General features: G+C 39.0%; 6 protein-coding genes and 1 pseudogene across 10 annotated transcripts in view; 6 read left to right on the top strand and 1 right to left on the bottom strand.

Moving 5' to 3' along the window:
- nacad (NAC alpha domain containing) overlaps positions 1-8,299 on the top strand; it is a 13,113-nt gene extending 4,814 nt beyond the window's left edge. Inside the window, exons 3-10 of the mRNA XM_039806761.1 lie at positions 1-4,490; positions 4,758-5,006; positions 5,385-5,476; positions 6,099-6,167; positions 6,285-6,431; positions 6,545-6,679; positions 6,868-6,990; positions 7,606-8,299. The exon at positions 1-4,490 is cut by the window's left edge and continues 935 nt beyond it. Of these exons, the coding sequence (XP_039662695.1) occupies positions 1-4,490; positions 4,758-5,006; positions 5,385-5,476; positions 6,099-6,167; positions 6,285-6,431; positions 6,545-6,679; positions 6,868-6,990; positions 7,606-7,620 (5,320 nt within the window). The 3' untranslated portion in view covers positions 7,621-8,299. The remainder of the gene's footprint in view (positions 4,491-4,757; positions 5,007-5,384; positions 5,477-6,098; positions 6,168-6,284; positions 6,432-6,544; positions 6,680-6,867; positions 6,991-7,605) is intronic.
- A 306-nt stretch (positions 8,300-8,605) lies between these two features.
- Positions 8,606-13,448, bottom strand: glipr2l (GLI pathogenesis-related 2, like). Its single transcript, XM_039806762.1, has 5 exons — positions 13,061-13,448; positions 12,366-12,474; positions 11,036-11,139; positions 10,513-10,590; positions 8,606-9,389 (listed from the first exon to the last, which is right to left on the bottom strand). Exons 1-5 carry the CDS (start codon positions 13,071-13,073, stop codon positions 9,223-9,225), a joined length of 471 nt encoding a protein of 156 aa, XP_039662696.1. The 5' UTR covers positions 13,074-13,448; the 3' UTR covers positions 8,606-9,222.
- A 17,985-nt stretch (positions 13,449-31,433) lies between these two features.
- On the top strand, positions 31,434-38,642 carry LOC120562839 (metalloreductase STEAP4-like). The gene is made up of 10 exons (XM_039806756.1): positions 31,434-31,658; positions 32,031-32,138; positions 32,232-32,302; positions 32,426-32,513; positions 33,395-33,673; positions 33,799-33,893; positions 33,997-34,107; positions 35,400-35,442; positions 35,616-35,780; positions 37,333-38,642. The coding sequence occupies exons 1-10, from the start codon at positions 31,434-31,436 to the stop codon at positions 37,582-37,584; spliced, it is 1,437 nt and encodes a 478-aa protein (XP_039662690.1). The 3' UTR covers positions 37,585-38,642.
- A 1,996-nt stretch (positions 38,643-40,638) lies between these two features.
- Positions 40,639-44,918, top strand: LOC120562841 (C-reactive protein-like). Of its 3 annotated transcripts, none has more exons than XM_039806759.1 (6): positions 40,639-41,942; positions 42,359-42,572; positions 42,965-43,019; positions 43,915-44,020; positions 44,113-44,407; positions 44,533-44,918. In XM_039806759.1, exons 3-6 carry the CDS (start codon positions 42,965-42,967, stop codon positions 44,749-44,751), a joined length of 675 nt encoding a protein of 224 aa, XP_039662693.1. In that variant the 5' UTR covers positions 40,639-41,942; positions 42,359-42,572; the 3' UTR covers positions 44,752-44,918. The 3 variants fall into 3 exon arrangements, with proteins under 3 accessions (XP_039662693.1, XP_039662692.1, XP_039662691.1); XM_039806758.1 differs by having other exon boundaries at positions 40,639-42,008; XM_039806757.1 differs by lacking the exons at positions 40,639-41,942; positions 42,359-42,572 and adding an exon at positions 42,596-42,738.
- A 4,909-nt stretch (positions 44,919-49,827) lies between these two features.
- On the top strand, positions 49,828-52,135 carry LOC120562842 (annotated as a pseudogene).
- A 4,015-nt stretch (positions 52,136-56,150) lies between these two features.
- On the top strand, positions 56,151-60,166 carry LOC120562838 (C-reactive protein-like). 2 transcript variants are annotated; one of them, XM_039806755.1, is made up of 5 exons: positions 56,151-56,344; positions 57,396-57,450; positions 58,390-58,495; positions 58,588-58,882; positions 59,006-60,166. In XM_039806755.1, the coding sequence occupies exons 2-5, from the start codon at positions 57,396-57,398 to the stop codon at positions 59,222-59,224; spliced, it is 675 nt and encodes a 224-aa protein (XP_039662689.1). In that variant the 5' UTR covers positions 56,151-56,344; the 3' UTR covers positions 59,225-60,166. The 2 variants fall into 2 exon arrangements, with proteins under 2 accessions (XP_039662689.1, XP_039662688.1); XM_039806754.1 differs by lacking the exon at positions 56,151-56,344 and adding an exon at positions 57,047-57,156.
- A 1,952-nt stretch (positions 60,167-62,118) lies between these two features.
- On the top strand, positions 62,119-65,217 carry LOC120561623 (C-reactive protein-like). Of its 2 annotated transcripts, none has more exons than XM_039804779.1 (5): positions 62,119-62,154; positions 62,296-62,350; positions 63,125-63,227; positions 63,325-63,622; positions 64,325-65,217. In XM_039804779.1, exons 2-5 carry the CDS (start codon positions 62,296-62,298, stop codon positions 64,547-64,549), a joined length of 681 nt encoding a protein of 226 aa, XP_039660713.1. In that variant the 5' UTR covers positions 62,119-62,154; the 3' UTR covers positions 64,550-65,217. The 2 variants fall into 2 exon arrangements, with proteins under 2 accessions (XP_039660713.1, XP_039660714.1); XM_039804780.1 differs by having other exon boundaries at positions 62,119-62,165.
- The last annotated feature ends 5,391 nt before the right edge of the window (positions 65,218-70,608 follow it).

Raw genomic sequence — 70,608 nt, 5'->3', positions numbered from 1 at the left:
GACAGTGATCCTCGAGGAGGAAGAGGCTCCAAAAGAGGAAGAGATTAAGATTTCCAGAGAAAGTTGTCGTCCTTGCTGGGTGACTGACAATACATCTCCTTTAAGGAGCAGTAGCAGCCGTAGCACTGACTCCCAGGAAGATGGGGGAGAGTCTGAAAGCTCACTCTGCCCACTGGAAGAGACTAGTGCAGGGAGAGCAGAGTACTCTAGGGCCTTGCAGACAGGCCTGAAACTTCATCTGGAGGCATGTGTATCAGAGGAACATTATGGACAGATGGATGATCACCCAGACCGACCCTCCACTGCCTTGACTCCTGACACAGAGAGCATGACCATGGCCTCATCTAGCCTTAGCCCTGACTCACCTGTCAGCCCCCTGGATGCCTTCTGTCCTGGAGCCTTTGGTAGGTTCGGACCCAGTTCTTTCATGCTCTCCCAGGCAGCCTGTGCTGATGATATACCAGTGGAGGAAATGATGATCCCTGCCTCCCTCATCTCCTTTCCCCTCCACACCAGCCTTATCTTTAAGGCTGATTCAATGGAAATCACTCTCTTCCCCACAGAGGATGAGAATGATATCGGAGAAGGTAATGACATCAATGAAGGGAAGGATGTTAATGCTTATGCAGCAGGAGAAGAGGAGGCAGATGTCGAAGATGACGATGATGATGAAGAAGAGGATGATGATGATGATGATGATTATGATTATGACGACGATGGTGATGGCAATGCTAATGGCTCTGCTGACGGTGGTGACAATGATAAAAATAATGAAGATGATGATGGTGAAGAGCATGATGAGGCAGGTGAGGAAGCTAAGGTAGAGGTTAAAGTGGTAGAAGAGGAGGAAGAAGAGGAAGAAGAAGAGCAAGAAGAGGCTGATGAGAAGTGTGATCACAAAGCAGTGCAGGATCCTACAGAGGAGGACAGCTCAGCATCCTTCCTTCATTCACTTTCAGAGACATCTATCAATGAGGGGTTGGATGAAGCCTTCTGTTTCCAAGACGATACAGATGACTCATTAGATTCTGCCTCCTATAATGGGGAGGAAGATGAACGTCTATACAGCACTGAGAGGCATGCACAATCAATAGAACCCACACAAATGGATGCACTTGATCTAACTGAAGTCCAAACAGAACCTGAACAGGGGCCTACCACTGGAACAGGTCAAACTGAACCTTTGCACACACAACTGACAACAGACAAAGTTGTGGATTCCCCCAAAACGACCTGTCTTTCTGAATCCATTGCTCTGGATAAACCTACACCCCTGGATGAACCTGAACTGGAATCAACCAGTGGAATAGATCAGACAAAACCTTTGCACATGCACATGAGCACAGACAAACCAGTGGATCACCAGACACCATTCGGTCCTTCAGAAGCTATTTCTTGTCAACCAGAGTCCTCCAGCAACGTGGACGAAAGTGGGAGTGAAAGTGAGATGATGGATATCTCTGGTTCTTCCAACCCTCTTGAGCACCCTAAAGACAGCTCTCATGTGAACCCTTCCACCACTACTGTTGTCATTTATGTTCCACCTGACCCTGCTGTTGAGTTCCACAACTCTCCTCCTTCTGCCGCTTCTGCACAGGAGATGTTAGACCTTAACAGTTCAGTTCTTCCAGAAGAATTGGCTGAGGAAAATCCCCAGATGAAAGATGATGATTTGCAAGAGAGCAATGATTATTCAGGAGGGGAATCCCCAGAAAAACCAGAAAGAGACTCTTTCAAATTGCTCATCAAGCCTCGTCATTATCAGCCAGAAAGCCACAGGGCTGTAGGAGCAAGTAGACTTGTATTATCAAAGTTTTTCTCCAATAAATCAGATGTGCCTGGAGGGGCAGAGGACACATGTAGGACAAGTATTCACAGGGAGTCTGACATTGAGCTTGACCAGAGGAATGGGAATACTTCAGCTGAGTCTATGAGTGTGGAGTGTAGAAGCATTGATTCTGCCACCAATGATTTGAATAAAGGTGTTCTTCTTCTCTCCTGCCCCAAAGAACCTAGTCCCAACCCCAGTAATATCCCTGTTTCTGCCTCTCCAGAGGTCATCTCAGAACTTGCTGACAATCTGGCCCTGACCCCTGGTGACTCTGCCCAGGAGAACCTGAGAGAAAACACCCTGAGTACTGATGAAGGGGTGCTGGGAGCTGTTGGATCCCCACACTACCCCCTTGCCATCTCGCCCAAAAGGGAAAACTCAGAAACAGACAGCAGGGGCGGGAGCAGGGAGATGCGTCCTGGAGCTGGGGCGTGGTGCGATGACAGAATGGGGCTGGGGTTCGGTCTAGGATTAGGATCAGGGGCTGGGTTTGGTGTGTGGGGAGCAGGGGAGTCACTCTCCCTGTCTCTGGGAAAGAGGTATGAGAGTCTGCTCATGTGTGACACAGAGGGCCAAAGCACACAGACGGCTGTGGAAGTGTGTGAAAATTATGACAACGTTCTGGGTTCTGTTCTGGATGAGGAAGACAACAACAGTCTGTGTGGAAAGAGGGACCAGATGGCGGATGAAGAATTAGTAGGAGAGGGAACTTCTGAGTCCAACTTGGCTAGCTGGAAGTCCATTGAGGAGATCTCAGAAGCAGGCGGAGGGGAGGATGGAAGCTCCAGATTTCCAGAGGATGATGTCAGTAATCTAAATCCAGACAATGATGGAGATAACACGCACACACAAATACAAGAAACTTGGAAGAATTCTAACAATAACAATGACTCTGCCTTTGACTCCTTGGAAGTAGCCATGTGTGAAAGTCTGAATGCTCTATCAGAGGAAGTGAGACCCCAGAGTGTGAGTGTCAGTGTTAGAGAGTCTGTGTCTAATATTCCACTTGAGGAGATGCCACCTCAGGTTTCTGACACAATTCCAGATGAAGGGGAACAAAAAGACAGATCCATAAACCAGGCATCAGACACAACACAGGCACCATCCTCAAAGGAAGATGCCTGTAGCATCTCAGTGCCATTAGTTGAAACTCACATGAACAAAGCTGTAACAAACCAGAATCTCAGTTCACCAGATAAAGCCAAGTCAAGATGTCATACTAGTCCAGAGTGTCAGACAATCACTCCAGAGAGTAATACAGCATTTTCTTTGCTACACGGATCATTTGGTTCCTTTACTCCTAAATGTAAATCTAACGAATCCAGACCAAGTAGAGCTTGTCAAGACAAGATGGAAAATTCTGGTTCCCAGTCAGAACCAGAGATAGTGAAGCCTCCGACTGAAGGCCAAAGAAAAGGTGATGTCAGTCCTGTGACTGACAGACTTGTTGATGAACCAAAGACTACAGATGCCTTTCGAGGACAGCAATGTGTTGTTAGTAACTCAGGGGTAAAAGACGAGGAAGAAAAAGCAGAAGAGAAGGCAAAAAAGAGAGGTGAGGAAAAGGATAGGAAGAACAAAAAGGAAAGAAAAACCTCTCCTGCACAGAATGTCCCAGAGCACTTTCCGTGTCACACCCCTAAAGGGGAACTTTGCACAGAAAAAACAATTGCTGCTAAGAAAGGGAGGAGAGGGAAGCAGAACAAACACAGGGCATCCCAAAAAGGCAATCATGGTGACTCTAGTCCTGAATCTGTTGATGATCCAAAGAAACCCTCTGTTCCATTAAATACCACAGCAGATGGATGGTCAAAAGGGGACACAGACAATTCTGAAACTAAGACAGGCCAAAAGGCAAACAACAAAGCTTCATCGTCGGACTGTCAACAGAAAACGTCTGGGACAAACAAAGATGAGTTTGGTTCACAGATACAGGGGGATAACAGTCCCAGTCCTGAGGTCAAAATTCCTATCCATGGACTCTGCAAATCTACCACACATACCCCAGACAACCTCAATGTTGTCTTACCAATTAACCAAGAATTACATCAGGAACAGGAAGTGCTTGATAACAGACCCCTGTCTGATAGTCAGAGAGGAATCACAGTGGATATTAATGATAACAACATAGATGCTGGCCAAATCCCACCTACCCATGATACCTTATCATACTCTCTGACTCCACTGTCTTCCTCACCATCTCCTGTTTCCTCTTCCTCCCCTCTACCATGTTCCTCAACAGAGCCAGAGGATGATCTTCCCACACCTGTGCAGGAATCCCAACCTGTCCCCTCAGCCCAGCAACAGCCTTCACAGTCCATGTGCCACACCACCCCACCGCTTTGCTCTACCTCCCCCCGGACACAAGAAGCCCCTGATCCCCAATTTCTTCCTCACAACAACCTCCAAGAGGTCACTGTTGTCCTTTCTGCATCAACTACTTCTACCACAAGTGTCTCTTCGCCCTCATTCTCCACTGCCATGGTGTTAAGCCTGTCCCAGCCTACCCAGGAGTCAACTTCACCAGCGCCTGAGACTCTCGATTCAGCAGGTGTTCCAGACTCTATTTTCCATCCCCAGTCTCAGCCTAATCTCAACATCCAGCCTCACAAAGAAATCAAGCAAGGTTGCACATGGACCACACAAGACAGGTGCAGAGGTGAGTATAAAAATGATGGCTTGTTAGATTGATAGCACAGTGCAATACATACTGAGGAATCCTTTATCCTCTTTGTTACAGTCAGTTCTGGTAACAGTAAAAGGGTGCTTTGCAAATTGGGTTTGTTATCAAAAAAGAAAAACCGTCACTATATTTCCCTGGTTTGTTGGTTTGAAGCAATACAAAATCAGCAGAACGTTTGTTAAAACAAAGTCAAATGAGAGCTACCTAATACAAATATGATAAATTTGCTGTTTGCCCTGTAAGGTCCCAGTTTGGCTAAGGAGGAGACAGACAGTGAGGATGATGGTGGAATGCCTCGACGTGGTCACAGATCCCAGGCCAGAGGAGTGGCAGGAAACAGGAATGGAGCCATGCAGAGAGAGTCTTGTCCATCCAATCAGCGGGAAATACAGCCTTTCTCTGCCCACCAAATATCCGACAGACAGTCAGGCTGTCCAATCAACCACAGCCACAAGATTGCAGAAGAGATCGACCTTTCTTTCCAAAACAATTGTGAGTTGTTTCTGACCTCCTATGCAACATTTATTTTTCTATGCTTTCATGACATACACACAAGACATACATTCTCTGCATGGTATAGTTGACTTTTTGATTTATGGATGAAGAGTGTGTTATTAATGTGTTATTATAATATAAAAATCACATGGTATGGAGATATAATGAAATGTATTCTCCATAGCCTAATTAAATTCCCTGATGTTGATTAAATGAGCTTTGGGATTTAAAAAAAATGAATGCTCATCAGCATAGCACTAATGAGTCACTAATGCCCTTATTACTTCTACTATGGAGATTAGTTTCTATGGCCATAGGATATGGTACCCTTCACTTACATGTACTTAAATGTGTATTGGATATGTTCTTGTGTAGGTTCCATATTAGCTTCCTGTAATGAGTCCGAGAGTGAGGGCTCAGTGCCTGAGCTGGAGGAGTCAGAGCCACTGAGACCATCAGAGCCCCAGGTGAGACTGTTCATGCTACTTATTGGAAACCATTTTTTTCCCTGTACAGAGTTACCTATATATTTTTTAACCTCTTTTGTGACAAGTATTTTCTAATATTATTTTATAACATGTAACATTGGGATTGAAACTTGTTTTTTCAAGATCCCAACACAATGATTTTGAAATTAGGAGGAAACTGCTTAAATACTGAAAACTTGAATGCATGTTATGGGGAGAGCTTGACGCTACAATTAAAGCTGAGAAGAACATAAAACATGATTTGTCCTAATGTATATAAGGAGTCATGGTATATAAGCTTCTTTTTGCACTTCCCAGAGATTACTTGATATTGCCCAACCAGCTTTATATTTTCAGTCGTTGAAGTTTAAGAATCTTCTTTTGGGAGGTCATGCTAGTTATGATACATGAACATAAAATGCATTGCTTCCTGTGTGTGCAAGAAAAAGCAAAACTGTCTGGCATCAGGAAAACAGCAGTGAAAACTGCTGTTTACAAGATTAGAGTCACATTTGGTGATATTATTAAAATTGACAGATGGCAAATTAGCACATTAGCAAAACTACTTTATGAAAATGTCCTAGATTTTAGAAGTAATTAATATATGTTTTTTTTCCTACAGTCTGTCTCCTTTGCAGATGAAGGGCTAAACAGACCAAAACAGAGCCGCAGTGAGAAGAAGGCCCGCAAGGTCTGACTACTGGCTGTATAAAAGTATTTAAATATATCAAGTGGAGTGTATTTTACACCAGTGTTTCATTTGTGTTATTTTCTCTCTCACTCTCTCTGCTGCTGTATGTGTATGTAGGCCATGTCTAAACTTGGTCTAAAGCCAGTCCATGGTGTGACCAGAATTACCATTAGGAAGTCCAAGAGTATCTTGTTTGTCATCAGCAGACCAGATGTCTTCAAAAGCCCAGCATCTGACATTTACATTGTATTTGGAGAGGCAAAGGTAAGTCTTTCTTTCTCTTTCTTTCTTAGATATTCAAGCTTCAGTTCATGTATTGTATTGTCTCTCAACCTCTCCTCTCCTCTCCTCTCCTCTCCTCTCCTCTCCTCTCTCAGATTGAGGACCTATCTCAGCAGGCTCACAAAGCAGCCGCAGAGAAATTCAAGGTGCCTGTGACCTCTTCTCCCTTGGCCCCACCTGTCCCACCCAGCCTCACCATCAAGGAAGAGAGTGAAGAGGAGGAAGAAGAGGTACTTTCTGTCTAAACTGTTGTTTCTGAATACCTATCAAATTATTAATGTCAGTACAGTATGTTGTAGCGTTCTGTAATCTTTTATTCTGTTGTTAACTATCTCTCTCTCTCTCTCTCTCTCTCTCTCTCTCTCTCTCTCTCTCTCTCTCTCTCTCTCTTTTCTCACTTTCTATACTATTCTATCAGGTGGATGAGGGAGGTCTTGAGCAGAGGGATATCGAGCTGGTGATGGCTCAGGCCAATGTGTCACGAGCCAAGGCAGTCCGTGCACTGAAACACAACAAGAATGACATTGTGAATGCTATCATGGTGAGGAGGAAGGAGGGGGAACGAGGTAGTGAGAGAGGAAGAGTGAGAGGGTAGAGGGAGGGCAGATGGTGAACAAAATAATGAGTCATAGCCAGTGAGCGGGGAGTGCATGGGGGGGTGGGGGTGGGGGGGTGGAGTAAAGAACAAAGAGCAGAGGACAAATGACAAGTAGAGTTTCTCCTCAGTAACTAAGCAACCTCTACTGTTCTGTAGGTCATCAGTGTAGTTTGATGCCCACTAGGTGGCGGCAACAACTCACACTGAGATAACTGAGTTGCCTAAGTGACGCAGTTGATTTTGTTGGGGGTGGAAAGCAAGATGAAGCTGTCTTTAGATTAATGGCGAAGGTTGGCTAAGTATAAACAGAGCATCTCATTCTGATTATCCCAGAGAATTGTATTTTTTCTAAGCAGTGTGGCATATAGAGTTGCTTCTTTTCAATAGTAGTGAAGACCGTTTTGTATTATAATTTAATGAAGGAAAATCAGCTTTGTTTTCAACTCAGTTTTATTTAATTATAATGATTCATATTTAATTTTTACCAACTGTACCATTCTTCTTTGAATCTCTTTTCTCTTTTGTCTTCTTCTGTCTTTCTCTCCCTTTTCCACATAGGAGCTGACCATGTGAGTGGTGAGGACGATATGACTCCTGACCCCCTCCTCCAGCCTATACAGTCTAAACGCCACTGACTCTTCTGTATCGCTGCTACTGTATGTTGCATCCCCAATATCTGCTAAATAAAGTTTGTTCCTGCGTGGGCTGGGGCTGCATTGTAAGATTGCTTTTACTGAAAAGATAGCAGATGGCTTGTAACTTGTTTTAACATTAGGAGCAGCACAGTCCTTCACATTTTGCAAACTCACAAGGCCTATTAAAACTTTTTTCCTAAAGTAAAATCTATCAATTCATTGTCAATTGTAACAACATAGTCTAAGCTATTGTTTTATTGATGCTGGTGTTAGGGGTTAATAGCCCTATATTTTTAAGTGTGAGCAAATGAAGAACACACAAAAGGTCTTCACATGAAAAAAATCATTTATATTGTTAAAACATTTTCTCATTGGGCTTTTAATGTGAAAGGTGTTATATCATCATGTTGTTCATGTGTGGCAGATGCCAACGGCTGGGTGGATTCTGAAATAGGCAAGACAAAAACAAAAACATGAAAATGTAATGGCTTTTTAAAGGAAGCATTGCAAGAATACTGCATTGTAATATTACCATTACATATAATTGCTTTACATGTAATGTTTTTGCAGAAGCAGCCTGCAGATATTAAAGGAATACTTTGCACTGCTAAATCGTTTTTGGACCCAGAAGATTTATGTAAGTCTCACAATTATTCAGACCCTTTAATACCAACCTCAGAAAAAGCTCATTAATCAGTGTTTACGTATTACAACTGCTTACGTTGTCTAAAATGTTCCTATATTAATCATACTCCATAAAGTTACACTTTTCCAGCACATGTGTCAGACTCACATGTGCTATCACCTTTTTTTAAGTTTAAGTGAATGTGTCATGAAATTAAACTCTCTTTTTGTTCAGTTTCTTACTCTCTTATAATATCACACAATACAGATGACACAAGTGTACCCAGACAGATGCCAACTGCATTTCTGACCATCTATCAACTTTATTGTAGAAAACTGATTAGAGTACAAAACACATACCGGGGACTGCAGGGTTGGCTTTGACAAGTAGTCGCAACAACACATACCACGCATGCTGAGTCAATAGCTTTGAATTACAAGCAATGACTCCAAGTGTAAATTCATAAAGCCTGTCCCTTTGAATAACTTAATTCTCATTTTTACTCAAATACGGATGTGAGGCGATGATGTATTTCAGCGTGTAAAAATAAAAAAACATTGACATTAATGAATGAAATACTGTCAGAGGCAATGTAAATGACCATCAAAATCAAGATTAAACAATCCAAATGGTTACTGGAAATGTTTTGTTAGCAATGTCAGACAGTAGTGATTTCTTCATTCTAAACACTGTATCAAACACAGGTCTTTTTTCAAATGACAAACAGGACTGGAAGCCTGAGTGCATTTCATAAAAAAAAAATCTATACAAGATAGTATGGATCTCTACTAGGCGAGATGTGCTGCTCTCCTGAGTATCCTTCATCCTTCAGTGCAGGCAGACAACTTCAGACTCTCCTGGAAAATGGAATAAATGCCTTTGGGCTTGAGTCAAGTGTTGGGGATCGAGACATCGTTAGGTGGTGGATTTAGCTGGGAGGACGTTGTTTTCAAAGTGTCCCTGGTTAGTGATATTTCCAGCGGGGAAGTATCTGGCCACCACAAAGGATGAACCGTCTGATGCAGTAGCCTTACCGACACCCAACTTATTACTGCTCTTCCACACCATTGCCGTGAAATGACCTAGGTGGTGAGTTAAATGAGACAAAAATATAAAGAAATTAAAGGCAGAAAAATCTGTGGAAAAAAACAAGACTGTTAGGACATGGTTGAAGCTGAGTGCAGTTCCTCTAAATATTTACAGACAAAGGAATCTTAATTCCTGTCTCACTCATCAGTCCTAAACCAACCTGTACACTTTCTTATTTTTTTTCTCTATCAGGCAACTTTATATGAATCAATGTGAATCATTGTGATGTGTCCTAGGAGTGATCTGCTTCATGTGTGATTAAGTTACACAAACTTATGCACACTAGAGTCTGGGGCTATGGGAAACCATCTGGAGGTATTAGGTCAGACTTGAAATGACATGGAGGCTGAGAAGTGATACAGAGGACCTTGATTTCCCCCATGGCTGGTCACTGACTCAGACAGTCACACACTGACTGAGGTGTGATATCAGCAGGGGAATAACAACAACCTTGCCCATGCCTGGGTAAACATGATCAACCAAGACAGAGAAACTGACAATGTGCAAACAGAAAATGACAAAGAGAAACAAAGAGCAAGAAATAAATACATAGAGATAAATGCATTGGGAAAGAAACACAAGGAGAGATGAGACAAGACAATGAAAATGATTATTTTCAGTATTGATTGATCCACTGATTATTACCCTGATTAATTGATACATTTCTTATATATTAACTGTCAAAAAATAGTTTATAATGCCAATCACAATTTCCCAAAGCCAAAGTTGACATATTCAAATTGCTTGTTTTATTCAACCACCAGTCCAAAACCCAAACATATTCACTCAATTTATGACATTTTTCATTTCAATTGCTAATTATTAATAATTATCGATGCATCAACTAATGCTCTCAGTTTTTTTAATTTTTCAAAATTATATTATTGATTGTTATATACTGTATATTTATATCAGAACATTTTTAATGATTACTTGATGATTACTAATGACACCAACTGAATACCAACGTTGGGGGCCAAAAACAATAGGATTAGGCAATGGTTATGGTTATGGTTAGGGTTAGGTGCCTTGAAGTCAACGGTCGCAGCGCTGCCTGGAAGGAGACATTGGGGGCTTAAAACACCATCGAGCAACACTCTTGTGTGTAAATCTCACCAGTGCCAGAGGAGAATCCAGGACGGTTGAAGTTGTACTGTTTCACTTCATCATACCAGCGGTCTGTAACATCCTTTCCTGCACGGGACAAAGTGTAACCTCAACTTCAAGGACAATCAAATTGGTCTTGTGTTGTACATATTGATCAGAATGACAGCAATATAAGAAGAATTCCCCCTGGAGCTACAAATCTCTTTTGGGGCACATGTTGTTTACAATGCTGCACTTTTTCTCACCCAGTGCTGCACTGTTGGAGATGTTTTATGAATCACACCGTCCTGCGCTGACATATTTCTGCTGTGAGTCATGGTGTCTGAGCTCTCAAACACAGAGCCAAGTGGAGGGGAAATACATCCCAGCTGTTCACTTTCAGGGTAGGACAGTCTGCTTTAAGCCCCATAGACTAAACTATTGTATGGATGTGTATCTCAAGAGGAAGACAAAGAGGGCATATACACAAAATCATTCAGTTTTATAAATAGTATATTGAGCATGTGTGTATGAGTATATATACTGTAGGTACCTGATTGGTCATAGGAGGCCCACGCCAGGTTCTCTCCACAGCTCCCTCTACTGGACTCCACGCTGTGTTTCAGGATCCGTGTGCTGGCCAGACTTTCAGCATAACTGTGGACAGAGACAAAGAAAGTTGTGGATAGCACTGCTGAAATTGCTATGAATCCTGCAACAAAATCCACTCCTGCACGCAAAGATTTCCACTGTGAGTGGCATACTTCAAAGCTCTTTACTTCTCTAGATTTAGGCTTCCCAGAAGTCTCAGTTTTTAAAAGCACTGTGCTGTCCTCCACCCCCCAAGATAAACAATGTCAAATCCTTACCTCAAAGGTTTAATCTAGTACAAATATGCAAAGCAGGCACAGAAACTAATTCCTCTGAATTGCTTTTGGTAATTGTGTTTTGGTAACAAAAGTGTACATGCTAAGCTATAGGTTTTATCAACACAGTGTTGATTTAGTGACAGTATTTACTCAAATTTACAATATGAGGTGTTACTACAAGGACAAGGTTCAACACCTGGTAAGTTATTCACCATGTCTCTATTTAAAATATGGTGTGGATAAACCACAGATGTTAAATGCCACAGGTGTTCCTCACCACAAGAGTAATAATGCTTTTTGGATGAAAAGACAAACTCTTCAATTACAAGTCCAGTGAGCTTTTGTTACTGATTTTGTTGGCTTAGGTTCTAAATCCTAACTTTATTTATAAATCTTCTAATGATCCTCGAGACACGCAGCTCTGAATCAACGAATGATGGCTTTAAATGAAGAGGGGTGAAACCGATAGCATCATTTTGTTAAGTGCCTTTAAAAACGCCAGCTGACACAGAGGGAGAGGTAAAAGCACCATTATTCATGTTCCAATGAACTGTGCTGCGCTTTCAATGGTAGATTATCTGCAAACTCAAATATTTACCATCATAGATATTACACAGCAAATACAGTATTTAAAAGACACACACATTACCAGAGATGTAGACTGTACACTGTATCATTCATAACACTAAACTTTGTTTAGCAAATCAATGTTGCTGTTGATATTGCACCATCACCATGCTTGAGGAAAAGGACTGAAAGTCTATTATCCAAGACAGTTAGTTGCCTATTTCATTCCTGACAGCACTGATCAAGTTTTCATTTACTCAAACAACAAGAACAAGAAATTGTCAACACAACTGCTAATCACAATAAAAACAAACCAAGACCCTCGATATCTTATTATATTTTGTTGTTATTTCATTTGACAGGTTAGGCCGAAGCTGTCACTGTTATCCAGAGCAGTTTGACAATGTTTATTGGTTTCTAATTTAATCGGTGTGTGCATTAACCCACCGGGTAGCCTCTCTGCTCAACTTGCTGCTTAGCTTCATTGGAGGAGCCTGGTGCTTCCTCCTGAACTCATTATGGCACTGCAGCACCTCCTCGGAAAACTGCTTTGAGGCTGATAGACAGAAAGGAGAGAGGCAGGAAGGGTTAGGCAGCCAGAGAGAGAGCAATCTGACAAAGGACACGTGATGATGCAACATGAAGATCCGTGCATGGCTGCAGAATACAAACTCGAGCTGAAGTGTGAGTTCACCACCTGAAGACTGACTGACCTCAGACAGTGAGTATTACTCGATGACAGATGATGGAGAGGAAAACGTCATCCACATCACCCCCCTCTCTGCCCGGTGCCTATCACTCACTGGGCTTTTCATAAGTAGCCTACCACAATCTCTTGAGTGCTTACACAATAGGCACATTGAAATAGCCACTCAGAAACAATACAAATACCAATGCTGCCTAACAGCCAGCATCCACTCAGCATGCTGCAATATGAATCTTAACTAATGATCAGTAAAATCTATTTTAACAGTTCATTGAAAGAAAAATAATTTAGTCTTTTCTTTTGCAAGTTTGCCTTGCCATGTCCTACTTTTCAAAGATAGCAAAGCCACAAACGCACACAGTAAACAAGCAAGTTCTTACTCCGGCCAAATGGATACAATCACAGTTAATATTCTCAGGGTGCAGTTTCCACTTACCTGACTTCCCCATGGTGCTGACACAGGAAGCCTTCAGTAAGATCAGAAACACTCTTAGCACTGAACGAAAGCAGCCTCTCCCCTGTCTTGTTTTTTGCTCCTCCTCTCTTTTTCTCTGTTGCTTGCTCCCCCTCTCTTTCTTCCTTTACTGCTGTCTATCTAATGTTGATGCTTTGAAACAGCTGCCAATGCCGTTATTTCGGGGGCCTTTCCTTCAATTGCTGTCTCATTCCACCTTGAAAAAACAGCAGCAAACTTCCCCTTTAGCTGTGTATCTGGTTTTAAAGATCCTTTCGTAACATGCTTCTTCCTCAAGTTCTGTTTCACTTCATTTAACTAAACCTGCAGAGTACACACCCACTCCTTGTCTTTACATTCCCACAAATGAGAGGGGAGCCCCTGCAGACGGTGGTGACATCATCTCTGTGAGACACATGCCCATATATGGCTCTGGTATTCTTGTAACTCAGTAGCCATCATGCTACTCCTAGCAACTGTAACCAGGACAGTGGCTATTCTCACACTCCACACTGTAATGATGCATTGTTGTGCTGTGCGACAGAAGACAATAGCAAACTTTGAGATAGGCCACACAGTGTATACTGTACTGTATATGATGCTCACTTTTTCAAAACATCTTTTCACTTTAACTAATGGTGATATCGTCAAGGTGCTTCAACATTGTCTTATCAATAAGTTACCCCCAACACACCAAAATTGTAAATTAGTGATCCCTTAACCTCCACCCTGGATAAAAAAAATCAATGAGTGAACAATTCCCCTACTGCAGTTGACACACAGGGAGAGGCAGAATCATCATCCATCATGCTGCAGAACAGGTTTCTACTATTGGTTTTGTCTGCATGAAGTATGTTTCCCTCTGCGCTTTAATAGTATTTCCGAACTGGGATATTTATTATTTCAACAACAAAAAAAGACACCTGTTTTAACAAAGGCAGGACTGGTGTGTAACAGAATCTCAAAATGGATTACCTCATATTTTACTGTGCATCTCATAACTCAGCTTTTGAAATTGTGTCTCCACTTTTTGTGAATGCTGAGGCTTGATTGCTAATCTCCCAGTTGTGAATGTGAGTTTATCAACACTTTGTTAGGCTTGAATAAATCAAAGTTAATAAACACACACACTACAGTCACTTTGGTCAAGACTGAAATATCTCAACAACTATGACATGGAATGTCGTGACATTGTGTACAGGGATCCATGATCACCAGGGGAGGTATCCTACTTACTGTAGTGATCCCTTGACTTTTCTTCTAGGAGCCATCATATCGTCAAAACCTCAATACCCTGGTTAACTGTAACTTTACCACATCATCACATTTCCATCATCATCAGCTGTACTTTGCATGCTCAATGGCGCCCTCAAGGGGTGGCCATGGCCACCCTGGTACAATTGCTGCCCCTGAGCAATTTCCTAAACAGAATGGTCACCATCCAATCGCTGATAAATGCAATTCTTCATTTATTTGAAATCTCCAAATGTCAAATGTTTGTGATACCAAATCACATTAAGGTCTTAGTGTCTTATTGTGGTATTTTGGAGGGATTCCTAAAAAAATTTTTTATCAATTCTGAACTGGTCAGAAATGGTCAAATATTGCAGCAAATCTGTGTAATAAATGGATTTAACCCAAAAATAAAAATAAAAACTCTTCAGGTTCCCAGCTTTCAGATGATGTATACCACTTATATGTGTCATCAATTCATGGTTTTAATACAATCTATATAATTCCAAAGACAGCTTTGTAAATGAGTCATGTTAAGTTGTTAAGATGCCAGTTGGCAGTATACTTGTCAGCTTTAAAAGAGGTCTAGCAATCATAATTTTTACTTGCGATTTCTTGAGTCTTCATAAGGCCACTTAAAAAAATCCTACAGATAAGTCAGATAATCACTGTCTGAACTGCTGATGCATCATTGCACCACAACTCCACAGGGTAGCAAGAAGGACAATTCTAAAACAAATATGATACTATAAGGAGAGAAACACGGTGGTCACAAGTAGATATTCACACTGACTGAAGACTATAGTGTGACAACTTATTATATCTAGTTATTGGTGTGCAGACCAAACATACCCAGATATTTTGAGACATCATGTTAGTCATCAGCCCATGTAGCCAACAGTGTATAGTACATACATTTCCTGAACATAACGTATTCAAACATAATAATTATATTAGTAGCATTTCCTGTCTACAGGACTGCTGTAATTAACAGCTCAAAAGTAGCTCACCCTTCTTTTCATCTGCTTTTTTTCTGGCAGATGTCAGTCCTTAAAGGCAAAGTCTTTTATGAGATTCAGTGTTAAAAATATGTATGTGCTTATTCATGTATCATCATTAAAAATATAACATGAGGTACAATGGAAATGTGTGTGCCAATCTAGATTAAAGAGTCCACGTCTAGTTAATCCAACATTGTGTGTACAAGTTCCCCTGTCATAATTAATATACAAGGGGCAAATGGGTGTGAGACAAATATTTCCTGAAGGGTCAACCACTGATTTTAATCCACACAATTTTAAAAGAAACAAACATAATGAGATAAAATAATTTTTTGTAACAGGATTAATGTTTTGCATTGTGAGGTGTTTCAGTTATCGTCTGTGATCCTTTTATGTGTAATTATTGAATATGCCACAAGGTGGGACTGTTAGCAAAGACACTGAACAAGGACGTAGTTGGACCATTATTCACACTAAGTGCAACTAATGACATCTCAGTTTCATAATATGAGTGGACATGATGGGATTCGTGTGAAAAGTCAAGCCACTTCATTTCTTATTAGCTAAATAGTGCTATCTTAACAAATTAATTCCTTCTTGATTCCTCCTATCATCTGCATAGTGATGGGACTGGACAGCTGGAAGAAGACATTTACATAGTGGTCTCGAGACACTGAGACTTTACAGCCATACATCTTCATTCATACTAATTGAGATAGCTGTGGAGTGTGTGTCTGTGTGTATCTGCGGTGTGAATGTGTGTATTTGAGTGTGTGCACGTGCACATGCAGTAGGAGGGATGGTGATGTGATTTATAGAGAGTGAAGCCCTTTTAGAGGGACAGTACAGACATCGATCCATGCAGATATTACATCATTTATCTCTGCACATTGGCTATGTCTGCTGTACTTATTGCTTGGCTCCCCTCCCTGTCAGCTGCGACATCGTTCCTTCACTTCTCCTCTCCTCCCCATCAATTTACCTCTGTCTCTCATCCCCTCCTTACCTTCCTTCCAATCTGTAATTTTCATTTTTTTTCCTTACCTGAAGCCACTGATGAAAATATTCCATCAGATCCCTTATAAAAAGAAAGAAATACCAAATTATTTCTGTGCCAGATATAATTCTCCACTCCTGTCATTACTGAAGTGGATGTGGATTTATGGCAACAGAAATGTGAAATAACTCTAACTGGGGCTGTAAGTGCACTTTGTTGCATATAATTCCTCTTTAGCGGTCCCAGGAGGAAGGTGAGGACTTTTTAATAACTCCCTCCATTCACCTCCATCCTCATTAAGAGGTCTAGTTGAGTGAAAATGGAGAGATTTACTTGGGGGGGAGATTGATCTCAACTGAGAGAAAGAGGAGTGAGGGGGCTGTACTTTTCCGAAGGAGTTGTTGAAAGCTTCCTCTCCAGAGCTCTGCTCCAGAATTTGACACATCAAGAAGCCTTTTATGGTGTCATTAGTGTAACTGTTCCACCGAGGACAAATGATTCTGCGGGTTAAGAGGAGTTAATCACCTGCCTATCAAACCTCATCAAGCCGCCTCTACGGATGAGGCTCTATACAAATCTCATCATATTTACAGAGCCTTCAATTAAGCAGATACAGGCAAGGAGACACAGGCAGAGAGGAGAGAGTGACAGGGTGAGCAGAGGGCAAGCTGGGAGGGTAGGAAAGGAAGGAAGACAGAGATAGAGGGAGACAGAGACAGTAAGCAGAGTTGGACGACTCCTGTCTGACACTAAGCAGCAGACACGTAATGTCTTAAAAGGCCATCGCAGTCAATAAAGTTCCTAATGTGCTTAAAGCAATTACTGTGTCCGGAGAGGAGCAGAGTGCATGCAGGATATTAACCTCAGTAACCCGCTCTATCTGGTCCATAATTAAATTATCCTCACATACTCATTCTAATACAGACACACATACACACACACACACACACACACACACACATTCATGCTAGCATACAGTACATTGATGCATGTTCACATAAAGTATGTGTTGAGCCGTATCCCTGCCTGACAAGAGAAGAAAAAAATAAGAATAAAAGTGAAAGTAAAAGATAGATGATGATTTGGGATTTCAGCGCTGCACAGTAACAAGTTTGATGTTTTGATGGCTGTTATATTTTTATAACATACTGTAGGTTTCCATGCATCCATTTGAGGACAAATGACCAACTCTCTGACAGTGTCAATGGTCTCTCCTTCTCTCGATAAGAATTCTTGGTAACAATTCATTTCAAGGGTTCCATAGTTTCCTATGTTCTGGGGAAAATTGAGAAAGTGTTCAACTGGTCTTTAGAGAGTCAAGCAATTCAATCAATCAATTCAGCGTAGATAGGTATAATTACATTTCCAGTGAATGTACTGTATGTATTTTGCATTTCTTTCAAGAAAATTACTCTTGAAATAAACAGCTCAACATATTCAAATCTACCAGCCACTTGCAACTCAACTCTCAACTCTTTTTCCTTTCTGCATTACTGTACTGTATGTATATTCAAATTGAAATAGCTGTGTCCAAGTAGTGTAGCTAATAAGCTCTTCAAGTTGATTTAATGCTGTTTAATAGTTGTCATACAAAAGGCTATTTGCAGAGCCAGAGAGAAATCTTGACACTATGGACCCTAATTATTGCTTCTGAAAATAGCTAACCACCCTTAAGCATGGGCCCCCGGTGGAGCTTTCCTCAGCATCTGGGACGACTTTTGTGGTTGGACTGGGAAGCAAGCTAATTTAGTATTTGTTGATGGTGCCTCTTTGGCTTATTTTGCTGTTGTGTTTGCATTGTTAAGTCATATTTTTTGACCTTGCTTTGGGAATTTTAAGCTGCTGCTTTAGGGCCAACATATAACAAAGCTATCTGTTAAATAAGAATTGTGAGCATGGTTGTGCTTATGAATGTGTGTGTGTGTGTGTGTGTGTGTGTGTGTGTGTGTGTGTGTGTGTGTGTGTGTGTGTGTGTGTGTGTGTGTGTGTGTGTGTGTGTGTGTGTGTGTGTGTGTGCATTTCTCTAGGTGTGCATTTTTTACCATGCTGAGGAGGTCTTCATTGCTCTGGCGAGACGACACAGGAGGATAGGCTGTCTGGAAAAAAAGGTGTTAGCCCATCAGCAGATTGTCAAGCACACTCTCTCACACACACATTTCCAGTGTGCATACACACACAAGAATAAAATACAGCCATCGACTACTGACTAATATAGAGGTGGAGATAGGAAAGGTATTGTTTGCCAATGGTTACCGCCAGTCTGTTGCATCCACCAGCATGCATGCATATTCAAAAACGCATTATGCACATGGATATACCCTCAAGTAAGCTTTGTCACATGAACAACAATTTGTCACCCTGTTGTGTTTAAGATGTCATGATGAACAAAGTGTGAACATTATGAACTGGGTTAGTGCACTGAATTTAATCAAATCAACTACTGCAAACCCAGCAGGAATTACAGCCTAAACCACATTACAGCAAGTAAGCAAATTTGGAAAATTCTTACATATGTCCTTGAGGCAGGCCTATTTGAATATCACATGTTAATGAATATTTAATGATGATAATGGTAACCTCTCGAGCAGACTTGATTTTCAAACATGCGTCACTGCACATTTATAGAAATATCTCAGCACATTAACTGGAAGAAAATTATGATTTGAGTCATGTGAAACTGTATCTATGCTTCACTCTGCTGAGCGCTGTAAAGCGACAGCCTCCTCATGGCACTGAAAAAAAATAAGTAGAAAAAGTTGTTGCATTGACAGCTTGCTGATGCCATTTACACAGTAATTGCAATCATCTCTGGGAGGATGTGATCTTCAGCACTATCATGCCACCTTTAACAAATATAAAGACTTCGGAGGCCTCTGATGATTGGAGTTAATAACACCTGGCTATTGCAGCTTGATTTCTTTCTGCCTTATTAGGCAATTTTCTACAAAGATGTATTCTATACATGACTCCAATAAATGATCTCAGACTCATTCAGTGCTAGGATGCTGTATAGATGGATGAATGTGAATTCAACATGCTGTGAATGGCAACATTGTATGGTCTAAATGAAGGACACAGACAGGATTCAAATGTAAATGTATGGTTTCCACAGGAAAATCACACAGCTCCTGTATGTCCTTTGGTGTAAGTGTATATTAATGAGGACAATGAAGTTACAGAGCAAACATCTACAAAGATACAAGGATCTTCTGTAATCTGACTCAATGACATTGAAAATGAGGGTCGCCCCTCAATGATCTCTCAAGGATAAATAAACGTTGAATGAATACAGAGCGAGCACAAAAGAGCAGCAATTGAATCAAATTATTATTAATTTTGTTTGCCTTGAGTAGTGGTTGCTTTAATTTCAGTGAGGGATAAAGCCACCGGACAGATATCTGTACTGCTAATATTCATTTTATTTGCTCACACTGTGTGTTCTCTCTCTTTTTGTGGTCACGGATCATAGAAGGCCAGGGAGAGCAAACCAAAAAAACTAATATGAAGCGAAAATGCATGACTATAGCCTTGGGGAGTAGAAGGACAGCACGGTAGGGACAGTGTGTGTGTGTGTGTGTGTGTGTGTGTGTGTGTGTGTGTGTGTGTGTGTGTGTATACATCTGTGAGAGACATAAAGAAAATACAATTTCTCTCAGAGCCAAAATGAGGTTAGGGAATTGGATAGAACACTTTCGTTCCCCCCCAATGAAAATGCCTCTCTCATATTTGCAGGAGGACATATGGGGTGTGAAGCAAAGCCATCAGATGACGACAGGGGGAAAGGAATGCTTGCGAGCTGGAAGAGTTGACAAGGAAGAAAAAAGCAACCTGAAACCGAGGAAAGGGGGAATCAGTTGGGGAGATTGCGTGGGAAACCTTGGGCTGACACCACTGTAAACTTTAATGAAGAAACTTCCTGAGTCCCACCTATGGGGGGGGCTGAGTGCCAGTGTTACAACCATCTAAACAAAACACTGAGATTCTGTCAAAACGCTGATGGGCTGCACAGCATGCTCTAACACCGTGGAGCACAATATGCAGTGTCCACCTCACCTCACTCCATCACTGTGAATGTGCTGATACACTTACGCGGAGACACAGCCACACAGCACACACACCTTTACACTTGCACACACACAGTTACAGACACACACACGCACACACACACACACACACACACACACACACACACACACACACACACACACACACACACACACACACACACACACACACACACACAAACAAGACAAGGTGGTAGACAGTCGGTGTGGAGATAGATGGGGAGGTAAATAGGGGTGTCATGGCAGTGTGATGGAATGAGGCAGGGGAGAATTCATCCTGTGTTTCCTCTAGCCTCTGTCCCCTTGCTGACAGCATCCTGAAATAGGGCCCACTGTGTCTGTATATATACAAACCTGTGTGTGTGTGTGTGTGTGTGTGTGTGTGTGTGTGTGTGTGTGTGTGTGTGTGAGAGAGAGAGAGAGAGAGAGAGTTTTTTAACTTCTGTGTGTGTTTCTCCCTCTGTGTGTATGTCCTCAGCTGTGGGAGCGGGATGAAAGCGGCGAATGTGGAGAAAGATGGAGATAACACCAGGAAGGATGAGAGAGGATGGGAGAGATAGAGAAAGAGAGAGAGAGAAAGAGAGAGAGAGCCCTGTGGGTAAAATTAAACATCCTTCCTTCGTTTCGTTTTTTATGTTAAGGTCTGGATTGAACTGGAATCCCACTGGGCCGGTGGTCAGTAAAGTCTTATTAGATCCTGCTGAGCATCTGTCTATGTTCTGTACAGGTTGGCAACACCTGGAGGTAATTGTTTAAATATTGTTGCTGCTAAATGTACAAGAGACATAGCTGTAAATGTGATCGCTATATACTGTGTGTTTTCCCATTTCTGGCACCAGTGGGACAGGTTTGGGTCATTTGAATGGTGTCTTTGTTTAGAAACGAAAGAAAAAAAATGCAAAACAGAAAACATCCTTTGGGTGTGGGAGAATTTTTCTATGGTGGCAATGCCACATAAATGCAAATCTACCTTCAGCTACTTTTTAACTATTACTTTAAAATATTGATTTAATTCTGCTCAGTTTTACCAATACTATTAAAATGTCACAATCAGGCAGTAGACGGAAATTCACTTTGTTTTCTCTCTCCCACCTTTTTGGACCAAGACTAACTGTTGTGTTAAATAATTTTTTGTTTGGCAGATACAACACTTCTCTCTTGGGACATACATACCAAAACATGCCATCAATATGGCAGAAAAAAGGCTTTAAAGAAGAAGTTAAAAACAAAACCCTGGCTTTAGGCAATGCTTTGGGAATGACTGAGAGATCATTTTGTTCTGCATATTTTAAAACATATAAATATAGATCGTGTGTGCTTTGTCAACAGGTGTACACAATTATGGTAGGTTTGTGTCTCTAGCGCTGAGCATTGTTTAGTAACCTTTTGTTTAGTGATTGGCCTCCCTAACCCAAGTCGACCTGCTGGTTTTAAGAGGCATGCTTGTGATTTTGCTGCTGCGCACCTTGTGAAATAAAATGTGCCTTTCACTCAGTTGGTGGAGCTCTGTGTGCTGGTCTGTCATTTAGAAAACAAAGGATTTCAAATCTAGCCATCTGTGAAGTAGTGTTGAGCAAGGCAGTATACTTATCTTAGTTCCACAGTACCTTCCTCTTTTCACTTTCAACTCTCTGTTTCTTACATTCTGTCTTTCTTCTCCTCTCTTTCTGGCTCTGTCTGTCTGCCTTTGTCTTCTGCAGTCTCTCCCTCTTTCTCTCCCAAGGGATAAAGACCCTCCCAGTCCTCAGCTCACTGAAGCCTGTGTGGAGTAATTAGAATTAAAGTATTAGAGTCAAAAAGGAGGATTTTAGTCTGATTATGATGAAGGAAAAACTATAATCCAAATACTCCCTTGTGGGGTTTTTCTAATTTCAGTGCAATCCACTCTTTTAAACACAATACGCTAAAAAGACCAAACCTTATTTGCTGTTACCTGAAGCTGTGAACATGTGTGTGCAAGTGTTTGTTGTTAGGCGTGTGTGAACATGTATAGAATGGTGTTTACAAGTGTGTCTGTATTGGGTTGTGTGGGTGTAAGGGAATGGGCCTCATCTAACTGCCTCACTCTTCGCGATGAAGCTGACTTTTCCTCTTGATTAAAAATGAATGTCACACATACCCTGCCAGTTTTTTCCCTCCTCGCTCCTCCTGGCTCTCTCCTCCCATCTCATTCTCTACGACCCCCTCTCTTTCTGAACATATTTCATCAAAGGCCTCCTCACAGGTAACAGTCACCCTGATCTCATTAACTACTGTTAAGCGCAGAAGACTTGAAAGAACACACTGTCTCAAACACGTGCACACACACACACACACACACACACACACACACACACACACACACACACACACACACACACACACACACACACACACTGCTTGTATAACTCTAACGGTTGCATAGGACAAGAGTATCAAAGACAGGAACCTTTCAGAAGGCTCATGTATAATTCTTAAACTGAGGATAGTTATAACAATCTAATGATTTCAGGCTACTGCACGAGCACTGAGATAGGCTTTTATAATGGCTCTGTGTGCGTGGAGCCTATGTGTGTGTGTTATACCCCCTCTCACTCAGTCTCTGTCCTGTTAGTAGCCGTATTAACCTGGGGTCTCTCCGCTCTCCCGATCACTGTAACCCCATTAACTCTCATTAAGTCTCATTACTACCCTCATGAGGATCGTTACCGCTGGCTTTATCTATTTTCTAAACACCACAGTATGCAGGATGTCTGCTTGGTGCAACACAAGTTTTGTCAGTAATTGTGAGTCGTCATGCGTTTCATTGGAGGCGGGACCAGGTGTGAATGGTGTTTTGCCAGTCAACAATTGACAGTAATTGAGCAATCCACTGCCTCCGAAAGACGAAAAGGCAGCCCACACTGCCAGGAAACTGTTTTTAAGGCCTGAAGGGCTGTGTGGAAAATCTACCAGAGAAGGGGGCACTGGACTGACACGCTGACAGAGTCAACTATAATTATACATGACTGTCAGAGTGAAATATTCAGCAATGTGTGGTCATGGGGATGAATTATATATTCACTTCCGTCAAGACTTCTGTTCCAGAGTGAGATTTGATGTTGTAAGGGCCAAGAGGGAGTGGGATCTGGAGTAAAATGGAGAGAAAAAAAACAGAAAAAAGGAGTGAATGGAGTGATTAAAGACGAGAAGGGAGGGCAGATTAGGTTAGACATGGATGAAGTGAAGTTTTACTTCTACAGCTCACTGAAGTCTGTGATATCCCCGGGTGCATGGAAGATTATGCCAGACAGGCACTGCTGACTTATTTTCCAGTATTCAATAGTTTTAGTTAATATTTTCTTTCTGGTCATTTCTGGTCACATACAGATGACACACTAAAATGTGATGATTTGTGCACATCCTCCGTGCAAATATGCTGATCTAAGCATGCTGCTTCCAGTTAATTTAGTTCTCGTTTTAGTGTGTTTGGCAAGAGATGTTTTTTATGAAATATAAAAATAATAAAAATTCTAATGCAATTTCAGTTGCAATTACAAGTTGTAATTGTTTTCAGCAGGTATAGTGTAATACAAAAAGTAAATGCTAAATGACATATATGGAGCACAGCCTTCAAAGATTATTCAGGCAGACAATTCAAGATGCTGCCACACTCTACTAGTGCTGCATTTTGGGTATCTATACTTTACTGGAGTAATTATTTTACAGCAAACTTTTTACTTCTACTCCTTGCATTTTCACGCAATTATCTGTACTTTCTACTCCTTACATTTTAAAAATAGCTTGTTGTTCATTCGTTTCAAAACACACAACACACACACACACACACACACACACACACACACACACACACACACACACACACACACACAAACACACACACACACACAAAAAAAACCTTTCCAGATAAATCGCGCCATCCGGATAGAGTGAATTTGATTGTGGTTGGATGAGAAGTATAAACACACCCTATTGGTTTGTGCACCTGCACAGACCCGTTGCTGATATGGCACCGGTGCCTTAACAACCGTTATCTACCGGACCGAATAGCAACGCGGATTACGGTGCCTTTTTAGGTGCCACTTAAATGCCTGCGCTTCTCTCTGATGCTCTGAAAACAGATGTTAGAGGGAACTGAAACATCACTGCACGGGACGCTAGTTAACGCTACACTTGGCAGCAGGTAACATTAGCCTACCATTAGCTAGTAGCTGAAGTAAACATGGTTAAAATGCTGACAGCCAAACGGTGTAAAAGTGTGTCTGTATTTCACTGTGGAGGATTGTAACACCAGACTGTAGCTGCCGTTGTCTGAAAAACAACAGTCACCCTGAAATAAGTTATTGTTATAAGTTATTGTTACATTATTATTATTACATTTTTTAATAAATCATTTAAATTTGACCCTGTGGCCTTAGCAATACACAAGCCGTTCTTTTTGTTTTTTAGATAAACTTTTTATTGTTTTATATTTTTGAACATAGAGAACAGACAAATACAATTGAACAAGGTACTCCTTTTTTGTGGAGGTGGGACAGTGCACTATAGGCCTCTGTGGGGGCTAAGCTTTTGTCCTTAATGGCATTTTTTCCCCCTTACATTACTTTTACTTTTATACTTTAAGTAGTTTTGAAACCAGTACTTTTACACTTTTACTCGAGTAAAAAGCTTGAGTTGATACTTCAACTTCTACAGAAGTCTTTTCAAACCCTAGTATCTATACTTCTACTTGAGTAATGAATGTGAATACTTTTGACACCTCTGTGCTGCACTCCTGCATTTCCTCAACAACCAGTGCCCGACCCACACAGAAGGTTTTTCAAGATAGATATTCCTCTCAGGGGCTTTCAGGTGTCTAGCAGTGTAGCAGTGTAACGGTCATATGGTGACTGACACATAGAAGATCCCAAATAATACACTGTAGCTGATGTCCAGCTCTGTGTGGCTAATGTGGCTTTTGGATTTGAAAGCCACATTATTTAAACTGTAATCTTTAAAACCCTCAGATTTTAATTAAATTAATTTAAAAAAAAACTTAAAATCAATTTCAATATTTATGACTAAATAAGCAACAATCAGAGTAAAAATATAATATAATATATTATATATATATATTATTAGGAGTTAAAGGGAGTAGTAGTATAGTATTGTATTGTATATGTAGTGCTATTTATAAATCTAGATTGTTTTGGTGTGTGCTGTCCAGTGTTGGAAATATCAGCTGTAGAGATGTCTGCCTTTTCTGGAATATAATGAAACTAAATGGAACATAGCAAAATGTGGTGCCTAAAGCACCAAAATAATACATTTGAAAAATCATGACCTGGTTACTTAAAATAATCCACAGACCTGGTTGTGAGCTGCTTCATGTAGGAATTATTTTCTTTCTGCGAAATTACACCCACAGCACTGACCTGTCCCTTAAATCACTCAGATACTCTAATCTGGTTCATCAGGACTATGTGTGTGTGTGTGTGTGTGTTTGTGGTAATTAGCCTGAGAATCATGCTGTTTGGTAAACAATAAGTTTCTTAGTCTTTCTCCTACACGATCCTGAAGCTATTAAAGTGATGCTCATGAAATGGGGAAGGGGGAGGTTACGCTGATTAACAAAAAAAAATCATTAGATAGAAAGTGATCTGAAAGTGTTGCAGTTTAATGTAAATCTGGCAGGTCAGTGTTATTTATGAGTTGTGGTGTGGGGTTTTAGTTATAATAACTAAGGTTCCTTGCCCTCTGAAGCCAAGTTCAAAGATCAATCAGTAACAGCCCAAGAACAGAGCTCGACCTCAGAGAGCACAAGCGCTGCATTCAAGTACTCGTGAGCAACACGGCAAACAATCATACTTACTGATAGTAATACCCCGCTTACTTCAAACCATTGGAGGAAAAAAATTCAGAAATCTATCATGGGAAATGATCGGATTCCATTGCTCAGGCTGAGAAGCTGATTGCAACAAAAACGAAATCTTCCAAATCTTTGCAGAGAGTGATGAGGTCAGAGCCATGGCTCAAAATATCAACTCTGCAGATAGAGTATTTGAGAAGACTGACATTCAGCAAGAATTAACTAAAACCTCATTCATTTTTACCCATTATATTTTTAATTTTGAGGTAAGGCTATAGTTTTTGTAGTGCATTATTTTGTATTTCAAGTTATTGTTTAAAGGTCTTTTACACCGACACAGGTGTTTTCAATTACTCTTTTGCTGGTTGGGCCTCTAGCTGAGGTTGAGTGATGCAATAGAGTTGAAAAGTTGAAGGTATCACTTCGCAAGTGTTTTCCTGTTTCAAAATGTTCTTTAAATTGTGTCTTCAGTGTTAATTAAAAAACATGGGACTTTTTTGAACAATGTAACAATCAAATAGGTTTACATTATGACCACCAGTTGGAATTATTTCAGTTCCAGTTTTTGAAAAATTATGTTTTGTTCATCATTTTGGCTTGGCAGACAGGTCAAGATACTACAATACCTGGAGAGATTTTGGCTGATCCAAGCTGTACAACTTATCCAACTGCCAGTCATATAACAATGTATATGGGGAAAATGAATGGGAATGTTGCTTTTAGGTTGCCCAAAATAGCTCCTTCCATTTCTTTGCAACTTTTTTAGAATGACATGATGTCAAACTATGTGTATATAATAATATGACAATGGGGTAAATTGTCCTGCCTCAACAGTTACAACAAAACTAACAGGAGGGTAAGGGTCCACAGTCCTGAGAAGAGGTCTAATCAAGAAACATATGATAACACCTGTGTGGGTGGATTTTGTGTGTTTTTTAATACCACAATATTTTAGTTTTTGGGGACAGAATTGTCAGTGTCAACTGTGTACACTAAATGGTGTAAAATAAATACACACAATATCCTGTCTCAATTCTTGTGGCTTCCTGTAGTATTGCATATATCAGTGTTACCACATAACTACTGTTCGCTCATTAGAGCCCCTATAAAGCTGAGACCATGTCCTGATGCTGCTCTGAATTGTAAGAGACAAAAAGAGAGTCAGGAGGATGTGTGTGTGTGTGTGTGTGTGTGTGTGTGTGTGTGTGTGTGTGTCTGAGAAAGAGAGAAAATGAGATTGTGCGTTTGAGTGTGTGTGTGTGTGTGTGTGTGTATGTGTGTAAAGTGTGTTACAAAGAAAGATTGGATCTGACCCATTAACTTTACAGGCCACTCATTGAGCACCAGTGCAGCAGGGGTCAGTAGGGAGATTTCACTGTAAATCTCTACAAGGATCACAATGATGGTTTTGAGAGAGAGAGAGAGAGAGAGAGGAGGAGGAAGAAAAGCACAGCTTGTCCCTGACTCTGTCCAAAGCCAAGATAAGTTTTACTAAGGATATCATCTACTGCCAACCAGCCAGCTGGACTTTGTTTTCTTCTGTTACTCATTTAAACGCTCTACAAAACAAAAAAAAGGGCTTTGACAGCTTAGCCATTTTCTGAGCAAATGATGAGTATATGTGGGTTGTTTTTCAGCCGGGCCCACTCAGGTTTCTGCCTTAAGAAAAGCTGTTTTTAGATGTGGCCTTTTCAGGCTGTGTCAGGTCACGGCCCGCAAACCCAAAACATAACCTCAAAAGAATAGCTCATACGAGGACACTTTGTGCCTCAAGGAAACAATAACATCAGATTTGTGGTGTGGAGGAGGTGAAGTGAGAAGACAGAAAAGTCAATGTACCAAACATCCTGCCTCACCAGGACGTTTCTCCGTTCCTTTTCTGCCCTGCGGCACAGTAGATCCTAGGCTTGGTCACAACTCAGATCCAGCTACCTCTACCCCCCAAAATCGCTGCTGTACTGTGCAACCATTCTCTAGCAGGACTTCTAACACACATCCCCCATCTCCATGCCATCCCCCTCTTTCTTTTTGACATCAAATCACACTCTGCAACAAATCTTTCCACTGTAGGTAGTTAATAATTCATCCCCCCCTGACCATGCTATTCACTGAATAATCGCTTCAGTTATTCATGTATCTGATAATCCATTACCTGGGTAGCATCTGCCAACCCCAATCCCATATTAAATCTAAAGACGGACTCCCCACAAATATTTTTTAATTAGCGGAAATCACTTTTAATAAAACATGGGCACACAAGGTTAAAACTGTACAAACAAAACTGCGAGCAAACCAGTCATTTGGGTGTGATTAGGAAAAGGATAAGAAAGTTATTATAGAGGGAGAATTTTTGTACATAAATGTACTTTATATATTACTTTGTACACTAATACACACAACATTTTTTTAAAACAACCAGATTTTTGTTTGGTAATAAAAGGTGTGTTGTTTGTAACAAAATATTTGGGTTTGTTTTTTTTTGCAATAACCTCCTTAGAATCCTAGAGGGGGGGGCGGGGGGGGGGGGGGAGTTTTTGAATGCTCCCGGCCTTCTTCTGAGAAGGGGAGCTGCTCGGGCCCCTTACCTTTATTTTTGGTTTTCCTTCGCGCGATCCCTTTTGTGTGGGTTTTTCTTTTGCGAATAAGGAAGAAAGTTTTTACCCACCGGGTGGGGCTTGGCGTTCATAAACGTGTGTGTGACTTCCCCTTATGGGGGTGTGTGTTGTTCTTTTGAACACGTGTGGTTTTTTTGTAGTTGATAAAAGGAGTGTGGGGTTAAAAGGGGTGGGGTTTGAACGCAAAAGGGGGAGGGGAAATAGCTTCGGGGAAACAAAAATGTCTTTTTTTGTGTTTGGTGGAAGCCTTTTTTGTTTGGGTGGTGTTTTAGAGTTTTTTTGTAAAGAGGTGGGGGGTAGGCTCTTTTCTGTTTTTTGTTTGTAATTTTTTTTTTTTATTTATTGTGCTTTGGGGTGTGGTTATGTGTGCCGTTAAGAACAGAGAATCCTTTTTTTTTTTTTTATTTGTGTTTGTAATATTAATGCGGAGAAGGTCGCGTTGCTCTCATGAATTTAGATTTTTTTGTTATTTTGTAGAATTTAAATTAATAATTAATAATTTGGAAATTTGAAAAATTATTTAAAATTTTAAATTTTAAAAAAATTTAGAAAAAAAATAATTTGAAAAAATTTAAAAATTTAAAAAAATTTTTAAAATTTTTTTTTAAAAAAATTAAAATTTGAAATTTTAGAAATATTTAGGTTTTTTAACAAATTTACATTTTGGAAAACAAAATAACATTTTAGAAAAACAAATTTACATTTTAGAAAACAATTTAAAAAAACAAGATGCAAAACACTTTTACAAGTCCGAAACAAATTTACAAATGACAGATTCTTCGACGTAAAGAGAGAATGTACCACATACCGAAGTGATGAGGTGTTACGGGTGTTGCTGGTGAGCAGTCAATTTGTGTTGTTGAGTATATGGCGTGAATGAAGTTTATGGTGACTTTCGGGGTTGTCGGTGTTTGGGTTTTTTATATGACGCGGACACGGCAGAAACATAGGAAAACGGGGACGTATCGACGCGCGGCCGGATCGAAGCCTACAGCGGGGGCAGCTGAGTCCGTCTTCAGCTGCAGGACCTGGAGCTCACTGCCCATTCCTGGGAGCCAAAACGACACCACGCAGCTGGAGACCCAGGCGGTATTGCTGGGCCCGCTGGAGGGAAGGGAAGCCCGGAGAATCAGATCCAGGACTGAGCGTGGCGGACTGTCACAACCTGCTGAAGTTTAAATCACAGGTTTCCTAAAGGGAGTCTGAGGGACTCGGACTGTGGATGACGAAACATGACTTTAAGTCCGTTAAATGAATAACTACATGCAGAAATAAATGAATCATTAGTGGGGGAGTGAGCCTGGACATTTCAGTCTGTTTAAACTTCACTTTGAAGCAGAACCTCTTAGTTCAGAAGGGTGAAGTTTCCGTTTCTACTCATATCTGTGAACTGATTATAATAAATATTCTTTGTATTAACACCTTAATTAGTCTCTTTGTCTTTTTGTTTAAAAAACTACAACATCGCATGAGATTTTTGACGATTTATAGTGATTTTATTTCCGTTAGACCTTTGCCTACATTGACGCTGATGCATTAAAGACGGCCCATAGACAGTATATAAGGGAGTGCCTCCCCTGTTCCAAGATGCAGGCTCTATTGACCATTCGATCCATAACTGCCGTAGTCAAGAAGCGACATGTATACAACACCTCATCACTTCGGTATGTGGTACATTCCCTTTCCGTGAAGAATCTGTCATTTTGTAAATTTGTTTCAGGACTGGTAAAAGTGTTTTGCATCTTGTTAATTTGTTTTCAAAAATGTAAATTTGTTTTCTAAAATGTTATTTTGTTTTCCAAAATGTAAATTTGTTTTCTAAAATGTAAATTTGTTTTCCAAAATGTTAATTTGTTTTCTAAAAATGTGTAACTTGTTTCTCAAAATGTTATTTTGTTTTCCAAAATGTAAATTTGTTTCCTAAATGTAAAATTGTTTTCTAAAATGTAAATTTGTTTTCCAACAAAAAATTTTTGTTTTCCAAAATGTTAATTTGTTTTCTAAAATGTAAATTTGTTTTCCAAAATGTAAATTTGTCTCAAGCTTTGTAAAGTTTTTCATTCTTTGTAATGTTGCATTGCACTTCCCCGGCCACCGTACAACACAGTGATTTAGTAAAACTGGGTAAACCCCATGTCAATATTTGGCACACTATAATGAATGATGAGAATGATGTCTGTTTCCCAGAAGAAGGCCATGCTTGAAACTTTGCCACAAAACTTTCTGGCAAAAACACGCAGAGACATAGGCTGACACCCGTGCCAGCAGAGACACACATACCTCCCACCTTTTGCCATGGAGTTTCCCAGTTTAGACAACTTCACCCTAAGCCATGGGAGGGGATGGGCCAATACAAAAACTGACTCAAGCCAGAAAATCTGTCAGTCTAAAGAGCAATGAGTTAGAAGAGCAGACACATGGACTTGAGGGGCAGACAGTTGATTTGCTGACACTTTTTTCCACAAGCATCCAGAAGAGCTGTTACTTTGAAGACTACTATTTTGTTACATTTGCCTTGAATCTGGACACATTACACGTTTTGACAGAAAAGACGGTGCAGTGTTTTGTTCTGTCAAATTCACAGGAGATATAATTTCTGTTTGTGTCGGATTGTGGCCATGTCGGCTGACAGACTGAGCAGCGCGTCAAAGGAGGTGAAGCCAGAGAGTGTGTCGCTGTATCCTCTGGGCACAGCAGCTGGCCCTGAGCAGGAGCTGCTGTGTATCTTTGGGACGGGAGACTTAGGGCGCTCTCTGGGCCAGCGTCTGCTCCATTCTGGCTACAGGGTGGTGTACGGCAGCCGCAGACCTCACAGCTGTGGCCCCTTGCCTCAGGGAGCTCAGGTACAACACACTGCATGACTTCATCTTCTCAAACTCTGGAATTTTATTTGGTGATTGTTGCTGATTTCAGAATGTGTGTTGCATGATGGTCCTGAACCAAAACAAATAACTTTGTAGATAGAAGTGCATAGATAGTGCTGGGGGGGAAAGAAACAGTTGTTATCAGGCTTGGAAAGTTGACTGAGCTAAACAAGGTCACTGATAATGTGCGTGTTCATGTGTGTCTGCACATGTTGCTGGGTTTTGTTTTCATCTGTCATGCAATATGTACTTGACTAGTGAACTATCACTGAACACGCCAAGCCTGTTATAAGTGAATGTGTTGCTACATGTAATGGCCATGCATGACAATAGCGTTTGTGTGTTTTGCAGGCAATGAGCCACGAGGCAGCAGCCCAGTCAGCCAGTCTGGTCTTTCTTTGTATTCACAGAGAACACTATGATTTCCTGGAAAAACTTGCACCTCAACTCCAGGGAAAGGTACATGGTTGCACAGTCAGAATCCGTTGTGTAACATAGCAGTTGGTTCATTTCTAACTTTTTATCCACTCTGCTGATTTCATTGATTGGAAGGTGCTGGTGGACGTCAGCAACAACCTCAAGAAGAATCTATACCCAGAGGCCAATGCTGAGTGTCTGCAGAGGTAAGAGGAAATCAGGCAATAATGTAATTACCTAAAATATTGGGCGATTTCATGGATCATGTGGTTCGAATCACCAACAACTGGTGGAACATGAAGCGAAACAGTTTGTTGTTTGTCGTCCAGGCTGATCCCTGGAGCTCATGTGGTGAAGGCTTTCAACACCTTGTCTGCGTGGGCCCTGCAGAATGGACCCTCAGATGCCAATAGACAGGTAATAAATGTGTTAGTGATGTTCTGTTTTTAATCAAATATGTATTTTTAAGTGTATTTGACACTTGCTAAAATGTAAAAAGTACCAACTTTTCTTCTACTGCTATTTAGGAATGCACCGTTTTTTTCTAATGGTGACATGTCTCATTTTAGAATTAAACTATTCAGCACTGCTTGTTAAATTATTTGCCTGCTGCAGAACTACAAGCATTTTACAATTCCCTGATGTGTTCACACAGTGGGGCGTTGACCAACAAGTTAAAAATAATAGTCTCTTTCAGAAAGGAAAGCATTTTAGTCCAAACTTAACTCATTTTGAAGTTCTGATCAAACCAAATCCAAGTAAAAGAAGCCAAATCTGAGGAGTCAGCCTCGTGTCTTTGCTGTGAATGCCATCTCTGATGTATCCTTGAATCAATTAACTCCACAGTGTCTCTTAGATCTAAGCTCTCTATCACATGCTTTGCTCTCTCACTGTGTTCTGCAAAGCTGCAGCATATGTGGGGTTTTCTGTTTTATTTTGATCTGATTGTGCAATCCCAGAGGATGGTAAAAAACACACAGGAATGTGTGTTGTGGGGTGTGTGTGTTTATGTATGTGTTGGTGTATTTTGAGCACAATCAGCAACATCACTAGGAGTTGACTGAGCACTGTTTTACCTGCTTTCTTCAACTAAATTAAGTATTGCATATAGAAAGACACAGGCATCTCCAGGTACTTTTATGTTCAATCCCCCTGGAGTCTACCATCCTTTTATCATTGTGTGTCCAAATGCATAAACATAAATGCATAAATATGAAATAATGTAGACATATACTCCTCACATGGGGCATTTCGATTGCTTTAAAAACTATTGGTGTTGTCGTGTTTCCATGCTCCAGGTGTACCTGTGTGGAAACGGTGCTGAGGCAAAGCAGGCAGTAGCAGAGGTGGCCACCAAACTTGGCTTCGCTGCTTTGGATAAAGGTTCTCTGTCAGCAGCCAAAGAGCTGGAGGACTTCCCACTACAGCTGTTCCCAGAATGGAGGATGCCGCTATGCGTGGCCGTCGGCCTCACTGCCTTCATCTTTGTCTATGTGGTCATTAGAGATGTTGTCTATACGTATGTTGAACAGGGGAAAGACAACTCCTTTAGAATCATGGTGTCCCTGGCCAACAAGGTGAAGACCGTTTAGTGTTTCTAAAAATGTAGCATTTGTTTTCTCTTTTAAAGTAACTAACTTGGATCTGGGGTGTGTTTTCCTCACAGTAACCACATATGTGTTCACTGCCAACCTTCTTGCAGGTGTTTCCCATTGTGTCTCTCATCATGTTGTCTCTGTGTTACCTGCCTGGTGTCATAGCTGGCTTCATTCAGCTCTACAGAGGCACCAAGTACAGGTCCGACATTAAAACAGGATAGATTGATATTGAGTGTCTGCAGAGACAATTTCCAATATATTTCAAATATTGTATCCTGCAAGTTAAAGTATGTTTGTTTCAGGCGTTTTCCTGACTGGTTGGATCGCTGGATGCTGTGCAGGAAACAGCTGGGACTGGTAGCACTTGGCTTTGCTTTTCTACATATGGTCTACACTCTCATCATCCCCATAAGGTATGTAACAAGTGCCCCATACTCCTTCAAAAATGTATTTTAGTAATTTTAACTACAGTCAATTCAGCCGGTTTATTAGGAACACCTAGCTTAAACTAATCTAATGTAAAAACAGCCCTGCAATAAATCATTCCTTCATGAAAATATAAATACATATAAATATACTTTATGTACATTTTAGACACTGCGGTTTGTGCTGAGATCTAATATATAGTCAACCCTCATTGATATAAATTGAGTTACAGGGCTGTTGCATTTTATTTTATGATAGGTTTCCCAAACCTGGCAACTGAGTGTGTACTGTAACAATACAAAAATAGGGTAATTATATAGCATTATAATTGTTAGACCCCACAGAGATTAAAAGCATACTGGATGTAACCAGAAAATTCTGAGCATTTGCCTTCAGTTTCATAGAAATGCCTAAATAATCTTACAGAGACTCCTTTTATAGAAAAGTGCATTATTAGAAGAAAGAAAGACAGAAAATTCACAGTAGTCAAAACAACTGGAAGTCACACTGAAAAGAGTTGTCAAACTCTTTGCAGAGTGTAGCTATGTGGTTGCTAAGGTGTTTGTAATGGTTGAAAGGATTTTGATTGGCCGTTGTTAAAAATAAGCATGAATTTATATGAACATTTATGCTAGCATTTTCAGCCACATCTCACAGTCCTCCTCAGTGGATGGACGTTGTTGTCACAGAGGTAACCTAGTTGTCCCGTGACCTGAAGAGTGGAACAACAGTCATGTGATAAAAGGATGTTCAGAGTTGTTGCTACTGCTGCTGCACTGTCATACTCCCACCCGCAACCTCAGATCCACAGATGCCAACCTCCTTTCCCCTCTCACCCGCCCCAAGCACTGAACCTGGGGGGACAGGGCTTTTTCTGTTGCTGTCCCCTCCCTCTGGAACACCTCAGACTTTCCACATCACTTGCTAACTTCAAAACCACACTTCAAAACCCATCTGTTTAAAGCTGCTTTTAACCTGTAACCAACTTAGCTATTTCTATTTGTTTGTATCCTGTTTCTATGCTGTTTTGCTGCACCTCATTCATATTTATTTGAAATTTTAGTTTAGTTGTTATTGATGTTTTTTTTACTGATCTTGCTATTGTTTTTCTTTGTTTTTACCTTGTAACGTGCCTTTGAGTACCTTTTATTTAAAAAATAAATGTATTATTATTATTATTATTATTATTATTATCATTATTATTACTGTAGATATGCAAAAGAATAAGGCCAGATGTTTTTTTTTTTTATCTAAACAGTTTTATAATTTTCTTCTCTAGATATTATGTGAGATTCCGGCTTTCTGCAAATACCATCTCACAGGTAAGACAAACGTGCAGCTGGAAAATAAACTAAATAATAAGCCAAATAATAAGCATTAAAAGTACTGCCTTCATATACAACTTTAAATTGAGATGTCTTTGCATAATGCTGTACTGTTTCAGTACAGAAACTGTTTGTACATATCTCTCTGTCTTGTGTACTGTCACTTTAAGATCAGGGAGAACCGAACTTCAGTGTTTGACACCACCACGGCCTGGCGTTCAGACTCTTACTACTCTATGGGGATTCTGGGATTTGGCCTGTTTCTCCTGTTGGGAATAACCTCTCTCCCCTCTGTCAGCAACGCTCTCAGCTGGAGGGAGTTCAGCTTCATACAGGTACAGACGTTGTGCATCCCGTCAAAATCTGCATCCCTGCATCCTGTTTACATAGTGAAACACTGGTAGTCACAACTAGAGGAATGTGGAGTTTCCAGTGGTGCTGGCTCTATGGTCTCCCAAGAAATCTGTCCAACATCTTAACCACATATTTGTGTCTTTTCACGGGAAATATTAAATAACAGATTGAAACCTTTACTGGAAACCTAAAATGACAAAGGTTTGTTTGTATTCCGATCATGTCTTCAGAAACTTGATCAGCCCACAAATTAAGAAAGTACATGTGTGTATGTATACTCTTTGCACTTAAATGCTATACCATTAAAAAAAAAAAAAAAGACCAACAGATTTGGCACAGGTAGCACACAACAAGGAAACTGAATGACAGGCAAACACATTGTCAGTCATTTTAGAGCCATTTTTTATAAAATAATTTGATTAGTAAGCTTCTGATAAAATGAATAGAAATAAGCTCATTGGGAAATATAATTTGGGACAACTGATTATCTCACTTCTACGCTGTGGCCTTGAAAAGCTGCAAATGACAACCAGATTGATGATTTAGTTAACACAGAGATACATGCTCACAATATTAAATAGGCTCAGTTGGTATCCACTCACAAGGTGCCCACTGGAAGTATTTTAAAGTACGTTATGAAATGTTCTGCCACGACAGTATTGCATCTGTTTATGCTCTAGGCTTCTGAGGTTCAGTTAGTGTGGACATTTACAGAGAGCGTACTGGACCTTTAAAGTGTTTGAATACTGGCAGAAAAACTGTTTACGACGATATTCACATCATGCCCATTAGCCAAGTTTTAAGCTATGACTCATAAGAACAGTTCTGTGCTTTAGCCCAGATGGAAAACAGTTACGGGGGCCAGACAGATGTTTTTTTATTACTTCCCATTGGAAGTAATCTGTTGAAAGTGTGTTGGTGGTATTTCCATCCTTCCCTCGATAAATCTTTCGCTGTGATTGTTTTTACTCTGCAGCCACAAATATTTACCTTTTTTCCGCCACTTTGACCAATCGAAAATGAAATCGGTCTCACAACAGGGAACAAACTCATTCATAAATGTAACTGGGTCATGTCAAGCTCATTTTCTCATTCCACACCCTCCTCCCCTTTACTCCAGCCCAAATTAGAGCAGTGCTTTAAATGTTAAGTTATTCATCACATGTAATTTGGGGGGCATACATTATCCTTCGCCACAGTCTTTAGGTGCAGTTCATGTCTACGGAATGGATCTACATGCCTGTAAATTTGCAAGTGTGTATGGTGTATGCATATTCCCTATCTACAGTAGTTGAATTATCACTATGTGCATACAGTACTGTATGTGTGTGTGTGTGTGTGTGTGTGTGTGTGTGTGTGTGTGTGTGTGTGTCAGTAGATGATTGTGTTCACATGTATAGGTTAAAGCTTGTCTCTGTAAAGGTCAGTCTATCACTTACTGAGCCTATTACACTGTAATTAGTTCTGTGTTTATTAGTGCAAGTGTAACTATGTGAATCTGTGAATGTCTTACAGTTTTGTTCTCTCTTCCAGTCCAAGCTGGGATACCTGACAGTGTTCTTCTGTACCCTTCACACCTACCTGTACGGCTGGTCCGGGTTCCTTCGTTCCTACAAATGGCACATGCCTCCGGCCTACATGCTCGCTCTGGTGTTGCCTTCTGTGTTGATAGTGCTCAAGTTGCTGCTCCTCCTGCCCTGTGTGGACCGCAGCCTCACCCGCATTCGACAGGGCTGGGAGAGGTCTGAGACGCAGGACGGCAGTGAGAAACCACTGCTAACATAGAGACTATGACAGACACAAAAACAATGGTATGCACTGAAAAAGGCCAACACAAAGACACCACAGTGACTTGCCTTCTAAGAGCTCTATTATCAGATAACCCCAGCTCATTGTTTTGGACGTCATAGATCCAAGACTATGCAATTTACACTTATTGTTCTGCTCTCTATTGTCAACATAGTCAACAAAGGCAATTGATTGAAACTCCTTTCAGTCTCTCTTTGTGTAATCATCTTTGAATTGTTCCATTTTTTAAACATAGTATATGATACAATGTGTATGCTTTTATCAGTTATACAAATACCTTAGAGCAGTGATCTCAAAGTAGGGTCTGGGGACCCCCAGGGGTCTGTGGCACTCTGCCAGGGGGTCCGTGAAAGGTTTTCAGATTAATTCATTTAAATCACCATGACGTTTTCTTTCTTTTTAAAAAAGGCTTCATAGCTCAACAAACTGATTTATAATAAAATTATAAAAATCAAGATTTATAATAGTTAATAGATTACGCACCAAACTAACAAATCTATAACTCGTGTAATCTGCAAATATGTTTAATACATGTCTAATACATATCTATTACATTTTTGTGTGTTTTTGTTTTACATAACTAAGACTGTAGAAGTGTAAAAAAATAGGCTTTGTCAAATTATTCCAATGGATAGACAGAGACAGAAAATTCTCTATCTTGTAAGGTGTCCTTGGTTCTAAAAAAGATTGAGAACCTCTGCCTTAGAGAATCATAGACACATGCATTAAAGCAGCCGTATAGGATTTTAACACTAGAGTTGAATCATTTCACAATAACCATCCAGTATTGTTAGAGAGTCTAACTCTGAGGCAGGCAACTCTGTTGTAATTCCCTTACCATCAACAGCAAGAGTTTGACTTTCATTTTTATACACACTTTCTTATCAACCTGCATCTACATGGGGGCTTTTGTTTAATCAATTCACTTTGTATCCTTTTCTGTAAATTAAGATTTTTGGATCTTTTGTTCTTCCTTATTAATGCTGCTAAATGTCAAGTGTAACCACTGTTCAATACATTTCATTGTGACTGAACAGTGTTGCCTTTTCTCTTTCTCCAATTTTTTTTTTTTGTTTTCTCGTCCGGTCTGATCCCTCTCCAGGGTTCATCCCTCCGGCTGATCTGATGCCGTTCTCCAGGAACTCTAAGCTGCAGGCTTCGACCCAGCCGCTACTGGATCTCATCACATCAGTGGAGAGAGGAGCATGCAGACTCCTCCATCACTGAAGTCCTCTGCAGGGAAGATATGCTATTTGGATGTGACAGTAGAGATAGGCCCTTGATGTTGTGCTGCAGCGAGTAATTTAAGTTGATCATTAAGGGAGCGAAGAAAGCAGCACTGATAACTGGTAGTTGTTAGTGACACGTGATTAAGCATTAAACTTGGATAAGTGGGCATGCACACTTGCAGTATGTTGTCACATACTGTACATGAATGCATGTGCAATGCTCAGGACACCATTACTCCACTAAGCTATAGTGGCACATAAATAAATTTTGCGCAAAAAGTAAGGAAATTTGTGTTTGGTAGATTATTTCTCTGTGGTAACAATGCTTTTTGGCAATAAATCTTATACCTTTGGAAAGCCTGTTTAGTTCCCTTTCAAATGGTGCCCCATTTGTAAGGAACATGCAATTGTGGGATGAGCAGCAGCGCTGAGTATGTGGGTTGCGCCCATGAAAAATTTGCCAAATCTTCTCTGCCAATGCCAAACGGCTTATTCTGCCATTGACTCGTTTGGTGTTTGGTGAATTGCATGATTGAAGTTTGAAGAAACAAGACATATTGGCAATTGAACAATGTATTCATTTCACAAACAGGAGCCTCACTAGCGTGTGGAAGAACCATACACAGCCACAACAGCCTGGCACCTCCTCCTCATGCTGGTCACCAGCCTGGTCACACACTGCTGTGGAATGGCATCCCATTCTTCAACCAGCAGTCCTGACCTCAACCCCTTTGAACACTTGTGGGATCAGCTTGGGCGTGCGGTTTGTGCCAGAGTGACCAACACAACCACGTTGGCTGACTTGTACCAAATGCTGGTTGAAGAATGGGATTCCATCCCACAGCAGTGTGTGACCAGAGGCCTGTACTACGAAGCAGGATTTGGCGTTAACGAGCTAACTTCAGGCTCAACCCAGGATTTTCTGTACTACGAAGGTGGATTAGCTGTTATCGGGTTCAATCGCCGTGGTAACTCATGCTGAACACCTAACCTGGTCGGGAGCAGGTTAAGTTGGAGATCAGAGATCAACCGGTGTTAAAGCACCATCTACTGACCAATCAATACTCGATTGATAACGGCGTCACCGTTCTTATAAGATCAGGCGGAGCTCGGTGCAGAGAGAGAGAGAGAGAGAGAGAGAGAGAGAGAGAGAGAGAGATGCGCTCATAAAAGTTAAAACATTTAGAGACAACCCCGTTAACATTCCCTGATTGGTATTTTTATGAAATATATATATTTTAATGGGAGGGAATTACATATCGGCTTCTTGAGCCGTGTGTCGCCAATGCGCACAGCGGTTTGAATTATGTTTTTATATTTTTCATTTGCTCTCACGATCGCTTCCCACTGCCAGGGTTGCAACTGAAATAATAGGCTAAAGCAATGACAGTTTATGGAAAGCACAAGTGTAATTATGGTCAGATCTTGGCCCTGACTGATGGGGAAGTGATATTGGAGTTGTGATTTAAATAAAAACAAATAGCCGACGCTAGCGTCGGCTATTTTTTTTTATTGCCAGCTGTCCTCCTGTTTTAGGAAGCAGCGACTGTAGGCTATAGCGTTTTCCCTGTAAAACCAAATATGTGTTCTTCATATTTATGTAGAATTATAATTTGCTCTTCTTATATATAGGAACATAAGCGGCTCTGGTAGATGTTTGCGATTGGTCGTGGTGCGCAAACACCGCCTCTTTTATGTGAACGCGCGCGCCGCTGGATTGGGAAACCCTGAGTTGACTGAACTAGTTGTTAACCAGCGTCGTAGTACAGGTTATGCGGGACCGCGGTTGTTAGGTTTGGTGAAGCCGGATTACTGAAAGAAATCCAGGACATGTTGATCTTGCTTCGTAGTACAGGCCTCAGGCTTATCAGGTTACCACAGAGAAATAATATACCAAACACAAATTTCATACTTTTTGTGTTAAGTTTAGTTGTTTTCTGCTATATTATTTTTTGATTTTACAGCCCCTTTAAGTAAATGTTTTAACAGAGAACAAGTTGCAATAAACACTATATGCAACATATTGTGTTAAGTCAATGATTTTAGCTTGAGGTGACAATTTCACTATTTGCGAACTTTGCCTCACACTCTGTTACCAATAAATTAAAACCTGAACTGCTTCAACAGAAGAGTGGGCTGGACTGGCTTTAGCCAAAAGAGGCCCACCAGCCAGGCCGCCACTTTCGCCAGTAGCCTCACAAGAGGATGTTGTGGTTTTTTTGTGATATTTCACTTTAGGATTTTTCACTTTGAGTAGCAGGACAACATTTAGTGCAACTCCTGTCATTTTTGATCATTTCTCAATACATTGTTGCCCAAATTTTAGATATATTCTAAAAATGCAATTAAGTTAATTTATCTATATAATCTACTGTAAGTAGTTGTCAGTAGCTCTTATTTTGAGCTTTTTACTAGTAACCACACAGCACTAAACACACAAGTTTATATTTCAACATGAGTGTGAATTTTGTTGAATCCACAGAAATGATGGGATATGTTACATTTGAATGAAGAGCAGAACCCAAATGCAGACATAACACAGGGGCAGAGTGTGAATCAACAGGTTTATTTAAAGTACTCAAGTACAAGTCCAAGTTTCCAGAAAGGGGAAAAGCAGGTTGAGGTCTCCAGGGAGGCAAACAGGTCCAGTGGGTTCCGGGCAGGATTGGTTCCATCAGAGTAATACAGTTGGTCGACTAGTGGTGAGGTAACTGTAGCAGCAGTCATGTTCCAATAGTAGCTGCGGTACAAGAGAAAGGATCAGGACAGGCAAATATAAAAATACCAAAACAGATAGCCAGGTTTGCCAGGAGCGAGACTAACTGTGGTTGTCTTGACTATGATCTGACGCAGATTAGACGAATGACCGGGTATATGAAGCAGAGGTTGATTGTAGTAGATGAGATGCAGCTGGAACCCTGACTCCCACACACCGGACTCAGCTCCTGTAATTAGGACAGACAGAGGGGAGGGAGAGAGGAGAGACAGAAGAGCTATCTAGGAGCAGCAGGCCTAACAGAGTAACCCTTTCACAAAATCCTTACTCAGAAACAGCAGCAGAAAGGATACAGAAATACATCGTAAAGAGACATTACTGAAGAAGCAGTAAGTTTAGCCAATAACTTCACAATCATATTCCTTGTTGCACACAGAATACTGAACAACTTCAAGGTAAGATCATGGCATGATTTGCACAGAAAAATAGAGACATTTGAATTTAAATTAACTGTAATTGAATGCAAACTTTTTTTTTTTTTTCTGCCTGGCAAATAACAGTACATTCATCTTTAGTCTATTGCAAAGCCATCAATCAGCATTTCTATGTTTGCATAGAAACACAAAGTTTTGCAATGTATTAATAGCATGCTTAACTTAGAAACAGGGCAATTATGTAAAATATATTTATCTAAATTACCAGTGTCTCTATAGTTTTACTGCTAAATACTATTTAATCTACGGAATCTCTAGATTTAAAACATATATTCTACAATATTAATGCTATTTATCTGCCATCTCTACAGGAGCAGGATTCCCAAGGTGGAGGATTTGACATTAATCAGTCTTTCGTTGACATGATGTCTGATGTCCACATGTGGGACTCCACCCTCTCCCCCTGTGAGAACCAGAGCTACCTGGATGATCTATTGGCTTCACTCCAGGGAATGTGCTCAACTGGAGGGCGCTGGAGGTCCAGATTACAGACAAAGTGTTGACAGAAGATAAATAAATGACCTGGTATTAAACTTTTAAAACAAAGCCATTACATGACAGGAATTAGTAGGAAAGTAGATAAAGGAAGTAAACAGAGATTAAAACCGAAATAGGGAAGCAGTGAGGGTACAAAACTCATCTTCCTATTCACTGCTGAGCACAACATTCAGGGACGGACACAGATTTCAAAGTAAGACCTACACATGCAAAATATAGGAATTTTAAGTGATTGTATTATAAGTATTTTTTTTAAACACTTTTGTATTGTTTATTCTAGCAGTCCAAGGTAAATAAGAGTCAATATATTGTTAGTCTCTAGCACACAGAGTATTAGTAAGTGTTTGATTCATTAGATCCAAAAGAAAGATCTTATCCCGAAGAATGTTTTTCATGGTGTCTTTTTGTCTTTGTATTAGATGGCTTTTTTGCTGCTGTTGGTGACACTGACAGCATGTGCTGCAAGTCCTCAAGGTAAACAACATTTTTATTTTACAAATGGAAATGTAGGAGTTTGTCGGAGTCTGTTGCCATTTACCTTTAAATTTACTTTTCCTAACAAACATGTCATACAATACTCCTATAAGCATAATACAAGGAAAAGCACAAGGAAAATATAACATTTTGCAATATATCAATATAGCAAACTTATAAATAGGGAGATTATGTAAAATATCTTTACCTACTGTAAATTAACAATGTTATCTATAGGCATATCTATTGTGTCTGTCAAAATAATTGTATTCTTTTCCATTTTCACACTCTTGTATAATTTTCAGCTAACATGTTTCTACACAATTACAAGGATAACTAGTAACTAATCTAACATGTCAACAATAAAGTAAACTACAGAGTATTTTGTTTTAATATCAAATGTGGATGTTTGTGGGATTTCATAACTGAATGTGAATTTGTTTAACTTGGACATTTTCTTGACTTGACAGCCAAAAACTAGTGCTCATTCCCCTATCAATCAGGAACTAATCATTCAATTTAAAGAAGAAAATGACCTACACGTGAATTTGTGCAAAACAAATCGATACTGGACAAAACAATAAGCAAACCAAAATGCTAAGTGAAGAATCACAAAGGCTTTTATTGACCATAAATTGTGTCTCTCTTTGTAAAGGATCCATAGTTGACATCCTAGCAAGTGTTTTTTTATCTTAAATTATTGCGTGTGGAGCAATTCTTATGTGTGACAATAGTCAATAGTCAGCGGTTCATATGGTGCTGTATGTTCCTAATTTAAAAAAATAAAAAATAACAGTGATGTGTATAATGTAGTTAGTTAACTGTTAGCTTCAGCTAGTGGTTATGTGATAATCTATGATTAAAAAAAACTAAAATCATATTTTTTACCTTACAGATCTGTCAGGTAAAATGTTCACCTTTCCGCAAGAAACCAACACAGCTCGTGTGATTCTGACACCATCACCAATACAGGAATTGAGGGCTGTAACCGTCTGTCACAGGTAACACTAAATGTGCAAAATGCATAAAACAATTCACTGTATCTCTGACTGCGAAAAGTATATGCATAATAAAGTCTTTGTAATGCCTACAGGTCCTTTACAGACCTCAAACGAGACCACGCCCTTTTCTCTTTGGCCACACAAACTTATACCAATGCCTTCATGATTCAATGGGACGAAACGAACAAGGAAGTGCAGCCCCATATCGGGGATACAAAGACATATTATAGAGGGAAGGACTACAAACCGAACATGTGGCACTCCGTTTGTACCACATGGGACTCTGCGTCTGGACTGGTGCAGCTGTGGTTTGATGGACAACCTTCGATGAGGAAATATGTCAGCTTTGGAGCAATCAGAGGATCCCCCATCATTATCTTAGGACAGGTAAAGTTGTATTAATAAGCATCATAGTTAATGGTCTTGACTGTCTGTCTAGTGTATAGATTTCAATACATAAATTGTACTATTTAACTTTTAGTTACTGTATCTCAAACCTCTGCAATCTACAGGAGCAGGATGCCCATGGTGGGGGGTTTGACCTGAAGCAGTGTTTCGTTGGCATGATGTCTGATGTCCACATGTGGGACTACACCCTCTCCCCATGTGAGATGCAGAAGTATGTGGATGATCTAAACTTCACTCCAGGGAATGTGCTCAACTGGAGGGCGATGGAGTTCCAGATTATAGGCCGAGTGCTGATAGAAGATAAACTAATGACCTGTCACTAAAATTTTAAACAATACCATCTATATATTAGAAAGGCAGACATCCCATTTTCTGCACTTTTATGTTTAATGTAAAGTATAAGTTACCAATGTCAGTATGCTATGTTAAATCAGTTTGTAAAAGGACCTTTTCTGATTTATCTTAATACAACAATTACATGAAAGAATTATTGTGGTCTGATCATTTTACCTGTCCGTACCATGAAGAGATCTCTTCTTAACTGTAGAAGATGGGGAAAATATCGGCAGTCCTCATTCTGCGCAAAGATCCATTCCAAGGTTGAGCTCAAGCTACAATGAGACTTCTGGCATGCAAAATCCAAACCTTTAGCTTATTGTAAGTACATTTTTCTTTAAATGGCTGTATTAGATTACTTATGTCTTTGGCAATAATGTAGCTTTAAAATAAAACGAGAAGTACAAAAGTCAGTGGATTTCTTAGCAGTATTTTATGTTATTATAGCAGCATGCAGAGATACATACACTGTTAAAACTGTTACTTAAATATAACATTAAACAAATTAAGTAAAGTCTACAATAAAAACAAGAATAAAGTTGAACCACTGTCAAAATAGAGAGCATGTTAAGCACAAACTCCTAATTAAGTTACATTTAAAGAAAAATTTGATTTGATTTAAATCAAATCCTGCACATATTTTTATGTTGACAAATTCTTTATATCTGTTTTAAAAGTGCAATTTACTTCAAATAATTTAGCACTGACATACATTTACCAAAGAAAAGAGGTATTTGATTCCAGCATTTATTCAACAGCTATTAAATCCAGTCATGGCAAAAATAAATGGAAATAAATTACATGTTTGCTGACCAGCTTATAAAATAAGTGTAGTAGAGCTCCTCCACAGTACAGAAACCTTTCTGTGAATAAACCGTAATCTTGAAGGGACACATTTGACCATTTTAAACATCACAGTTTAACAGTCAATGCATCATTTGACATCATGGTTTTAATTTGGCAGACTTTCCTTTCAAACTTAATAGTTTACATACTAGAACATGTGACCTCAGCTTACCAACTGTACCTTGGTACAGTATCTTCAGTGTCTTTCAGTGAGTACATTGGTTAAATCATTTTAAAATAACAGGAAAATGTTCATGAACAGAAATGATCATGGAGGTTATTTTTTGGACCCAGTGCAGAGTCCCACAAAGTGCTTGAAAGGCCTTCAGGTACAACTCAGGAATACACTCATCAGGCCCAGAAAAATGTAACGTCCTTGAACAGAAAAAGCAAAACGTCTTCAGAAAGTCTTCAGTGCAAGGCCAACAATCACGTTTCACTGCAAGAAGCATGTTTTTAAGGCTTGTTATGAACTTGGAGGTTGGTTTTGGGCGCAGTGCATCAAGTCCCACAAAAAGTCTTTGAAATACCTCATATGTTCTCAAACTTTGCATGGATACTGGAGATTCAGCACACATGTCACCCTGAGTACAAAGCAGCATGATCTGGCCAGATTGCAGACATTTGTGAGCACTGGGTTTCTCCCTTGATGATGATGCCCACTGCATCTGGTTCATGGCAAGCATAGAACGTCATACAGTGCATTTTCAGTTCCTCGTGCACACTTCTCTCTGCAGTTCCCTGTATGACAGAGAAACAGAATACCGAAATTAAGAAACTGTCTCATTTATTGTCATTTAAATCAATATTAAAATGTTATGGTCATATTTTGAACTAAAGACAGCCAATATTTTTTTACTTTGACTTAAACTTGACTTAAGCATTAAACTTGGATAAGTGGGCATGCACACTTCCTGTATGTTCCCACATACTGTACATGAATGTATTCAGAACACAGGGCACAAACACACACCTGTAGTTTAAGAAGACAAAGAAGGGAAAGAAAGGGAAACATGAGCCAAACAAAATTATTCATCACATGGTTTTAATCACCTTAAAACAAACAACACAATAAAATTGGAGAGGCTGGATTTTTTCTAGTAAAACAAAGTGTCGCGGGGGCTGCAAGGCTTGGACCCAAATGCAGAGGAGCCGGAGCAGTGTATAGTTCAAAGATTTAATCACGCCAAGGATACAACAAAAAGTGTTCTGCAGAGAACAGACAAGATCTCTCCAAAAATACAGAGGATACACAAGACCAGGAACATGGAACAAACTGGAACACTGACAAACCAGCGAAGAACAGAACAGAATCCAAGACAGAACGAGAACAGCAAACCGAACATAACATAATGATCCCACAAGACACAAAGGAAACACAGAGGCCCCGTTTACACGAAGGGAAGACGCAGATATTTTCCTGCGGTTAGGACGTGATTGGTTGCTGTTGTTGCTATTGTCGGGATTCTGATTGGCTAACGTGGACTTGAGCCACCTACAGGTCTGGCGTGCTCTTGACTGCATTGACGGCATATATACACGGGGACATATAAACGAACACTTTTCTGAAAACCGAGAGGTTAAAATGTCCGTTTATGAAAATAGCCGGCCATGTGTAAACGTAGCAAGAGACTAAATACACAGGGTAATGAGGAAACATGGGACAGGTGACACTAGGGCTGGGGAACAAGCGAAACACATCAGATGATCATAAGGGCGGGAAAACCAAAAGACAGGCGTTAAAACCAGACAAGACTATGGAAAAAAGACAGACTTCCAAATAAAACAGGAAATGGTTAAACCAACAGAAAACATGAAACCAACTAAACAAAGAAACTTGACACAGGGACTAGACGTGACTCAAAGTGGTCTGGGATTGCCTCCACGTGGCTCTTAAAGACCATTCCCCAACTCATCAAGTACCAACACTTTGTCACGGCCCTCGGCATCTGATACCGATGCACAAGGCTCTCATGGACAGACCGCTTATGAAAACAAAGAACAGAGAAGCTTGGATTACAACACACACAGAGGGAGTGTGACTTAATTCCATGCTCAGGATGCCATTACTCCACTAAGCTGTAGGGCACATAGCAAATAGGTTGTTTTCTGCTATATTATTGTTTTGAATTCACAGCCCCTTTAAGTAATTTTTTTAACAGAGAACCAGTTGCTATAAACTGTATATGCAACATATTGTACAGTGTTAAGTCAAGGCTTTTAGTATGATGTGTTATTTTTGGACAATTTCACTATTTGCGAACTTTGCCTCACACTCTGTTACCAATAAATTAAAACCTGAACTGCTTCAACAGAAGAGTGGGCTGGCTTTAGCCAAAAGAGGCCCACCAGCCTCACAAGAGGATGTTGTGGTTCTTTAGTGATACAAAATCTACTGTAGTCAGCTATGTGAGTCAAAGCTGTTCCCCTCAGAGAACACATCCAGAGGGCCAAACAGGAAACATCCTCACACAGAATCAGCCTCACTGCTTGTCTTCCATCTTTGGAATCATTTAAGTTCTATATTTTACAAATGGGATTTGTTGGATTTCTCACTTTGAGTAGTAGGACAACATTTAGTGCAACTCCTGTCATTTTTTATCTATATCAATACATTGTAGCCCAAATTTTAGATATATTCTAAAAATGCAATTAAGTTAATTTATCTATATAATCTACTGTAAGTAGTTGTCAGTAGCTCTTATTTTGAGTTTTTACTAGTAACCACACAGCACCACAAAGAAAAAAACAACACAACTTGATATTTCAACATGAGTGTGAATTCTGTTGAATCCACAGAAATGATGGGATAACCCTTTCACAAGATCCTTACTCAGAAACAGCACCAACAAGGATACATAAATACATTGTAAAGATATTTTAATAAGGAAGCACCAAGTTTAGCCTATAATTTATAATCTTATTCCTTGTTACACACAGAATCCTGAACGACTTCAAGGTAAGATCATGACATGATTTGCACAGCAAAATAGAGACATTTAAATTGACTGTAATTGAATGCAAACTTTGTTTTTCCCTTTTCTGCCTGGCAAATAACAGTACATTAATATTTAGTCTATTACAACGCCCATCCACAGTATTTCTATGTTGGGATAGAAACACAAAGTTTTGCAATGTATTAATAGCATGCTTAACTTAGAAACAGGGCAATTATGTAAAATATCTTAAATTAAATTACCAATGTCTGTAGTTTTACTGCTAAGCACTATTTAATCTATGGAATCTCTAGATTTAAAACATATATTCTACAATATTAATGCTATTTATCTGCAATCTCTACAGGAGCAGGATTCCCATGGTGGAGGATTTGACATTAATCAGTCTTTCGTTGACATGATGTCTGATGTCCACATGTGGGACTCCACCCTCTCCCCCTGTGAGAACCAGAGCTACCTGGATGATCTATTGGCTTCACTCCAGGGAATGTGCTCAACTGGAGGGCGCTGGAGGTCCAGATTACAGACAAAGTGTTGACAGAAGATAAATAAATGACCTGGTATTAAACTTTTAAAACAAAGCCATCACTGTCTGCAAAATCAAAATCTGTTTTTCTGTGATGTAAAAGATCTTTGAGCATGGCAACATTTTGTCTTAATTATAAAGTAATTTATAAATAAATGATACATTATTATATATTATTATATTATAAATTAAAATAATTATAAATACAAATTTATAATTTAAGTAATTATAAAGTTTTATCTCCTTCTCTTCTCTTTTTCTCCTATGGGTGTCTTTCCAGCTCTGCTCTAATAATAATGTTTTGTAACACTAAAGGGCTGAAAATCCATCCACTGGTTCTGCATTGCCACTGCATACTGCACAAAAGAAAAGAGAAAGGAGAGAACAGGTAGGTCATTGATGATGTTGTAGTGCAAGTTAATTAATATGAAGTGAACACAAAAAGCTTTTATGATATGTGTTATGTGTGAGTGAGTGTTCAACCTTTAATCTCAGCGTTGCAGATTAATTGTGTACAGATTAATAAAGAGTGCAAAATTGTCACATTTAGGCTTCAATTGGGCTTCATAAAGCACTTCATAATAATGTGCATTTGCTATAAAGAAAATTGGTGATTTCAACATAGAATGACCTTTCACCTGAAATTCTGTTGATTCACTGGAAAGTATTGTGTGGGGTATAAGGCCTTTGCACATGACAGGAATCTGATGCCAAAGAAATATAGAAGTAGAAAAAGGAAGGAAACACAGATTAGCACAGATAGAAATAGGGAAGCAGTGAGGGTACAAAACTCATCTTCCTATTCACTGCTGAGCACAACATTCAGGGACGGACACAGATTTCAAAGTAAGACCTGCACAGGCAAAACTGAAAAATATAGGAATTTAAAGTGATTGTATTATATGTACTTTTTAAAAAACGTTTTCACCTGTATTGTTTATTGTAGCAGTCCAGGGTAAATAAGTGTCAATATATTTTTAGTCTTTAGCACACAGAGTATTAGTAAGTGTTTGATTCATTGGATCCAAAAGAAAGCTCTTATCCCGAAGAATGTTTTTCATGGTGTCTTTTTGTCTTTGTATTAGATGGCTTTTTTGCTGCTGTTGGTGACACTGACAGCATGTGCTGCAAGTCCTCAAGGTAAACAACATTTTTATTTTACAAATGGAAATGTAGGAGTTTGTCGGAGTCTGTTGCCATTTACCTTTAAATTTACTTTTCCTAACAAACATGTCATACAATACTCCTATAAGCATAATACAAGGAAAAGCACAAGGAAAATATAACATTTTGCAATATATCAATATAGCAAACTTATAAATAGGGAGATTATGTAAAATATCTTTACCTACTGTAAATTAACAATGTTATCTATAGGCATATCTATTGTGTCTGTCAAAATAATTGTATTCTTTTCCATTTTCACACTCTTGTATAATTTTCAGCTAACATGTTTCTACACAATTACAAGGATAACTAGTAACTAATCTAACATGTCAACAATAAAGTAAACTACAGAGTATTTTGTTTTAATATCAAATGTGGATGTTTGTGGGATTTCATAACTGAATGTGAATTTGTTTAACTTCGGACATTTTCTTGACTTGACAGCCAAAAAACTAGTGCTCATTCCCCTATCAATCAGGAACTAATCATTCAATTTAAAGAAGAAAATGACCTACACGTGAATTTGTGCAAAACAAATCGATACTGGACAAAACAATAAGCAAACCAAAATGCTAAGTGAAGAATCACAAAGGCTTTTATTGACCATAAATTGTGTCTCTCTTTGTAAAGGATCCATAGTTGACATCCTAGCAAGTGTTTTTTTATCTTAAATTATTGCGTGTGGAGCAATTCTTATGTGTGACAATAGTCAATAGTCAGCGGTTCATATGGTGCTGTATGTTCCTAATTTAAAAAAATAAAAAATAACAGTGATGTGTATAATGTAGTTAGTTAACTGTTAGCTTCAGCTAGTGGTTATGTGATAATCTATGATTAAAAAAAACTAAAATCATATTTTTTACCTTACAGATCTGTCAGGTAAAATGTTCACCTTTCCGCAAGAAACCAACACAGCTCGTGTGATTCTGACACCATCACCAATACAGGAATTGAGGGCTGTAACCGTCTGTCACAGGTAACACTAAATGTGCAAAATGCATAAAACAATTCACTGTATCTCTGACTGCGAAAAGTATATGCATAATAAAGTCTTTGTAATGCCTACAGGTCCTTTACAGACCTCAAACGAGACCACGCCCTTTTCTCTTTGGCCACACAAACTTATACCAATGCCTTCATGATTCAATGGGGCGAAAACAAACAAGGAAGTGCAGCCCCATATCGGGCGGCGCAAAGACATATTATAGAGGGAAGGACTACAAACCGAACATGTGGCACTCCGTTTGTACCACATGGGACTCTGCGTCTGGACTGGTGCAGCTGTGGTTTGATGGACACCACCGATGAGGAAATATGTCAGCTCTGGAGCAATCAGAGGATCCCCCATCATTATCTTAGGACAGGTAAAGTTGTATTAATAAGCATCATAGTTAATGGTCTTGACTGTCTGTCTAGTGTATAGATTTCAATACATAAATTGTACTATTTAACTTTTAGTTACTGTATCTCAAACCTCTGCAATCTACAGGAGCAGGATGCCCATGGTGGGGGTTTTGACCTGAAGCAGTGTTTCGTTGGCATGATGTCTGATGTCCACATGTGGGACTACACCCTCTCCCCATGTGAGATGCAGAAGTATGTGGATGATCTAAACTTCACTCCAGGGAATGTGCTCAACTGGAGGGCGATGGAGTTCCAGATTATAGGCCGAGTGCTGATAGAAGATAAACTAATGACCTGTCACTAAAATTTTAAACAATACCATCTATATATTAGAAAGGCAGACATCCCATTTTCTGCACTTTTATGTTTAATGTAAAGTATAAGTTACCAATGTCAGTATGCTATGTTAAATCAGTTTGTAAAAGGACCTTTTCTGATTTATCTTAATACAACAATTACATGAAAGAATTATTGTGGTCTGATCATTTTACCTGTCCGTTACCATGAAGAGATCTCTTCTTAACTGTAGAAGATGGGGAAAATATCGGCAGTCCTCATTCTGCAAAGATCCATTCCAAGGTTGAGCTCAAGCTACAATGAGACTTCTGGCATGCAAAATCCAAACCTTTAGCTTATTGTAAGTACATTTTTCTTTAAATGGCTGTATTAGATTACTTATGTCTTTGGCAATAATGTAGCTTTAAAATAAAACGAGAAGTACAAAAGTCAGTGGATTTCTTAGCAGTATTTTATGTTATTATAGCAGCATGCAGAGATACATACACTGTTAAAACTGTTACTTAAATATAACATTAAACAAATTAAGTAAAGTCTACAATAAAAACAAGAATAAAGTTGAACCACTGTCAAAATAGAGAGCATGTTAAGCACAAACTCCTAATTAAGTTACATTTAAAAGAAAAATTTGATTTGATTTAAATCAAATCCTGCACATATTTTTTTATGTTGACAAATTCTTTATATCTGTTTTAAAAGTGCAATTTACTTCAAATAATTTAGCACTGACATACATTTACCAAAGAAAAGAGGTATTTGATTCCAGCATTTATTCAACAGCTATTAAATCCAGTCATGGCAAAAATAAATGGAAATAAATTACATGTTTGCTGACCAGCTTATAAAATAAGTGTAGTAGAGCTCCTCCACAGTACAGAAACCTTTCTGTGAATAAACCGTAATCTTGAAGGGACACATTTGACCATTTTAAACATCACAGTTTAACAGTCAATGCATCATTTGACATCATGGTTTTAATTTGGCAGACTTTCCTTTCAAACTTAATAGTTTACATACTAGAACATGTGACCTCAGCTTACCAACTGTACCTTGGTACAGTATCTTCAGTGTCTTTCAGTGAGTACATTGGTTAAATCATTTTAAAATAACAGGAAAATGTTCATGAACAGAAATGATCATGGAGGTTATTTTTTGGACCCAGTGCAGAGTCCCACAAAGTGCTTGAAAGGCCTTCAGGTACAACTCAGGAATACACTCATCAGGCCCAGAAAAATGTAACGTCCTTGAACAGAAAAAGCAAAAACGTCTTCAGAAAGTCTTCAGTGCAAGGCCAACAATCACGTTTCACTGCAAGAAGCATGTTTTTAAGGCTTGTTATGAACTTGGAGGTTGGTTTGGGGCAGTGCATCAAGTCCCACAAAAAGTCTTTGAAATACCTCATATGTTCTCAAACTTTGCATGGATACTGGAGATTCAGCACACATGTCACCCTGAGTACAAAGCAGCATGATCTGGCCAGATTGCAGACATTTGTGAGCACTGGGTTTCTCCCTTGATGATGATGCCCACTGCATCTGGTTCATGGCAAGCATAGAACGTCATACAGTGCATTTTCAGTCTCCGTGCACACTTCTCTCTGCAGTTCCCTGTATGACAGAGAAACAGAATACCGAAATTAAGAAACTGTCTCATTTATTGTCATTTAAATCAATATTAAAATGTTATGGTCATATTTTGAACTAAAGACAGCCAATATTTTTTTACTTTGACTTAAACTTGACTTAAGCATTAAACTTGGATAAGTGGGCATGCACACTTCCTGTATGTTCCCACATACTGTACATGAATGTATTCAGAACACAGGGCACAAACACACACCTGTAGTTTAAGAAGACAAAGAAGGGAAAGAAAGGGAAACATGAGCCAAACAAAATTATTCATCACATGGTTTTAATCACCTTAAAACAAACAATCAAAATTGGAGAGGCTGGATTTTTTTCTAGTAAAACAAAGTGTCGCGGGGGCTGCAAGGCTTGGACCCAAATGCAGAGGAGCCGGAGCAGTGTATAGTTCAAAGATTTAATCACGCCAAGGATACAACAAAAAGTGTTCTGCAGAGAACAGACAAGATCTCTCCAAAAATACAGAGGATACACAAGACCAGGAACATGGAACAAACTGGAACACTGACAAACCAGCGAAGAACAGAACAGAATCCAAGACAGAACGAGAACAGCAAACCGAACATAACATAATGATCCCACAAGACACAAAGGAAACACAGAGGCCCCGTTTACACGAAGGGAAGACGCAGATATTTTCCTGCGGTTAGGACGTGATTGGTTGCTGTTGTTGCTATTGTCGGGATTCTGATTGGCTAACGTGGCACGTGGCGACCTACACGTCTGGCGTGCTCTTGACTGCATTGACGGCATATATACACGGGGACATATAAACGAACACTTTTCTGAAAACCGAGAGGTTAAAATGTCCGTTTATGAAAATAGCCGGCCATGTGTAAACGTAGCAAGAGACTAAATACACAGGGTAATGAGGAAACATGGGACAGGTGACACTAGGGCTGGGGAACAAGCGAAACACATCAGATGATCATAAGGGCGGGAAAACCAAAAGACAGGCGTTAAAACCAGACAAGACTATGGAAAAAAGACAGACTTCCAAATAAAACAGGAAATGGTTAAACCAACAGAAAACATGAAACCAACTAAACAAAGAAACTTGACACAGGGACTAGACGTGACTCAAAGTGGTCTGGGATTGCCTCCACGTGGCTCTTAAAGACCATTCCCCAACTCATCAAGTACCAACACTTTGTCACGGCCCTCGGCATCTGATACCGATGCACAAGGCTCTCATGGACAGACCGCTTATGAAAACAAAGAACAGAGAAGCTTGGATTACAACACACACAGAGGGAGTGTGACTTAATTCCATGCTCAGGATGCCATTACTCCACTAAGCTGTAGGGCACATAGCAAATAGGTTGTTTTCTGCTATATTATTGTTTTGAATTCACAGCCCCTTTAAGTAATTTTTTTAACAGAGAACCAGTTGCTATAAACTGTATATGCAACATATTGTACAGTGTTAAGTCAAGGCTTTTAGTATGATGTGTTATTTTTGGACAATTTCACTATTTGCGAACTTTGCCTCACACTCTGTTACCAATAAATTAAAACCTGAACTGCTTCAACAGAAGAGTGGGCTGGCTTTAGCCAAAAGAGGCCCACCAGCCTCACAAGAGGATGTTGTGGTTCTTTAGTGATACAAAATCTACTGTAGTCAGCTATGTGAGTCAAAGCTGTTCCCCTCAGAGAACACATCCAGAGGGCCAAACAGGAAACATCCTCACACAGAATCAGCCTCACTGCTTGTCTTCCATCTTTGGAATCATTTAAGTTCTATATTTTACAAATGGGATTTGTTGGATTTCTCACTTTGAGTAGTAGGACAACATTTAGTGCAACTCCTGTCATTTTTTTATCATTTCTCAATACATTGTAGCCCAAATTTTAGATATATTCTAAAAATGCAATTAAGTTAATTTATCTATATAATCTACTGTAAGTAGTTGTCAGTAGCTCTTATTTTGAGTTTTTTACTAGTAACCACACAGCACCACAAAGAAAAAAACAACACAACTTGATATTTCAACATGAGTGTGAATTCTGTTGAATCCACAGAAATGATGGGATAACCCTTTCACAAGATCCTTACTCAGAAACAGCACCAACAAGGATACATAAATACATTGTAAAGATATTTTAATAAGGAAGCACCAAGTTTAGCCTATAATTTATAATCTTATTCCTTGTTACACACAGAATCCTGAACGACTTCAAGGTAAGATCATGACATGATTTGCACAGCAAAATAGAGACATTTAAATTGACTGTAATTGAATGCAAACTTTGTTTTTCCCTTTTCTGCCTGGCAAATAACAGTACATTAATATTTAGTCTATTACAAAGCCATCCATCAGTATTTCTATGTTGGGATAGAAACACAAAGTTTTGCAATGTATTAATAGCATGCTTAACTTAGAAACAGGGCAATTATGTAAAATATCTTAAATTAAATTACCAATGTCTGTAGTTTTACTGCTAAGCACTATTTAATCTATGGAATCTCTAGATTTAAAACATATATTCTACAATATTAATGCTATTTATCTGCAATCTCTACAGGAGCAGGATTCCCATGGTGGAGGATTTGACATTAATCAGTCTTTCGTTGACATGATGTCTGATGTCCACATGTGGGACTCCACCCTCTCCCCCTGTGAGAACCAGAGCTACCTGGATGATCTATTGGCTTCACTCCAGGGAATGTGCTCAACTGGAGGGCGCTGGAGGTCCAGATTACAGACAAAGTGTTGACAGAAGATAAATAAATGACCTGGTATTAAACTTTTAAAACAAAGCCATCACTGTCTGCAAAATCAAAATCTGTTTTTCTGTGATGTAAAAGATCTTTGAGCATGGCAACATTTTGTCTTAATTATAAAGTAATTTATAAATAAATGATACATTATTATATATTATTATATTATAAATTAAAATAATTATAAATACAAATTTATAATTTAAGTAATTATAAAGTTTTATCTCCTTCTCTTCTCTTTTTCTCCTATGGGTGTCTTTCCAGCTCTGCTCTAATAATATATGTTTTGTAACACTAAAGGGCTGAAAATCCATCCACTGGTTCTGCATTGCCACTGCATACTGCACAAAAAGAAAAGAAAAAGGAGAGAACAGGTAGGTCATTGATGATGTTGTAGTGCAAGTTAATTAATATGAAGTGAACACAAAAGCTTTTAGATATGTGTTATGTGTGAGTGAGTGTTCAACCTTTAATCTCAGCGTTGCAGATTAATTGTGTACAGATTAATAAAGAGTGCAAAATTGTCACATTTAGGCTTCAATTGGGCTTCATAAAGCACTTCATAATAATGTGCATTTGCTATAAAGAAAATTGGTGATTTCAACATAGAATGACCTTTCACCTGAAATTCTGTTGATTCACTGGAAAGTATTGTGTGGGGTATAAGGCCTTTGCACATGACAGGAATCTGATGCCAAAGAAATATAGAAGTAGAAAAAGGAAGGAAACACAGATTAGCACAGATAGAAATAGGGAAGCAGTGAGGGTACAAAACTCATCTTCCTATTCACTGCTGAGCACAACATTCAGGGACGGACACAGATTTCAAAGTAAGACCTGCACAGGCAAAACTGAAAAATATAGGAATTTAAAGTGATTGTATTATATGTACTTTTTAAAAAACGTTTTCACCTGTATTGTTTATTGTAGCAGTCCAGGGTAAATAAGTGTCAATATATTTTTAGTCTTTAGCACACAGAGTATTAGTAAGTGTTTGATTCATTGGATCCAAAAGAAAGCTCTTATCCCAAAGAATGTTTTTCATGGTGTCTTTTTGTCTTTGTATTAGATGGCTTTTTTGCTGCTGTTGGTGACACTGACAGCATGTGCTGCAAGTCCTCAAGGTAAACAACATTTTTATTTTACAAAGGGAATACCAAATGGAAATGTAGGAGTTTGTTGGAGTCTGTTGCCATTTACCTTTACATTTATTTTTCCTAACAAACATGTCATACAATACTCCTATAGGCACAATACTCAATACTATTCACAAGGCACAAGGAAAATATAACATTTTGCAATATATCAATATAGCAAACTTATAAATAGGGAAATTATGTAAAATATCTTTACCTACTGTAAATTAACATTGTTATCTATAGGCATATCTATTGTGTCTGTCAAAATAATTGTATTTTTTTCCATTTTCATACTCTTGTATAATTTTCAGCTAACATGTTTCTACACAATTACAAGGATAACTAGTAACTAATCTAACATATCAACAATAAAGTAAACTACAGAGTATTTTGTTTTAATATCAAACGTGGATGTTTGTGGGACTTCATAACTGAATGTGAATTTGTTTAACTTGGGACATTTTCTTGACTTGACAGCCAAAAAACTAGTTCTCATTCCCCTTTCAATCAGGAACTAATCACTCAATTTAAAGAACAAAATGACCTACACGTGAATTTGTGCAAAACAAATAGATACTGGACAAAACAATAAGCAAACCAAAATGCTAAGTGAAGAATCACAAAGGCTTTTATTGACCATAAATTGTGTATCTCTTTGTAAAGGATCCATAGTTGACATCCTAGCAAGTTTTTCCTCCCTCAAAAGGTTTATTATAATCTTAAATTATGGCATGTCGAGCAATGCTTATATGTGTGACAATAGTCAATAGTCAGCGGTTCATATGGTGCTGTATGTTCCCAATTTTAGAAAAATATAACACTGATGTGTATAATGTAGTTAGTTAACTGTTAGCTTCAGCTAATGGTTATGTGATAATCTATCATAAAAAAAAATGCTATAACAATCCCCCTCTCCTCTTACAGATCTGTCAGGTAAAATGTTCACCTTTCCGCAAGAAACCAACACAGCTCGTGTGATTCTGACACCATCACCAATACAGGAATTGAGTGCCTTAACCATCTGTCACAGGTAACACTAAATGTGCAAAATGCATAAAACAATTCACTGTATCTCTGACTGTGAAATGTATATGCATAATAAAGTCTTTGTAATGCCTACAGGTCCTTTACAGACCTCAAACGAGACCACGCCCTTTTCTCTTTGGCCACACAATCTAATTCCAATGCCTTACTGATTTTCTGGGACGACACCAACAAGGAGATGGAGCCCCATATCAGGGATAAAAAGACAGAATATAGAGGGCAGGACTACAAACCGAACATGTGGCACTCCGTTTGTACCACATGGGACTCTACGTCTGGACTGGTGCAGCTGTGGTTTGATGGACAACCTTCGATGAGGAAATATGTCAGCTCTGGAGCAATCAGAGGATCCACCATGATTATCTTAGGACAGGTACAGTTGTATTAATAAGCATCACAGTTAATGGTCTTGACTGTGTCTAGTGTATAGATTTCAATACAAATATTGTACTATTTAACTTTTAGTTACTTTATCTCAAACCTCTGCAATCTACAGGAGCAGGATGCCCATGGTGGGGGGTTTGACCTGAAGCAGTCTTTCGTTGGCATGATGTCTGATGTCCACATGTGGGACTACACCCTCTCCCCATGTGAGATGCAGAAGTATGTGGATGATCTAAACTTCACTCCAGGGAATGTGCTCAACTGGGGCGCGATGGAGTTCCAGATTATAGACCGAGTGCTGATAGAAGATAAACTAATGACCTGTCACTAAAATTTAAAACAATACCATCTATATGATTAGAAAGGCAGAAATCACATTTTCTGCACTTTTATGTTCAATGTAAAGTATAAGTTACCAATGTCAGTATGCTATGTTAAATCATTGTTTGTAAAAGGACCTTTACTGATTTATCTTAATACAACAATTACATGAAAGAGTTATTGTGGTCTGATCATTTTACCTGTCCGTACCATGAAGAGATCTCTTCTTAACATGACTGTGCTGTAGAAGATGCGGGGAAATATCGGCAGTCCTCATTCTGTGCAAAGATCCATTCCAAGGTTGAGCTCAAGCTACAATGAGACTTCTGGCATGCAAAATCCAAACCTTTAGCTTATTGTAAGTACATTTCTCTTTAAATAGTTGTATTAGATTACTTATGTCTTTGGCAATAATGTAGCTTTAAAATAAAAATGAGAAGTGCAAAAGTCAGTGGATTTCTTAGCAGTATTTTATGTTATTATAGCAGCATGCAGAGATACATAGTTCTTCAACCAGTGCCATCCTATAAAGAATAAATAAATAAAAACTGAATCAAATCAACATGTAATGCTTGTTTTGTTTATCTGACAGAAAATGATCACTCTGCATCTTTACCCAGATATTTACCCCATCTAACACTTTGTCTGGGGTTGGCCAACAACATATTTTCTGTATGGCTCATTCTTGCTGCCCAAATACTATTTTCAAACTAAAATTTAAAGGTTGTGATGTTGCTCCATGCCTGCTGATTGTGTAAGTAGCTTTTTAAAGTGTTAGACAACTTCATACATCTGTTCAGTGGATCTGTCAGCTTGTTGTCAAGGTCCTCTGCCCCCTACTGGCCAACATTTAATAAATGCAGCTTTGACTGAGTTTTAATGTTTCTATGAATTGCAGTGATCTTGGCACTGCTCTTTTTTAAACACTGAAATAAATACTATATTCATTCAATGGGACAGCACTACTCCCCTATATGTGAATGGGCCTATACTTAGAGTATTGGCAGAGAGCTAAAGTTTCTTCATGTTTCATCATTCCTCCGAGTTCTTTGATAGTATATCACACACTCCCACATGGACCTTTGATTGTTCATGAGAGTCATTCTGTGTGGACAGTTGCTGGCAGTCTCTCAATCAGTAAAACTAAGGGTAAAACTTTTTAATAATGGTACATGAATTATCATGAATTCACGCATGACTTCATGCATGAAAAAGCATGAAATCATTCATGTAGTATTTCATGAACTATCAATAATGTACAAGGATTAATAGTATCTCATGCATGACTTAATGCAGTAACAATACGTTAATGCATCAATTAAGGTATTTCAATCATCATGATTTCTGATTTATTGATGATTTTCATGTTTTCTTCATTCGTAAATCTGTAGTTTAAGTGACAGGCTAAAAAAGTGTAGTGTTGTAATGATTAAGTAAACATTACTTCTTTATTACTTCACCATGTTCGTGGGCCTTAAAATAAAGTACTGACCTGGTCCATCTTTAACATTGATAAATAAGATATGATTTATGGTGGCATATGCCGCAATCATATTTGTGAGCCCTCAAATGAAAATCTTTTGTCAAGAAAGTTCATGTGTACAGACACTTAGAAGTTAGTAAAAAGTCAAATTCATAAATATCCTACTTGGGTGAGCACTGTTCTCAGGCCATACTGTTTAAGTGCCTTATATTGTTGTGAATAAAGCAACTATAACATGCATCTGCAGTATACTGTATTTTGTGTAAATGTACTGTAGTGACCTAAGTATCATTTTGCCAATCCACTCCTTAAATTCTTAATACATCAAATGTTATACCAACACCAGGGAAAAATGAGTTTGCAATTAATTAGTAAATTCCTCTTCTTAGTGACTGTTGTATCTCTACAATTGTCAGTGGCTATTAGCTATTAAACCAAACATGATTCTTTTAACAAGTCTGTGAACTGTAAAAGGGTGGAGTGTTGGTTGATCATGGTAGTTGAAATCAACTTGGCCCGGTGCACTCATACTATAAAACCCCTTCTGATAAAGAGTTCCCTTATTCTCCCATGTGCATTGTTTGTTTTCAGCTCATGACTGACTGACAACAAGGACACAGCTAGCCTGGCTCTATTTAGAATGTAACAAGACAAAGTATACAGCCATGCTAGCGGTTCTGTGAGGCTGTTCTTTGGCACAGTGGTGCTTAGTGATAAATGCTAATGTCACCATGCTAACTTGATCACAATGCTAACATGCTGATGCTACGCAGACACAATGTTTACCATGTTCCCCTATGAAATTTTGCACAAACATTTATGGTGTCTAGACGAGGCATTCCATAACTTGACCTGACTTACTTGCCTAATGTAGTGCCACCAGCAGGTTCAAATTTGTGGTTTTGATTGAAATAATATGGATAGAGCCATGAAATCTGGCACAGACAGTCCCAACAAGATGATTTGTAATCTTTAGATTCCATTATCAGTGGTCTCCTCTGGCAGTAAAGCTTTATCTCACTTTATCTCACTTCCTCGTACAAGAAGGACAGACGGCTCATGTGGACACTAAATTATTTAGCACATTTATTCATCATATTTCTTTTGCATTTCACATCCTCAATATAACCATCTGTAGGCCTATATACCATAGTGTAGATTATTCATATCTTTATACATGTATATTACTGATATATTCAATTTTCTTTTTAACGTCTTGGTCTTATCTTGCTTGTTTGTCTATTTTGATACGTGTAATATGCCTTATAAGACAGTTTAGGAGCCCTCAGTTAATATTCTACATTTGCAAATTACTGGAATCTGAAGCCATAAATTGCGTACAAGGAAGAAGACAAGAAAAAAACAAACAGCTAATAACGGCAACAAGGAAGCAGCCAAAGTATAAAACATGCAATCCCATACACTGGTGCAAACAAGATTCTGACACAGGATTCGAAGTAAGATCAAGGCATGATATGCATAGCAAAATAAAGGAATTTAACATGGCCTAGGAAACAGTAAACTTATTTGCAGTCTATGACACACTAGTAGTGAATGTATTATTGTTGTTATTGTTGTTCCATTTGTCTTTGTATTAGATGGCGTTGTTTCTTCTAATGGTGATGCTGACAGCATGTGCTGCTGCTCCTCAAGGTAAAAAAATACCTTAATAATTTAACAAAAGGGAATGTCAAAATGAAACATCACAAGAAATATACAGGTGTATCTGGCTTACAGAAGCTTGTTTTCTTTTGATTTTTGCCTTCATGCTCACTCTTTTTGGTTATGTACAAGTTCCTTTTTTCCTCATCTAATAGGATGAAACAAATATAAGCTTTATAGTAACAGCAACAATTGGGCAAAACAGGTCGAATGTATGAGTAAATTACCAATTGTAATCATTATAGGCATACGTCTACTATCTTTGTCATTCATTTAAAGATTTCAATACAGAAAAAATATAATCTCAAATATCTATCAAGCCAATTACTTGGTCAATTTGCAGCCTTATGTTCATCGACAAGTCGGCAGATAAGTAAACAAGTCAAAGGGGCAATGAGGGACAGGGACAGTGAACTGGGTGGGGCACCCAGCTCAGATTATTTTTTTGTGAGAAGTGATAAATGTCTCGCAAGGAACATGACAGGGCAGACAGTAGCTGTGGGTAGGTACTATTGCAGAGGGCAAAGTTCAGCAAATTGTGCTTGCGGTGGTGTGGCTCTACAGATGGCAAAGTATCCAGTAAATTCAACATGCTCCAGAGTTAATCACAATTAATCTAGTGATTGGATTTTTAGCTTCAGTTTATGTCAAAACATCTGAATCCACTGAATATATATTTTGGCTATTGTGTAATTCATTTGTTTATTATATAATTTACTTTTCACATACGGATTTTGAATTTCAATATATTTTTCTTTTTTAAAGATTTGTCAGGTAAAATGTTCACCTTTCCGCAAGAAACTAACTCAGCTCATGTGAGGCTGACAACATCAAGACAGGTTCTGAGAGCTGTAACCGTCTGTCTCAGGTAGTGTTGATGATGCAAAATGATTCATACATTCATCCCACTGTATCTCTGACAGTAAAAATAATCATGTATGATAATGTCTTTATAATTCCTACAGGTCCTTTACAGACCTCCGTAGAGATCATAGCCTTTTCTCTTTGGCCACACCTGCTTTTGACAATGATTTGCTGATTTTCAACGGTGCTTCAAACAATAAGTATGCTTATTGGGTCAGGAATAAAAATGCAGACTTTATAGGGCAGGACTACAAAGTGAACACGTGGCAATCAATTTGTTCCACATGGGATTCTGTGTCTGGACTGGGCCAGCTGTGGTTAGATGGAAAGCCCTCAAGTAGGAAGTTCATCAGCTCTGGATCCAACATCAGCGGGCCCATTATAATTGTTTTAGGACAGGTACAGTTTTTAAGCATTTTTCTCGGAGAGTTAGATGAGAAGATCAATACCAGTTTTGAGTCTGTACGGTAAATATGTAGCGAGAGTCAGCAGTCCGGTAGCTTAGCACAAAGACTGAAAGCTCTCCAAAGTTAACATACTCAGCCTACCAGCATCTCTAAAGCTCAGTAATTATCACCTTATATATTGTTTGTTGTTCTATAAAAAAAATGTAAGCGTAAAAACATTTCCCTGTTTTAAGGAGGATTGTGTGCTGGACTACATAGCCAGGAGCAGTAACTTCTTTTGTTTTCTGGCAACTGCGCATAACTCCCCATACAGTACAGTAAACCAGCCAATTGTTTTAGTTTTGGTCTTTTTTATTGAATTTTAGTATAGAGTAAGCATTATTTTGTATGTTGCTTTCGACAACAAATAAATGAAATTGTATACCTACAGAGTCGGGCTAGCGGTTTCCTCCTGATTCCAGTCTTTGTGCTATGCTAAGCTAATTGACTGCTGGGTCCAGATCCATATTTAGGGCCATCTTACATACAAATAGATTGGTAATAATCTTCTCATGTAACTCTCGACAGTTGAGCGAATAAGTGTATTTCCGCAAATGTCATATTCCATATTTGCTGTATGTGTTCAAACAATACATCAGAAAGAACATAGCATTATACAATATAGCTGATATCTCAAATGTCTGCAAATTCTCAGGAGCAGGATACACATGGTGGAGGCTTTGACATTAATCAGTCTTTCGTTGGTATGATGTCTGATGTCCACCTTTGGGACCACATCCTTTCCCCCTGTGAGATCCAGAACTACATGCATCATCTAAACTTCGCACCAGGGAATGTGCTCAACTGGAGGGCGCTGGAGTTCCAGACCACAGGAAGAGTGCTGATAGAAGACAAACAAGAGATTAAGACATGTTATTAAACTTTTGAAAAGTGAAAAAACAGGTTAAAAAATATGAATCAAAATAAAAAAAATATTGATAGATAAATGAACAAACAAACTGCATATTCTTTGCATTTTTTAAAGATTGTTTTTCAGTTTTTTGTATCTTTTCTATTATCTTTTGCTTTTTTTGTTTGTCGGATCAATGAACAACAAAAATTATTTATTTTACTTTTCTAATGAGTGGGTTTTTTTTTTACCTTTTGGCTATTTGTTGCCAGAATTGTTTAATGTGTTCACTTGCATACATTAGGTGAAACAATCAATAATTGCGTCAGAGCTAACTATCTTAAGTTAATTCATGACTTGTCACTAAACCAAAGCTTGTGATATTACTGTAAATCCATCTGAAGATGAAAACAAGATTATATTGCATAATTTCTGTAAATAACTTTTCCAAAGATGTTACTTTTATAGATAGTGTGTGTTCTTCAGTATATGTTGTGAATACTGTATACTGCATGTCTCCCCTTTTGATACATGGCTACACCTTCTGTATAATTTCACATATCTCCAAATAGTCTTATGTGTATGTGTCTCTAGTTGTATTTGATGCAAGATCAAACCAGTTTTTTTGTAAAGTTGAAAATTTTGTATTGTGTTTAATAACTCGTTAGCTCAATAATACATTTTACACCATGAAAACACTTCACTTACTTTGTTTTTGAAACAATTAAATAAATGCATTACTATGGCAGCTTAAAGTGATGGTTCGGAGTAATTTCACCCTAGGGTCCTTTGCACCATGACCTCGAGCCAAACACCCCCTCAGAAGTTTTTTTCACCTGGGTCGAACATTGGGAGAGTTAGCGTAGAGTAGCGTTATCAGCTGAATAGCTTAGCGCAGGGGCTAATGGACCCACGTTTGTATCTCGTAAATGACCCCACTAATAATGCCCGAAATGATACCAAACGTCTACACTAGTACAAATAGGTTATGCACTCATAAAACGATGGATTGGAAAGTTTGTAAGTACACCGGAAGTTTATGAACACTTGCCTGCTCTCTTCTGCTAGTATTTTTGTTGTATCTCTTTTCGGTGTTGTAATTTGTAGACGGCCCTAAGCACTCGTCTAACTGCAGGTAGCAGCAGCAGCAGCTAGCAGAAGAGAGCAGGCAAGTGTTCATAAACTTCCGGTGTACTTACAAACTTTCCAATCCATCGTTTTATGAGTGCATAACCTATTTGTACTAGTATAGAAGTTTGGTATCATTTCGGGCATTATTAGTGGGGTCATTTACGAGATACAAACGTGGGTCCATTAGCCCCTGCGCTAAGCTATTCAGCTGATAACGCTACTCTATGCTAACTCTCCCAATGTTCGACCCAGGTGAAAAAAGCTTCTGGGGGGGTGTTTGGCTCGAGGTCATGGTGCAAAGGACCCTAGGGTGAAATTACTCCGAACCATCACTTTAACTTATTGCTACAAAAAGCAAAAGCTATTCTGTAAGTGGTTATCTTAAATGAAATAGGACTTTGCTATTAAAGGTTTCTTGCCAAGAATTAGATGAGAAGATCGCTACCACTTTAATGTGTGTATATAAAGCTGCAGCCAGTTCAATCAAGAGAGACTTCATTTAAGAGTGAAATAAGTTTAGTGAACATGGTGCAAAATAGGTTGATATGTTAGCGTCTTTGGTGATTAGACTCCATCGCAATGTTAAATTATAAGGGGTATAGAGAGGCCGTGGATATATAGGAATATCCCCCTGATGGAGTCTAGACACTGGTGGAGGTGATGAAGGGATAAAGGGAGCCTGGAGAGCTGGATGGATGGTGATGTGAATCGGGGCTTCTGATGGAGGAACCCTGGGTGCTTGGAATGATGAGAACTGGAGGTGAATAAGGTGGAAGAGGGTTGCATTGATTTTGCCTGAAATTAGCTTAGCATGACTGGAAAAGAGGGGAAGCAGCTAGCCTCTAAAGATCATATTGTACATACAATACATTATATCTTGTTTGTTCTTCTCTGTCCGCCAGCCACTTCGATTCTTCTATCTAGCTGTCTTGTTTCACAGTGTATCTGTAGGTTGCTATATCTTAGTTCTTTCCCAGGGCAATTGACACACACACACACACACACACACACACACACACACACACACACACACACACACACACACACACACACACACACACACACACACACACCAGCAGCATGAAATAGGCTAAATCAACAGCAGTTATTTAGTAATAGGAGAATAATACAATGCAAGAGGTTGAAAGAGATTGCAGATTGTGTGTGCAGATAATTCTGTTAGATGCTAGATAGCAGAATGCCTCCGACTAAATGTTCTGCTTTGGGCAGAAAAGGTGCTGCATATTTTTCTTATAGCATCTCGATCATCTGATTAATTTCTCTGTTGCACATGCTAACTTCTCCTGCGGCCTTTCCCAATTCCCAAATTTGTACCTCCTTGACTCCTCAATCCACAATTCTCCGGCTTGTGACCCGTGAATCATTCTCATTGGCCATGTTGAAGGATGTCCCATTTCCTAAAATGCACATCAAGGAGCGAGGAGGCTCCCCGGAGGAGCTATAACCAAGGATACACCCATGTATCCTCTGCGGAAGTCTTTTCACCCGTGGCATGTAAATATAGAAGTGTGGCAAGGAGAGAGAGAGAGAGAGAGAGAGAGAGAGGAAATTAAGAAGAGAGAGAGGGAAAAGGGGAGAGAAAGAGCGGTAAAAGAGTGATGACTTAATGCAGGAACAATACGTTAATTAATGCATCAATTAAGGTATTTCAAACATGATGATTTCTGATTTATTAATGATGTGACAGGCTAAAGAAACTGATTGTAGTGTTGTAATCATGATTAACTAAACATTACTTCTTCATTACTTCACCATGTTTGTGGGCCTTCAAATAAAGTGCTGACCTGGTCCATCTTTAAAATTTATAAATAAGATATGATTAATGATGGCCTATGTAGCAATCATCTTTGTGACCCCTCAAATAAATAAAAAAAATGCCAAGACATTTCTGGTGCTCAGACACTTAGAAGTTAGTAAAAAGTCTAATTCATACACATCCTACTTGGGTGAGCATTGTTCATGACAGCCGTTTGCTGCATGTCGTCCCCCTTTTCACATCTTCAGCTGTCCTATATAATAAAGGTCTAAAAAATGGCTTATTTTGCAGTCCCGTCTCATGTCCATCATTCTGACAAATAAATAATTTAATTATACTCAGCACATCATAGAAGGCAGAGGTGCCCTGGAAATGTTAGGCCCCTTGATAACAGCTCAACAGGCCTTGATGCAACACATTTCTTTTAATCTCTTGCATGTTTCTCAGGCCCAATCCAGCTCTGGGTCCCCAAGGTGCTACAAGAGCTCTACTTTGTACATCTGTCTACTTTAGCCTATAGACAGTCATGACGTTAGCCCATGAAGATATGGGTACTGGTTGGGTTGCTGCATCAATGTCTTCAAGAGAATAATTTCCACTGGGGATGGGGGTGGGAGCATTCTTACATGCATGCCTTGATTTTATTGTTTCAGATTGATTTTTTTTAATTTATTTTTTATATTGAACCCTAAAACAAATAACAAAGTAGCCAAACTATGAATAAGTGTATAAACATGTTTTTCAGAAATAAAATGGAATTTAGATAAATATTGGGAATTCTTTTTAATGAATCATTTATTTTGCATCTTCTATTTCACAAACACCTCTTCTAATTTTCTCGATAAGATTTCGAAGGGTTTTTTTTTGAGTTTCAGATTGTTTTTGTGACACCTATATATCTATGATTTTTTTTTCATTGTGCATTAATAATAGAAAAACAGTTGATACATTTTACAATGTCCATTTGTTGTACAGTAGCGTTTACTTTATGATTCAATGGTTTATATCAGAACCGATGTGACTAGGAAAGTTGCCTGGATCTTAAGAGTCCTAGCCTGTAATATTCCTCCTCATTTTGTGGCTTTTCACCCTACATTTTATGACTCCATTGCATTTTTTTTTCTTTCTCCTAAGCCTTTTATATCAAAATGGTTTCATTCATGAATGCTCAGTATAACTGTACTTCTCCTTTAGATAAGCAACACAGGAAACCTCACTAATTTCTGTAGCTGAACGACTGCTGTACATGTACTCAACAATATAAACAGCAAATAGATCAGACATAGTAAGTACAACAACTGTGAGCTCTTTGAGAGACATGCATGCTATTGAAAATGTTTAAAATGATTCATCGTTGCTCTCAAGGATCCGTTTCCTCATTTAGGCAGTTTGAAGATGCCCTCTCTCTGACCTTGTAGACATGACCTTATGGTTTGCGCTGATCTTGTTGTACCTGATCTATGTTCTGTTTTCTCACAGTATGCTGCCGTAAAATTTGGAAAAAGGGACTACATAATGGGTCTGCAGGTTTGATAAACTGGGTAATGACTTATCAGTCATTAAGATGTGGGATGGATTGTTTGATTCAGTAGCGAGATAATTCATTCATTTTGTGAGTTGCTTCCAAGTTTTCTTCTCTGAATGAATTGCAGCATTTGCTCCAACTATATGGCATTAGTGATGCTGCAGGCTGCTTGCAAACATCCAGGGACTTCCACAATAAATTAGGCTGCACGCTGTAGCAGTAACACTACTCACCTTAAACGCCTCTCTTTTGACTTTCCTGCTGATTCAATTAAGCATTTGTGCTGCGTGAGAACTCAGAAAAAGCCCCTTGTGGTATGCTAGCTGTTCACTGATGTAATGGAGGGTAACTTTACCTCAACAGATTGAGAGTTTGGGCATGTTGTAAAGGTTCAATTCACTGGACAATGAGGTACACTGTCGTTTGGGATGCCATTTGCCCCCCTCATGTCCTGGGCCACGGTGCATGTGCCCCATGCTGTGCTGAGTTATACAGTCTTAAGTGCAATCCTGAAGTGTTACAGAGTTGGGTTTTCTGATCCACATGAAAAAACAGTCATGATTTACCATGTGGGTAAAGACTTTTATTTAATCTATTTCAGGTAACAAGAAATGTTCTCTGAACCTGCAGAGCTCACAGAAAAACAGACAAAATGTAATTCAAAACTCCATTCAACAATGGATGAAATGGTAAAAAGCCTTTTTCAGAGTAATGCATCCTTTCAAAACAGTGTATTTAGGTTTTTATAAATGTTTACAAGTAAACAGTTTGTAATGCACTTTTTTGTGAACATTGAATACATGCACAGCTTGAATTTCACTGTTGGAACACTATTGAGACAAGATAAAAAAATCAAGACAAAACCAAATTGATTAAGTTTCTATTGTTTTCAGCTTTACTTGGCAGAAAAAGTTGCATTAATACAATGTTAGATATATTCGATGTTCAAAATGTATTTCTACAACCAGCATAAGAAGAAAGATGTAACATTTCAAACATCTAAGCAAAAGACTTGTATGATTAACATACATCTTGATTTATTAGAATTTTATTAGATTTTCTTTAACTTCACAAACATACAGCATACAGCACTTAGACAAGACCTACCCTATATATATATATATATACCCTTCTATACCTACCTGGTAAAGCGACTTTAAGTTTGTGAAAAGCGCTATATAAATTCAATTTATTATTATTATTATTATTAAGACATGTCAAGTTACAAAAGTAAATGTGCAAAAACTCAAGCTGTGTCCAAACTTTAATATAGCACAGTGCAGCATGTTATTTTATCATATACCTTTCAATACATACAGGTGTACATTTCATAGATCAATCCTGGGTAACCTTTAAATTAAATGCAGTCCATGATGCAGTCGATAATTTCAGCTGTTTATTTTTAACCATATAGAATTTAGCCTTCATGGCTGGACAAACAGAATCGTATTATGGGTTCTTGCCTAGGTGTGTGCAATTAAACACAATTGGAAAGTGTGTTTCACAGCTTACATCTTAATTCTTTCTCAGAGTACACACACACACACACACACACACACACACACAACACACACACACACAGCAGGAAATATGCTAAAATCAACAGCTTTTCTTTGGTAATAGGAGAACAATACAATGTGAGAGGGTGTAACAGAT

Source organism: Perca fluviatilis, chromosome 7, assembly GCF_010015445.1.
Source record: "Perca fluviatilis chromosome 7, GENO_Pfluv_1.0, whole genome shotgun sequence".
In the NCBI taxonomy this organism is placed as follows: Eukaryota; Metazoa; Chordata; class Actinopteri; order Perciformes; family Percidae; genus Perca; species Perca fluviatilis.
Note: the sequence above shows the minus strand (reverse complement) of the source record. Positions and strands in the feature narration are given on the sequence as shown.

What these genes read in the sequence shown, in the direction of transcription:
- glipr2l (XM_039806762.1), bottom strand. An exon ending in GGCCTCCTATGACCAATCAG is followed by an intron (nt 10,591 to 11,035) that starts GTACCTACAGTA and finishes TGTCCCGTGCAG; the next exon opens with GAAAGGATGTTACAGACCGC. An exon ending in TGGATTCTCCTCTGGCACTG is followed by an intron (nt 9,390 to 10,512) that starts GTGAGATTTACA and finishes CTCACCACCTAG; the next exon opens with GTCATTTCACGGCAATGGTG.
- LOC120562839 (XM_039806756.1), top strand. Translation starts at nt 31,434, where the DNA reads ATGTCGGCTGACAGACTGAGCAGCGCGTCAAAGGAGGTGAAGCCAGAG. An exon ending in CCTCAGATGCCAATAGACAG is followed by an intron (nt 32,514 to 33,394) that starts GTAATAAATGTG and finishes TCCATGCTCCAG; the next exon opens with GTGTACCTGTGTGGAAACGG. An exon ending in TGGTGTCCCTGGCCAACAAG is followed by an intron (nt 33,674 to 33,798) that starts GTGAAGACCGTT and finishes ACCTTCTTGCAG; the next exon opens with GTGTTTCCCATTGTGTCTCT.
- LOC120562841 (XM_039806759.1), top strand. Translation starts at nt 42,965, where the DNA reads ATGGCTTTTTTGCTGCTGTTGGTGACACTGACAGCATGTGCTGCAAGT. An exon ending in GCTGTAACCGTCTGTCACAG is followed by an intron (nt 44,021 to 44,112) that starts GTAACACTAAAT and finishes TAATGCCTACAG; the next exon opens with GTCCTTTACAGACCTCAAAC. An exon ending in CCATCATTATCTTAGGACAG is followed by an intron (nt 44,408 to 44,532) that starts GTAAAGTTGTAT and finishes TGCAATCTACAG; the next exon opens with GAGCAGGATGCCCATGGTGG.
- LOC120562838 (XM_039806755.1), top strand. Translation starts at nt 57,396, where the DNA reads ATGGCTTTTTTGCTGCTGTTGGTGACACTGACAGCATGTGCTGCAAGT. An exon ending in ATGTGCTGCAAGTCCTCAAG is followed by an intron (nt 57,451 to 58,389) that starts GTAAACAACATT and finishes CTCCTCTTACAG; the next exon opens with ATCTGTCAGGTAAAATGTTC. An exon ending in GCCTTAACCATCTGTCACAG is followed by an intron (nt 58,496 to 58,587) that starts GTAACACTAAAT and finishes TAATGCCTACAG; the next exon opens with GTCCTTTACAGACCTCAAAC.
- LOC120561623 (XM_039804779.1), top strand. Translation starts at nt 62,296, where the DNA reads ATGGCGTTGTTTCTTCTAATGGTGATGCTGACAGCATGTGCTGCTGCT. An exon ending in GCTGTAACCGTCTGTCTCAG is followed by an intron (nt 63,228 to 63,324) that starts GTAGTGTTGATG and finishes TAATTCCTACAG; the next exon opens with GTCCTTTACAGACCTCCGTA. An exon ending in TTATAATTGTTTTAGGACAG is followed by an intron (nt 63,623 to 64,324) that starts GTACAGTTTTTA and finishes GCAAATTCTCAG; the next exon opens with GAGCAGGATACACATGGTGG.